Genomic DNA, 72,089 nt, shown 5'->3' on the forward strand with positions numbered 1-72,089 from the left:
TTTTATTTCTCTGAAGTATCTACTTCTATTTTTGTATACCTGAAAATTAGAGTTTCCTAGGTTTCATTGAGAGCCTTGTTCTCATTACAGTCATTGGTCTTGAGTGATAGGATTTTATTAATGTCTTTTAAAATTCAACTTGAGCTTTTCTTCCTTCACACTTCCTAAGCAAATCTAACTTATATTTTCTTTATTTTTGTTCTCAGGTTGTTCTCACAGATTACTTCCTATACTGTAATAACATATACTTCCTATTTTCTTAAACCTGTTAACTTGTTTTTTGAAAGGAAAATCATGTTTCTTTTCTTTACCTGAGGATTTGGGGACTTGAGGCTTTATCAAGCCATTCAGTATTCCATTTGCAGATTATTTTACTTATTTACTTATGTATTACTAAATTTTGCAGATTATCACTTATGTATATGGCTAATTACCTTTATACAAGACTTTCACTATTAATATTCACTTATAAGTACATTAGGAAACATGTAAATTATACAGAAAATTATAAAAGTAGAATAGTATATATACTGAATATATAATATATATAATCTGTATATATATAGATTATGGAATTATCATTTATGTGTATTTTCTACTCTGTTCTCCTCCGTTTCTAATGAGAATTCTATCCACATTTGGTTTTCAAACAATGCGGCATTGAATCTTTGTTTCCCTCCAGCATTCTTCATGGACGTAGGCAATGAGCAATTTAAATCATACCAGGTCTTCAGGAAATTATCTCTTAAATATTTAGAAAATTTATGATTTTACCAGCAGATTATTATTACTTCTTTTCCATTTTTCTCACATGCTGGCCAACACATGGGATTTTGAGAGTACCTAATATTTACTAGCTGAATAGAATAAACTGTCATCACAGTTGTAGTTAATTCATGTATTCATAAGCCTCTGGTTTTCCCGCTTTTGCTAATTCTGCTTTTTTGTTGTAAGTTGTTCTTGTTTGTCTTTTTCTTTTTGATATATGATTGTTTTTTTTGTTTGTTTGTTTAAATGTATTTATTTATTTATTTATTTATTTATTTATTTATTTATGATAGTCACAGCGAGAGAGAGAGAGGCAGAGACACAGGCAGAGGGAGAAGCAGGCTCCATGCACCGGGAGCCCGACGTGGGATTCGATCCCGGGTCGCCAGGATCGCGCCCTGGGCCAAAGGCAGGCGCCAAACCGCTGTGCCACCCAGGGATCCCTGATTGTTTTTTTAATTTTGTATTTAAATTAGCTGCTTGTTGTCTTGTATGTGACTGATTCCCCAGTTCTTTATTTTTTAACATTACTCATGCTTTTGACATCACAGAGATTTAAACATTTTTAAGAGTCAAATTTTGATATGCAATTTCCCTTATTTGATTTAACATTTTTAAGAGTCAATTTCGATATGCAAATTTCCCCTTTATTTTGAAAAGTTTTTGTAGGATCATATAAATAAGTTATCTGTCATATTAAATGATTTGTTTTTTATATACAAACTCTTTGCTATTGTTTATTTATTTGAATGCTATTATTTTTATATGTGATACAATTACTCTGCTAAGTACATCTTAGCTGTAGAGGAGTGATTATTGATCTGCTTGGATTTTCAGCATCATTATGTAATTCTAAAGAAAAATCATCTTTTTTTTTTAATTTTTTACTTTTTGTTCTTTAACTTTTTGGTTATATTTCCTTGACGAGGACTTTTAGTACTTTGTTGATGACAAGCCAGTTTTTTGTTTGTTTGTTTTTGTTTTTTGTTTTTTGTGTTTTTTTTTTTTTTTTTGTATTCTGCATTGGCTTTTATTTAATGAAAAAAGGAAAAAGTTAATTTCAAATCTACATTTTAGCTAAGCTGAATACAAAATCTTAGTAAAGGAGGCCCGGTGGTCTTGATTATAAGAACATGGCTCTGTCCTTTGGCCTTAAAACTTCAGGAAAGGCACTTCCAACGGCTTCGTGTTTGCACGTTTCAGTGCCAGAGCACAGGAATAGACCCTGACGTCCACGGTCAGAGATATTTTTCAGCTACCAGAGCATCAAGTCCCTTCAGCAGGTCATTCTTTGGTAAGGAAATTACTTCGGCAAATTCTCCATCTCCTGGCTTTGGTTTAGGTCTCACATTTTCAGCATCATCTCTGTTGATAGTTACTGTCACGATGTATGTGGTACAGTTTGTCAAGCCTGGATCCATACACACAGCTGGAGAACATTCTTCGACATCATCTTTACAGCCAGTTTCTTCCTCAAGCTTCCGAAGAGCAGCTGCTTCTGGGCTCTCGTCATCAATGAGACCTGCGGGGAATTCTAGTACTGATGATAAGCTGTATTAGTGAGCAAGCTGGCATTTTGCTCAGAGTAAAGGAATTGACTACATTTCCCCCCTTCAGTATGATCAGTATGATGTCACTTTGATTCTTGGCAGAGAGGTTTATCAAGTTGTAGGGCTTGTCATAATTGCTACATTTGTATTAGTTGTCTTCTCATGGGTCTACTCTGAGTTTTCTTTTTATCTTTAATCTGCTAATGTGGTGATTTACAATGATAATTTTTTTTTATTTATTTATGACAGTCACAGAGAGAAGAGAGAGAGAAGAGAGAGAGAGAGAGAGGCAGAGACATAGGCAGAGACACAAGCAGGCTCCATGCACCGGGAGCCCGACGTGGGATTCGATCCCGGGGTCTCCAGGATCGCGCCCTGGGCCAAAGGCAGGCGCCAAACTGCTGCGCCACCCAGGGATCCCTACAATGATAATTTTTAAATGCCAGCCCATTCTTGCATTCCTAAGGCAAGTGATAGTAGGTAATGAGTTTAACGGCTTTCAGTTTTTACTTTGTCCAAATTATTTGTATAATACATAGGCTTATCTCTGTCCCTGATATTTTTCTATAAATAAACTTTTTTTTTGTTTTAATTTTTTTTTATTTCATTTATGATAGTCACACAGAGATAGAGAGAGGCAGAGACACAGTCAGAGGGAGAAACAGGCTCCATGCACCGGGAGCCCGATGTGGGACTCGATCCTGGGTCTCCAGGATCGCGCCGTGGGCCAAAGGCAGGCGCCAAACCGCTGCGCCACCCAGGGATCCCCGCTGCGCCACCCAGGGATCCCCTATAAATAAAATTTAATAATTTGTGGAACACCTATGTTTTCAGAGGGAAAGTTTTGACTATTGATTTGATAGGTAAAAGACTATTTCTTTTCTAGAGTTTCTTGTTATTCTTAAATCACTCCTGTAACTCTTGGGTAATTGTACTGCCTTTCTGTTTCTGCCTGGAAAGTTAGCAGAAATTTACTGGTAAAAACGTCAGACATTTTTATCTCTGTTTCCATTGGTGAAGAATCTGGGTATAGCTAACCGGAGTTCTCTGCTTAAGGCATCCACATGCTGCAGTCAAGCAGTCTGCAGAGATGTATTCTCATTAGGGGCTGGGAAAAAAAGATTAGGTTTCAAGCTTCCTTGGGTTGTTGGCAAAATCCATTTCCTAGTTGATAAAGAACTTAGGGGAGCTTGCTTCTTCAATGGCAGTAGAGAGAAAATCTCCCACCTCAGGGAAAGTCCCCAGTATTCTTTAAGAACTTTAACTTGTTATAAATCAGGTCTGTCCAAGATAATCTTTTGATTAGCTCAAATCCACAGATTTGAGACTTTCATTACATCAGCCACATCCTTTTACTTTTTCTGTATTTTTCTGGTTACAAGGAAGTCATAGGTTGTGCTAGTACTTAAGGGGAGGAGACTCTCTAGGGGTATGGCTTATTAACTTAACGGTAACGTAGGGTGTGTCACCACAAAATATGCCCTTATAAGAATGATTTTCTAAGATATGTGTTCAAGTGTCCCATTTTTATATACCTGATATAATGGAACTCTTCTTTCCCCTTGTTTTTCATCGGCCTTGCCACAGGTTTGATTAAGAGTTTCCAAGTCCTAGGTTTTTGCCTTAGTTGATACGGTCATTTTTACAAGTAAACTGGAACATAATTATGAGACTGTATAGTTCTACTCATGTAGAACCTTTCAGTTCCTGATTCAGATAATTTTTAGTAGAATTTGTTTTTCAGAGCAGTTTTAGGTTCACAGCAAAATTGAGCAGAAAGTATAGGGAGTTCCTATATATGCCCTGACCCCATGTCTGCACAACTTCCCCCTCTGTCAACATCCTGAACTATAGTGATACATTTGTACAGTTGATGGGGCTGCATTGACGTGCTATCAGCACAAGTCCATAGTTCACATTAGGGTTCACTCTCAGTGTTATACATTCTATGGGTCTTGACAAATGTGTAATGACATTTATCTACCATTATAGTATCATAAAGAAGAATTTCACTACCCCAGAAATTCTTTGTGACCCCTGCCCTGGCTTTTTTGGCAACCACTGAGCTTTTTACTGTACTCATAGTTTTGTCTTTTCCAGAATGTCCTGTAGCTGGAATTACACAACACGTTCAGCGTGGCATCTTTCATTTAGTAATATGCTTTTAAGCTTCCTCTATGTCTTTTTATGGCTTGGTACTTCATGTCTTTTGAGCAGTGAATAATGTCTGCTGTTTGGATGTACCATTTTATTTATCTCTGTGTATTTACTTGCTAAAGGACATTTTTGTTGCTTCCCAGTTTCAGCAATTAGGTAAATATTTGCTTGCAGGTCTTCATGCGAACGTAAATTTTCAATTCCTGTGGATAAATATCCAGGAATGTGATTGCTGGATGATATGGTAAGATTATGTTTGGTTTTGTAAGAAACCACCAACTATCTTCCAAAGAGGCTGTCCCATTTTGCATGCCAGTAGTAATGAATGGGAGTTACTGTTGTTCCACATCCTCACCAGCATTTGGTGTTGTGAATGGTACAGATTTTGATTATTCTAACAGCTCTGTAAAGGTATCTCATTGTTGTGTTAATTTGCATTTATCTGATGACAAATGGTATGGAACATCTTTTCTTAAGCTTATTTGCCTGCCAGTTGTAGGTCTTTTGTGAGATGTCTTTTCAGGGTTTTTAGCTTTTTTTTTTTTTTTTTTTTTTTAACCAGGCTGCTCATTTTCCTGTTGTTGAGTTTTAAGATTTCCTTGGATATTTTGGATAAAATTCCTTTATCAAGCATGTCTTTTGCATATATTTTTCCCAGTGTATGGCTTATCTTCACTTTCTCTTGACAGTGTCTTTCCCAGAGCAGAAGTTTTGATTTTAATGAAGTCCAGCCCATCAATTATTTCTGTCAGGGATCATGCCTTTGGGATTACATGAAAAAAGTCATCATCACACTTGAGGTCATTTAATTTTCTATGTCATCTTTAGGAGTTCTAGAGTTTTATGTTTTATGTTTACAACTGAGACCTATTTCAGATTAATATTTGTGGAACGTGTAAGGTCCATGTCTAGATCATTCCTTTGCTTGTAGATCCAGTTCTAACACCATTTTTTGAAATGACTCTTCTCAGTTGTACTGCCTTTGCTCCTTTGCAAAGATTAGTTGACTAAATGTGTGTGGGTCTATTTCTGAGCTCTTTGTTCTGTTCCATTGATGAATTTATGTTTTCACCAGTACTTTACTGTCTTGGTTACTAGAGCTTTATAGTAAGTGAGTCTGGAAGTCAGATAGTCTCAGGCCTCCAACTTTATTCTTCTCCTTCAATGTTGAATTGGATATTTGGGGTCTTTTGCTCTAGGCAACTTTTCCCTCAACTTTATTGAGATAAAATTGACATATAACATTGTGTAAACTTAAGATTTACAACATAATTGATTTTTTTAAATTTTTATTTATTTATGATAGTCACAGCGAGAGAGAGAGACAGAGAGAGAGAGAGAGAGGCAGAGACACAGGCAGAGGGAGAAGCAGGCTCCATGCACCGGGAGCCCGACGTGGGATTCAATCCTGGGTCTCCAGGATCGTGCCCTAGGCCAAAGGCAGGCGCTAAACCGCTGCGCCACCCAGGGATCCCCATAATTGATTTGATACACTTTTATATTCCAATATGATTGCCACCTTAGTGGCAATGCTAATACCTCCATCAGGTCACATAATTACCATTGCTTTCTGTGGTGAGAACATTTAAGATCTACACTCTTAGCAACTTACAAATATATAATATGGTATTGTTACCTATAATTACAATGCTGTGCATTAGATCCCCAGAATTTATTCATCTTCTAACTGGGACTTTGTCCTCTTTGGCCAGCACCTCCCTATTTCCCTCACCCCAAACTATTCTACTCTCTTTTTCTAGGAGTGTGTTTTTTTTTTTTAGATTCCACATGTAAGTGATACCTTACAGTATTTGTCTTTCTCTGGCATGATGTCCTCAAGGTCTATCCATGTTGTCACAAATGGCAAGATTTCATTCTTTATCATTACTGAATAATATTCCATTGTATACAGTGGTTTCCCTCCCGTATCTGTTTTGAATATGTTCCAAAACTCCCAGTGGATACCTGAAACCACAGATAGTTTCAAATTCTATATATACTGTGTTATTTTCTATACATATGTCCCTACAATAAAGTTTTATTTATGAATTAGGTACAGTAAACAGTTAACAACAATAACCACAATAAAATAGAACAATTTTACCAATATAACTATAATAAAAGTTATATGGGTGTGGTCTTCTCTCTCTCTCTCCCAAATATCTTATTGTACTGTATTCATCCTTCCTTTTGTGGTGATGTGAGATGATAAAATGCCTATGTGATAAGATGAAGCGAGATGAATGACACAGTCCTTGTGATGTGGCATTAGGCTACTATTAACCTTCTGATGATACATCAGATGGAAGATGATCTGCTTCTGAACTGCAGTTGACTGTAACTGCACAAGGTGAAATTCTGGTTGGGGGGACTACTGTATATATACATCTTTATCCATTCAACCATTGACACTCACTTTGGTTGGTTCCATCTTGGCTATTATGTATAATGCTGTAATAAATATGGACATGCAGATATCTCTTCAATATCTTTTTTTAAAAGATTTTATTTGTTTATTCATGAGCGACAGAGAGAGAGAGAGGCAGAGAGAGAGGCTCCTTGCGAGGAGCCTGATGTGGGATTCGATCCTGGGACTCCAGGATCATGCCCTGGGCTGAAGGCAGGCGCTCACCTGCTGAGCCACCTAGGCGTCCCCCTTCTTCAATATCTTATTTTCATTTCTTTTAGATCTATACCCAGACATAATATTGCTATATCATATAGTAGTTTTATTTTTAACTCTGTGAAGAACCTCCATACTATGTTCCGTAGTGGCTTTACCAATTTACATTCCCACCAACAGTGCACAAGAGTTCCCTTTTCTCCTTATCCTTGCAAACATTTGTTATCTATTGTCCTTTTACTTATAGCCATTCTAATAGGTGTGACATAACATCTCATTGTGATTTTAATTTGCATTCCCCTCAGGATTAATGATGTTTAGTATATTTTCAATAGATCAATATGATTACAAAGTCTTATCTTTAAAAAAAATTAAAAGCAAAGTAAAATAAATATACAACTGTTGGTTGGCCATTTGGATGTCTTTGGGAAAATGTCTACTCAGTTTCTCTGCTCATTTTGAAGTGAATTATTTAAGGGTTTAATTGTTGTTAGTTATTTATATGAGTTTTTTATATATTTTGGATATTAATCCTTTATCAGATGTAAGATTTGCAAATATTTTCTCCCATTCGAGTTGCCTTTTCATTTTGCTGATTGTTTACTTTGCTGCACAGAGCTTATTTGCTGCTGCTTGATGTGGTACCATTTATTTCTTTATTTAGTCTTTTTTGCTTGTGTTTTTGGTGTTATACGCCCAAAAATATTTGCCAAGATGTATGTCAAGGGGCTTTTTCCCTATATTCTAGGAATTTTAGTTTCAATTTTAGTTTCATATCTTACCAGATCCATTTTAAACCAATGTTTATACATTTTTATAATGTTTAAAAAATAGTGCCAGGGAATCCCTTGGTGACTCGGCGGTTTAGCGCCTGCCTTTGGCCCAGGGCACGATCCTGGAATCCTGGGATCGAGTCCCGCGCTTCGGGCTCCTGGCATGGAGCCTGCTTCTCCCTCCTCCTGTGTCTCTGCCTCTCTCTTTCTCTCTCTCTCATAAATAAATACATTAAAAAATCTTTAAAAAGTATTGCCAATTTTTAAGAGAAAGAAGGGTTCAGAGTAATTTAGGCCACTGTTATCTACCATTATTAACTCCATAAATACAGTTTTAAACTTCTTGTATGGGGAACATATTCTCCAAATACACAAACTTCTTTTTGATTTTTTAAAAATATCTGGGTGGAGTCTTTGTTTAAGAAAAATTTAATGGGGCACCTGGGTGACTCAGTGGTTGAGCCTCTGCGTTTGGCTCAGATCAAGATCCTGCAGTCCTGGAATTGAGTCCCACTTCAGATTTCTCACAGGGAGCCTACCTCTCCCTCTTCCAATGTCTCTGCCCCTCTCTCTGTGTCTCTCATGAATAAATAAATAAAATCTTTAAAAAAAGAGAACATTTTAATGACATAGGAATATATCATAATGTCACTTTTAAAAACATAATATAAAACATTTTTTAATCTATGACTCAGCTATAGCATGTAAGGTATATTATATGAAAGAAAGTAGTCTGGAGATCCTGAAACATTTAGGAGTCATTGTTTTTTACTTTCCTTTTGTAATATGAATCATAAGAGTTTTTTAGTTTTCAGAGTGCTTGAAATAACAATTTGGCTTCACAGTTTATACTACTATATTTTACAACTAAATCACAAAATTGCAAGACTGTTATATATATAATTGGCAAGATAGGCAGGTCAGTTATGCATGTAATTGGGTTGAACTGAAGTTTTACAAGTAAAGGCTAAGTTATATTGTGGTGGCTCTTTTTCTTAAAACTTGTTCAATGATATGGCATGGATGTTGTAAAGGATAAAATAAAGATACATTTTATTTCCTAAGTCCTTCAAATTAATAGTGGAAATATATGATCAAAATTACTTTGACTTCTTAAGTTATAAATATATACTCAAGGTAAACTTGCAGTCAAAAGATACTTCTGTAACTTACAGTTTTTCCATTTTAAAATCCCCTTTCTTATTTATATGTGTTTTTAAAAGTTGTTCTACTTGAAGACTTAACGAAAGTAACTTTCTAAGAAGTGAATCATGATAAATTAAAATGCTAGATTTTTATTGTTTCTTTTCACCCATTACTGAAGTAGTTAGCAAAAAATACCTTAATGAACTGTCTAGCACACCTAAGGTCATCCATGCAGAACTTAGATCAATATGATTACAAAGTCTTATGTTTAAAAAATAAGTAAAAGCAAAGTAAAATAAATATACAGTAAAGTACTACTGAAAGTTTCGGCCAACTGTAAGTCAATGTGTAAAATTATAACTTTTTGTCAATGTTTGAATCAAGTTTTGTTATTAGGTTCAACTAAAGAACCTGTCACATTCTCTCTTACCATATCTCTTCAATGAGCAATAGTTCTCAGGACTTTGAGAAATGCAGATATTTATCCTGTGTACAATTGTTAAGATTTACTTGGTTTAGATAATAATAGCAATATATGTTTAGCTTTTATAACATGCCAGGTATATTTCTAAATTCTTTGTATATGACATGTAATCATTTAAAATAAAACCCATTTTTATTACAATGAGAAAAATGAGAATGAAGGGTATTAAATAATTTATCTGCATGACAGATTCAGGCTTCGATATGATAGTCTGCCTCTGACTTAAAGGGAAATCCTATGCTTGCATATTTTAGTAACCATGAACCAACTCCTCCATTTGAGAGCGTGCTGGTCTATCTGTGAGGCATATACTAAACCATTTGCAGTAACTTTATTTACCGTAAATTGCCATGGTCTCTCAATGAAGTTCTCTAATTCTATTCATAGTACCAAGGTGAAAATTTATAGTATTGTCTTATAGAATGCCATAATCCTCTGCCAGATTTTACTTTCTTCCTTTTATCAGAGGCTATGTGAGCTAGTGTTTCTGTTTAGATTTAATAGATATTACTCCGTGGTACTTCTCCACCATGTGTTGCTATGAACAAAATAAATTTCTTCATGAACAAGGGAAAAGATTGTTGTTGCTGCATTTCTAGATGTGGCTCCCAGTTTGAGCTGGGAGCTGGGACAGCATTTTTTCCAAGTTTAAGGTCTCAGGTTGGGAAATTCAGTCCTCCCCAAATATCCACATACTTGGTGCTTCATGTCCTGAAGTCTCTGACTTGCACTGCCCAAGTACTATAGCACAGCCATTCCCCTTACTTTGTACTGCCTATCTCTATTCTCCTGCTTTATTCTTTTCTCCTCAGCACTGATAAAAATCTAACATACTAGGTATTGCATTTTGTTTCTCTTGTGATGTTCTTTGGATTAGTCGGCTTCCTCTGAGAAACAGACAAAAAGAATTAGTCATGCAGGAGATCCATAAGGGATAAAACTTGGAAAATAGGAGGGAGTGGGGGAGTCTGAAAAGTTGTCAAACCTTGATGCCACTTGACTCTGAGTAAAGAGGGAAGGAAGGAAGGAAGGAAGAAAGGAAGGAAGGAAGGAAGGAAGGAAGGAAGGAAGGAAGGAAGGAAGGAAGGAAACATCTTAGACTACTAGGTCAACTTAAGAGAATTTAGAAGGGTTGTGGTAGAGTCCTTGACCAAAATGTCTCATCAAGGCAGTACCACACCTCCTGGGAATGGGCCCATCTGAGCATCCCAGCTGCACTTAGTTATTGGCAGGGACATTCTCACAGAAAGCATGGCCTCAAATGTCACAAAAGCAGTGACAGATTTCAGCATTCAACAGCTATAGCTGGCAGTCAATTTTATTCTTCGCAAATGGAATTCTGAGTGAGCACATTTCAGGCTGCCTCTGCATGTTCAAGAACAGGAATTTTGTATACCATTCTGTGCCCATTACCTTTGATAGTGCCTGGGTCATAGGAGAAGTCAATAAATGTGCATGAATAAATGAATTTTCCCTGGGGAAAATAGATGTGTGTATCTCCTGAAGTGTCTTCTTGCACATTAGTGTTCTGCCAAGAGCTCCTGGCAATCCAGATCTGGAGACTAATTACCTGAGAGGATGCCTGAATCCTCATCCAAACTTTACAAAAGGGCAAGTAAAATTTGTTAAAGGCAGTATTTGTCAAAGAACCAGAGGAGTGTCCTTGTAGTAGGTACATTACTTATCTTTATCATTAGTTACTGAGAAGTAGTTTCATGGAATTTCAATGGCAAGTGAAACACTGGATTTCAAAGGCAAGGATCAAGATTTATTTTAAAATGGGGTGTGCAGTCTGAAGTTCAGAATCCTCATGGGGCCTGTGGTCACTTTCATTAAATGTAGCCATAATCTCAAATAATTATATTACTGAAGTGCGATGTTTGTCTGCTCTATTATTGAAGAATATTTAATTCTGCTAAAATGATGAAAAAAATAGAAACTTACCGAATGTATTAAGCATAGAGAGTGAGTAATCAAGTAGCTTGTAAGACAAAGGAGGAATTCATAATTGTATTATGAATAGAAAGCAATGCAAAGTAAAAGAGTAAGTGGTCCATATAAAGGCAAGAAAAAGAATGTCATAGATATGATTTAAAGGAACAAGTAAATATGAAATATTAATAAACACAAATCCTGCCACCTCCAGTTTTGACAGTCAGGCATCCCTATATTAGACATCCATTGGTGTCAGTCATTGTGGCCCCATTTGGAACTCAACATGGACTCTTTCCCAAGAATGCAGTCAGTAAGCATAGCTCCTCAGCAAGATATGGGAAAACTGTAGTTATTAGCAAGATGTACTCATCCCACATCTCTATAACAGAACTAGTGCATTTGGCTCCAGGCATATTCTTTTTGCTGAAGCTTCTTGCTCAATCCTCAACTTAGATTCTTTTCACTTGTCATTATCAGGAAATAATTTTATAACAGATAATATAAATTGTAGTTAATCTTTGTATCTTTGATTGATACTCTGTTACCCATGGAAGTAAAAGGAAAAGCTATCTCAAACAGTTTGTAGAATAGAGGTTCTTGGCCCAAGAAGGATTGATAATGGTAGAGATTGTGTTAAAGATGTGTAGAGGTATTGATTTCCTCAGCAGACAAGTGAGCTGGTTTGGGACCGAGTGACCCAGAGCTCTTTGTGTTCTGGCATCTCAGCCTATGAACAACCTTTGACACACCAGTTTCTATATTATTATTATTATTTTCTATGGGAACTGTGATATGAAAAGGTTGAGAATCATTGGATTGTGATAATACATTGGAAGATATCCATGGCAGTATGAGTCCAATATATAACAAAAGGGCCCGTGGTATTCATGTGTCATAAACTATTAGGCTGTGGGGACCCTCTTAGTTACCATCTTACTCTGCAATACCCCCCAAATGGCAGTTGGCATTTTTTCACTTATTGCTGATAGTAACTATTAGAGATGGATTCTATTACTTATGTTACAAATGGGTAAGCAGAGGTTACTCAAAGACCAATTTTTAAAATTTAGTAATGAAGTATAATCGACATACAATATTATATTAGTTTCAGGTGCACAACATATTGATTCAACAATTCTGTACATTACTCATTGCTCACCAGGATAAGGGTAGTTACCATCTGTTACCATACAACATTATTACAGTATTATTGGCTATATTCCCTATGCTATACTTTTCATCATTGTGACTTACTTGTTTTATGACTGGAAGCTTCTACCTCTTAATCCCCTTTATCTATTTTGGCTGCCTCCACCTCCCTCCCCTCTGGCAACCACAACTTTGTTCTCTATATTTAGGAGTATGTTTGGGTTTTATATTTTTGTGTGTTTGTTTGGTTGGTTTTTTACATTTCACATTTAAGTGAAATCATACGGTTATTTGTCTTTCTCTGACTTATTTCACTTAGCCATCCATGTTGTCACAAATGGCATGATTTCATTCTTTTTATGACTGAATAAGATTCCATTGTGTGTATGTGTGTGTGTGTGTGTGTGTGTGTGTGTGTGTGATATCTTCCTTATCCATTCATCTATCAGTGACCCCTTGGGTTGCTTCCAGGTCTTGGCTATTGTAAATAATGCTGCAGTAAACATAAGAGTATGTATATTTTCTTGAATTAGTGTTTGCATTTTCTTTGGGATAAACCATAACTTTTGCAGAGGTAAAATGCACTCAGATAGAGGACTCGATTTTTCTGAGACATAGGTGTAAAGGCAGGAGATTGAATTTTCCAAAAATGAGAAATATTATCTGCTACAATATATAGTTTTCTAGAAATTTGCCACTACCCCACTTAGAGTGAAGTCTAATTCTGTTCCTCTTTAATGTGGGAAAGTAGGTTTTGGTATGCATACAGGAAAAGGTTGCATTCAGATGATGTTGTGATAACCAAATCTAGATTAGAAAAGAATGTACTTCTTCTTCTGGTTTTATGTTAAATGATTCATCTTAGGATACAGCCCATTTTCTAAGGAAGCCTGAGGACTGCATGGAGATGACAGAAGTAGATGTCCTAGATAAAATCTCAGTCATCAGTGATTACCAGCTTCCAGACATGTCAGTGAGATCCCTTCAGATTATACCAGCCTGTGGTCATCAAGTTGCTCCTAGTTTTTGATTCTGCTTAGTTGAGGCAACAAACATTATGGAGCAAAGACAAGTCATTCTTCCAATGCCCTTTCTATATTCCTAACTCATGAAAACTATCAACATAAAATCATTGTTCTTTTATTCTAGTTAGTATGAGGTGGTTAGTCAGTGATGGTAAATGGAATAGTAGCTGAGAATGGCCACGTGAATAAGTTTGAGCCAATAAAATGTAACCAAAAGCTGGGAATCTTTTAAAGGTTCCCAAAGGAGATAAGCTGCTGGGCTAGGTAGTAATATTTGTTTTCCCTTTTCCATCTTTATGCTTCCCGAAATAAAGACGTAATTGCTGGAGCTTAAGCAGCTATCACGTAGCCCTGAAGATGGAAACTTGAGGATGGCAGTAGTGATAGAGAGAAGGTACCTGGTTTCCTGATGACTTAATGAAATCATCCTAGTGATTCAAGACCTCTGGCCACTATAATTAAACTATATGTAAGAAAAATAGCTATTTATGCATTTAGGACTTCTTTTTAAATTTATAATGGTTTTCTTTTATGTGTTGCCAATCCGAAACCTGATTCATAAATCTTAAAAAGACTGTTGCCCAGATTAGTAAGTGGAAAAGAAAAGATTTATACCCCAGTTGTCTGATTTCAGAACCTACAGTTTCATCGCTGCAGCATACTGCTCCAAGGGCAAAAGTGCAATTGTCAAAATTCGGAAAGAATGTAATATTTTTTTAAGATCAAAAATTGTAAAATATATCAGAAACAGAATGCTAAAAATTTACAGGATATGGAGTACCATTTGGCTAGACAGAGACTTTTGTTATTCTCTTCATGGGTGCCCAGTAAACTTAAGTTTTACATGTTAATGTAATACTATTTATGAGAAATATCTTAAAACTTATTTAAAAGGAATGATGTATGTTTGGTCAAGTTTATTGTTTTGTTTTGTTTTTCATCTAAACTCATTAAATATAGTTAGGCATACAAACCAAAACTCCTGGTGTAAGATCTAATTCTAAAAAGAAAAACTTCCTTATGGCCCTGGGTTACAAATAATTAAGGAAACATTCAGTTCTGTATAAGTGAAAAGTTCATTCTTTCTGATTTTCTGTGCACTTGCACATTTGTAGCTCGTTAGTTTCATTTGCAGCAGGGATATTGAAAACACATTTCAAGTGCTCCTACTGATTTAAGAAATTTATTGTACCTTAAGGGCTGTCAGAAGAAATTTGCAAATTACTTGCCCAAATTATTTCAACAAGAAAACATAGTGATATGTTCAGGTAATGGAAAGGGGAAAAAGATTAACATAAGTGTCATAAAAAAGCTATTGTGCTGCATAAATCCCAGGTAGTCAAAGATGTTTTGTAAGAAAGATGCTGTGCTAAAATGCAAGAAAGAATATGTCCCGTATACCCCTTCTTATTCAATAGAGAATACCCTTTTGATTTCAGTGTTAAAACATACACTTCCCTTTCTTTGTCCCATGAAGAGGACTTTAAGCCATTTCTTTCTTCTTTGAAATATTATTTGGCGAATAAGAAACACAGTCTTTCACCTAAGTGTCTATGGATATATTTCTATACACGAGAATTCTTAATTAAAATATTTGCTGATTCGGGACACGTGAGTGGCTCAGCGGTTGGGTGGCTGCCTTTGGCCCAGGTCGTGATCCCGGGATCTGGGATTGATTCCCACATCGGGCTCCTGCATGGAGCCTGCTTCTCCCTCTGCCTGTGTCTCTAATGAATAAATACATAAATCTTTTAAAACATAAAATAAAATATTTGAAGATTCAGTAAACCCAGGAGAATCCAATAAAGTAGGCATCCTATGTAACCTCTAATAGCAGAGATTAAATTCAGTTGTATTTTAAATGAGTTAGATGACTAATACTTTCTTTATAAATCCCTGTAGGAACAATATACATAATTTATCATTAGTATGGTCACATATAAGATGTACTCTTTATCACATATACTCGAGAAAAATACATGTAGATTATCTTAAAAGTCATCACCTATTAGTGGCAGGACCATTACTGAGTTAGGAAAACACCTGCTAACCTATTTAGGTGTTGAAACAATTGGACCCACACAATGTATGAAAGCTGAAGGTGGAGAAAAAGCATTCCCATGAGAACTGAGTTACTTTGCTTACAAAATAGGAAACTTTCTCTTCATTTCTATTTAATTTATTATTTTTTTAAATAAATTTTCTTAGGGGAAATGGCACTGGTGGTGTCGATAAATGGAAGTGTTATGATGGTGGTAATGAGCTGGAAGGAGGTGGTGTGTTTGGTAGGCATGTAGTAAGAGGATGGAAATAGAATGGAAAGAACTGTGAGCTGTCAAAATGGCCGATTTTATTTTATGTTTTCCATTGTGTTATAATTGAAATTCCCATCATCCATGATTTTAGTAATGTTTCCACAGAACAAAACCTAGACTATTTATGATATTTTGCAAAGTGAAGGATGTACCTATTCACCTTTCACATATTTAATTTCAAAGAATCCAAGCAAGGTGACTGAGTTCCATATGCAAATAGAAGCAGGAAGAAGATACCACTCAAACTGAGCAGAACAGAGTGATGATTTGGTGATGATTTAAACAGCTATAAAGCGGTCAGAGTTCCCAAGTCTCTCTGGGTTAGTTGGGATGTGGTATTCTCACGAAACATTAGATAGTCCTTGATTCCTGTGAATTTTAAAGGAAGTGTTGTTATCTGGGTTACAAAACACCCACTACTGAATATATTCTCAAAATTTGTGTGTCTGTGTGTTTAACTAAAGAATTTTGAACATTGTAGATGTTTGATTAGTCCAAAAGATATATATATTTTTTAAATAATAGATCTACTTCAGTAATCCCAACATACTTAAAGTGGTCATATATTTCTTAATATTTTCCCAACAAACTTTTTTCTTTAATTAGGAAAAAAAGTCTACATCTTTTTTCCCAATTGAGGGTAATAATTAAAATCTATAACATATGTCAGATTTAACATGTTTAATTAATTTTTTGGTAGTGTTGAGAAGCATGTATGTAGTAATTCAGAGTGAATTGTTTGGTAAGACCTTAGTGAGGCGGGCTGAATAATTCTAATGAGATACTTAGAATTATCTTGGTCAAAATCTATTAATAGGGCCAGTCTTTCTGAAACACAAAACCAATTTGTTGAAAAGAATTTTAGTAGTGGTTGTGATATATTGTTGGCAGTAGATGAAAGTAGCTCACAACTTGTGCTCAGTGCAATCTTTAAGTTAAAAACACTGGCAAAACACTATCTATTATTATTCCTAATTTCTTATAATTAATAGTAATGTTACAGTGATTAAACTGAATGCATTTTAAAGAAAACAAAAGGCACATTAAAGCATATTTTGTCTATATAAGACCTTTAAATAATATCAAAATTTAATACAATCAAGGACATAATATTTTACTCTTGGGGTAATTGTTTTGTTTCCAGAAATTAATACATATTATATTTTAGGTAGTTTTTACAAGTTAAACCAGAAACTTAAGATTGCTTCATATTCCCAAAGCAGGGATGCCTGGGTGGCTCAGCAGCTGAGCATCTGCCTTTGGCTCAGGGTGTGATCCTGGAGTCCCGGGATAAAGTCCCACATCAGGCTCCCTGAATGGAGCCTGATATTTGCCCTCTGCCTATGTCTCTGCCTCTCTCTCTCTCTGTGTCTCTCATGAATAAATAAATACAAGCTTAAAAAAATATTCCCAAAGCATCATTTTGCATTGAAAAGCTTCTGTGTCCAGAAACACTCATAAGTGCTCTAGGAAGTAAAAGACTAGTAAAATTGACCTACATCTTCTTGAATGTGACAACTCATAAAAAATAATGCCACTATGATACTTAATTTGAGGAGTACATGACAAGTTACTGTAAATACACTGTTGGGTAGCATCATGAATTAGTGCTCTAGGAAGTCATTTTTCATTGGAGGAGAGGAGTAGGAGAGATTTATATAGATAATAAATAAGCTAATGTGGTGATTGTTAAAAGAGATGTAATGAATGAAATATTATGACAAAGTAAGATGATGAATGAAATATTATGACAAAGTAAGAAGATGAGTGTTGTATTATGGTTGAAATGGTTTATGATGTGTATACCCAGTGTGTTACTTACACTGCTTGAGTTTCATTATTCTTATTTTTATGCAGTCTAATTGATTTCCTTAAAATCTTAATATAAGAAAATCTGCATCTCTTTGTCCAAATAAAAGTATAATTAAGCTTTAATCCTCTCATCTACCAGTGTGGTGAAATGTCTATTATCACACATTTTTTATACCTTCATTGGAATACGACAGACTTAAATCTATTTTTTTCTTCTATTTTTATTGATATACTATACTAGTTAAGTTACTTAAATAAACCATTAAGTCTCAGTAATATTAACTGGAAAAAGGAAATAATGCCAGCTGCCTCCTAGAATTTTTGTGACTTTTAATCTGGAAAGTAGAAATGAACTGCTTATGTAGTATCTACTGCATGGTAAATGTTTGATATATTTTAATTAAATTTTTTGAGAGTAAGGTTTTTATTATATCATTTCATCAAGAAAGGAGAATTTCCTCTAATTTATTCTCAACTTGGAGTTTTGAAAAAGATCACTTAAAATCCTTTTTAAGATAAAGCTCTTTTCCCCCTCCTTGTTAAGAGATTGGTTTTATTGTAATAGAAAAGCATGAAATTGGATCCTTCATTTTTCTTTCAAAGATCAGAAAAATAGTCCTGAATTAATCTTACCTCAGATATATTGCTGTGTTCATAGATTATCCAAATATCTACAACCCTGACATTATGCAAAGAGAAAATCATATAGATAATTTGACTCTCATTTTGTATATTTAATGCTAGTTTAAGTAGATGGTCCATAACTTGAACTGGTTAAACTTTTGTTATAGCAGGTCTATTTTCTAGTGATATGATCTCATAAACCAATAGTTCAATGACATTGGTAAACCCTTACTGTACAGTGTAGTAATAGGCATTCCAAGAAGAATTCCACTAGGGAATCATAAGACAACCCCCCCCCCCCGCCCCTGCCCGCAGACGCTCCATCTCCTCCAATCCTTTCCTGGTCCTATCTAATTCTCATGAATTTGAAGTGATCTTATTTTAAAATGATGCCTCACCTCTCATACCCTTTTGAAAAGTCATAAAGGGATAATTTCTCTTATTGTAGGTGGTAGCATGCCCTATGTTAAGATGTAGAATGACCACTGTTAGTCATTTGAGTTGTATCCAAGAAGAAAGGGAAGCTGGTTGAGGAAAAAGATGAAGAGTTGAAGCAGATATTCAGAGAGGAGCAGTGAACTACAGACCTTGTGGCCCCAGAAAAGGAAAAAGATAGTGATAGAGATTGATGAATAATCAGAAGGTACAGGTGGGTGTGTATGCTTTAAAAAATGGCAGTAGGGATCCCTGGGTGGCTCAGCAGTTTAGCTCCTGCCTTCGGCCCAGGTCGAGTCCCACATCAGGCTCCCTGCATGGAGCCTGCTTCTCCCTCTGCCTGTCTCTGCCTGTCTCTGTCTCTTTATTTATTCATAAATAAAGAAATGGCAGTAAATTCTTTGACATTCTTGCCAGTGACAAGTAGGATCAGTGTCCCATCCTAATGAACATGGGCAGACTCTTAACTGCCATGACTGTAACTGGCTATGGAAGAAGTGATGCTGTGTGTCTTTAGAGGATAGATCATGAAGCCAATGAGTTTCTGTGGGCACTGGAGTATTTAGATTGGGAGCCCTGAGCTTCCAGATAAGAAGTCTGAATATCCTAAGACCACCATGATGTGAGGAACCAGAACAAATCAGTTAGCCAACTAGAGGTGCTCTTCAGGCCATTCCATTTCAGGTGCCAGATTTCTGAGTGAAGGAGTTTCTGTTAATATCAACCTTCAGCCACTGTGGTACCTCTGGTCTGCAAGTCCTACAAGCTGATGTACCAGACACTGTGAAGCAAAGACAATCAACCTCTGATATGCCCTATCCAAATTCCTTATCCACAGATCCCAAGAACACTAAAAGGAAAAAAAAAAAAAAGACTGCTGTTTTGACCCACTACATTTTGCAGTTGTTGTGCCCAAGATTGCGAATCCCAGAAACCACCAAGGAGCCGACACCGATGCAAACACACGAGGGTTTATTTACAAGCTTGAGCTTGGGTCCAAGTGCACCCGACACAGTGGAGCAGGGACTTGGACCCGGAGGTGGGTTTCAGCTGAGTTTTTATAGGCTGGTCTAGGGGATTTTCAGAAGGGGTGGAGGAATTTTTCAAGTTCTGTTTACATTTTGATATGGGGCCTTCAAGGGCGTTGAGCTCTGTTCTCATTCTAATAGGGGCTTCCTGCCCTTGGCTTGGCTCTGTTCTTATTCTAATATGGGGCTTTCTAGGACATTAAGCTATAAGCTGTTTTCTTCCTGTAACTGAAGCAAGGTAAAGTTCAGCTCTTATTCACAGGGGCCTGGGATGGCTGCACTTGTGATAACACTGAACTCAAAGTGGAATGGCCTTAATTTTCTCTGCCTCCACAGTAGAAGTTTGCTTCTGAGGATAATATCAGTTCTCTGGGGTATCCAGTACACGATTTCATTAGTAGCCCTATTTTCCTATTTTAGAATCATGGGCTCTACAGGTTTATAAGCTTCTTTCTAAAATGGGGTTTCTATATGAGCAACTTCCTTTAACATGTCTTATATGGTAGATCTGCTGGTGATGAATACTCTTTACATTTTTTTTTCTTTTCGTTAGTAAAATTTTTTTTAATTTTTTTTTTATTTTTATTTATGATAGGCACACAGTGAGAGAGAGAGAGGCAGAGACACAGGCAGAGGGAGAAGCAGGCTCCATGCACCAGGAGCCTGACGTGGGATTCGATCCTGGGTCTCCAGGATCGCGCCCTGGGCCAAAGGCAGGCGCCAAACCGCTGCGCCACCCAGGGATCCCCGTTAGTAAAAATTTTATTTTGCCTTCATTCTTAAAAAACAGTTTATCTGACACAGAATTTTAGGGTTTTTGGTTGCTTATTTATTTTGTGTGACTTCAAAGAGTCACTTCATTATCTTCTGGCATGCATAGTGTTTGACAAGAAATTGGCTATAATTATTTTTTGGAATTCCTGTATGTGATGTGTCGTTTTTTTCTGTGGCTGCTGTTAATACTTTTTATCACTGTTTTTCAGAAATCAGATTATCATATTTCTTGGAGTTTGTTCTATTCATGTTTCTTCTGCTTGGGGATCATTGAGATTTTTGATACCTAATAAGATTTAAGATTTTTCTCTTTATCACTATTTTTCAGGAATATGTTTATGTTATACTTTGGTGTTTTTCTTTTGTTTTAACTCCATGTTTGCTAATAGGTTTGTTAAGTTTTTTGGGTGTGAGATTTGATATTTTCTCTCAAAATTTGAAAAATTTTAGCTATTTTTCAAGTATATTTTCTTTCTATTTCTCACTTAAATATAACTCGGTATTCTCCGTTTGTTTAGTGTAAGGATTTATGTTAATATGTTTAGAACCTGGGCTATACTTAATGTTTGCTCTATCTATAGGTGCCAGAGATATCAAATTCCTCTAATGTCCTCATTTTTGTCTTTTTGCCTACGCTTTCTTGAGCACACCTCCCTAAAGATAATTTGTGTCTTATATGTTCTTCAGCTATAATCCAGTTATTTTATAACCAATTCTTATCCACGATAGTCTATGTTCTGTAAAAGTCACCAGGAATGCTGAATTAATTAATGTTGAACTATTACTGCTGGGACATACAGGGCTACGTTCCTGTGAGTTTCTTATCAGAACATCTTCACCAACTAAAATGGTATTTGGTTATGTTGGTCCATTTGCCAAGATCCTTAAAGACAAGCCACTTTTACAATACTGAAAACCTACTTGTTTATGTAACCCTTTTCCTGTATAACATTTAACAAATAAATATCTTTACATGATTTTTTCTGATCTGCAGAAACTCCCTCACCTGTACGTTTAACATTTTTATGCCACAATTGGCTTTTGAAATGTGTGAGCTAGCCAACACTAGCTGAGAAGGGGTTAGCATTTTCCTGAGCCTGGATAGCATGACCCTAAGTTTCTTTGGCTTTCATCCTCATAAGACTGATACTCACTATGCTTTTTTATTGTTGTTGTTTTTTTCATGAATTCAAAAATTTAGCCACTTTTCCAGCTTTTAATAGTTTTATCACACACTGTAGATGTTACTTGAACATTTTTCTAGAGTAGCTTCATGCACAGATTGGTGAAATCTTTCTTCTTTTTTTTATGGAGATATCATATTGTGATTCATTAACATTGAATTCACAACCTACAGCACTGTAACTCATGCCCGAATGAAGCTGATCTAACACACATGTTTTTTTGGAAAGGTACGTCATAACCTTCATCCATTTAGAAACATTAGACCTCATTTTAGCACTTAACCTGGGGGCTATTTTAAAGAGCAAAATCACCAAAGCCAAGATAAACATTTTCTAAAGAGTAGCATTGAATCTACAAAAAGGGCATATTTACAGAATGAGCAAAAGACAGAGTATCTCCTTGTTCCACTTCAGCTTAGACATGTGTGTCAGGAAACTAAAATTCTTCACCATTCTGTGCATATCTGTCAACAATCACACAGTCTCCACGAGTCTTGATTTTGAGGTTTCAAATAAATTTTAAAAAGTAGGTAAAGAAACAAATACAGAATCCAAATATATATATATATTACATACAGAAAGTTACACACATGCTAAGTGTTGGCCGATAAATTATCACGAACTGAACACTTGTGTTACCAGACAATTGACTGTACTTTGTCCCTGCTGGTGTCATAGTAAGATGTGTGGGAGAAGAATCTTATGATTAAATGTCAGTCTTTTGCTGGCCTATGTCTCTGAGGTTTGACCTTCCCAAGTCTTTTTGCAGTGACATAGCTTTTTTACACTTTAGTTGATATAGGAAGGTAAAAGGAATCTATAGTTGGTGGAAAGCTCTTCATTTTAAGTGAGATTCCTGAAGGGGATCTAATGCCATAGGGGGGACCTAGGTGATGGTTAATTTTGTGTGTCAACTTGACTGGCCCCAGGGTACTCAATTACATATTATTTATGGATGCGTCTTTGAGGAAGTTTCAGAAACTGATTAACATCTGAATAAGTGGCCTCAGGAAAGTATATTGCTTTCTGAATTTGGGGATACAATTCCTTTATTTCTCACGGATCCCAATACACTCATACCTATTTCATCTCCATGGAGGGCTGAGAGGGGGGTGCAGAGCCAGCTTGAAGCACCAACAATGAGGTCCCCACCCAGGAAGGGACTGGCCTTTCAAGGCTCTACCTTTGTAAGGGGCTAGAACATAACTGCAGCCCCTGCCAGCCTGCCAAAAAAGTATCTGCATGGCATCATAACAGAAATGAACCAGCGATACTGAAATCACCTATATAAAAGATTGTGCAGTAGCCTTCTGGATACTGGATACCAGATCCAGCCCTGGCCAGACCTGGGGAAAGGGGGCAACAGCTTCTTCTGCTGCTCTATTAGCTTCCTTGCCCACTGTAGAGCCCATCTGCCCCTAGGACTAAACCAAAAGACCCTGGAATATAGATGTAAGCTGGGTTTGTCTGTCCAAGGAGCTCTGGGTCCTCAGAGGCTAGAAGATGCCAGCAGAGGCCATCCTCAAGCTCTATTTGCCGAGAGAAGTTTCCTGCTATATGTGCCCATCACTTCCAGCTACAGACTGCATGGAGCCTTGTGCCAAGGGCTGAGAGGGATAGGGCCAGAGGCCTGGTGGTGTAGCCTCCACATTGCCCAGGCCTGTAGCTGGTGGTATGCAGGAAGCGTGGTCTTTTCAGGTGGCCTCTCAGAGTACAGGAAGCATAGAAGCAGTGACAGAGCCCAGCCCAGGAGGCCTGAAGCACCTACATCCATGGGCTCAGCTTGCTTGTTCCATGTCACATGTGCACATACATGCACATAAATATATGAATCTCCTGTCGTGTGAATATTTAACTTTAAAAGGTAACCTCAACTTACAGGCATGCCAGAGTAAGTAAAGCCCCTATGATAGTGCTTAGAATAGCAGTTCAAACCTAACAGAACAAATAGGAAACTTAAAAAAAATAAATTTGCTATACTAAAGTAAAAGAGGTATGCATTGTAGTTAATTTAATTAGTGGTAAATAATGATTCCAAAGAAAGGATGAATAATTGAGGTTGAATGATAGGGAATGTGTAAATGACTTAAAAATCACCATGTAATTTTCAAAACATCCGAGCCATCTTCATGTAGGCATAATAGCAGATGGGTATCTATTCTTAAATGACAGATCGTCCGTAAGAGATGTAAAACTTGATTTGGTAAAACTTTTTAAAAAATTATGATTTTTAATGAACTTAACTTATGATAATTATAACAAATTAACTTATCTTTTTTTTTCAAATTAACTTATCTTGCATATTATCTTTTCTTCCTTCTATACCAAAGGAAGTTTATTGTTTTAAATTCATGTAACACGTACAATGAAATGTATTAAAATGTGTAAATTTGTGCCACTACTTTGGAAAGCTGATTGACACTATCCACTAAAATAAAATATTCATGTAACTAACTTAACAATCATAATCCTAAATAATGCCAAAATATATATGATTAAAAACTGGGATGGGGGAATGAATTGCCTTTGAGTAGTAAGAAGTATTTGATTGTGGTATCTTATGCATAAATCTCAAAAGAAGTGATTGAATGTAAGAGCTAGACACAAAATAATAAATGGTGAATGATGTCACTTATCTACATTACCAAAATAAGCAACACTCTATGAGGTTGTGGAAGTATAATGCAGTGAGTATAATAGTTACCTTGAAGAAAAAGGATGGACTAGTGATTGAGAAGGGGCAATAGGGATACTTATGAGGGACTGTTCAAATCCTATAACTTTAAGTCCCATTTACACAAATGTAATTACTTTGTAATTATCAGTGAGATACACCTTCGTAATCTGTATGTTTTGGATTTTGTTGAAGCTATAATTTAAGAATTTATTAAGAAAAATTAGAGAACTTCAACTTCACCTCTAATTTGTAAAGATCATGGAAGTCACCACTTTCATCCTTAAAAACGAAGAGCTGGATAAACTGAAAATAAATATTTTTCTTAGACCTCTCAGAGAACTGAGGTTGCAGGGCAAACCACTACCCCAAAATCTGACTTTCTAGATTTGGAGCATTCAGAGAGAGAGTTGCAAGCTCTGACTGCCTGGAGTAGAAGCTGATGGGATCGTAATGTTAGAGGAACACTTAAATGGTAATTTTTATGAACTCATAGAGAATAAACTATGGGGTTAGCTTGAAAATGAGAATTTTCTGGTGGCTACAGTCTTAGGTAGCTATATTACCTAGACTATATTAGTCAGAGTTCCCCAGAGAAATAGGACAAACAGAATATATGTATAAGAAAAAAATTATTTTAAGGAATTGTCTCACACAGTTATGAAGAGTGAGAAGTCCTATAATTTACCATCTGTGAACTGAAGACCCAGGGGAAACAGTGGTATAATTCAGACCAGGTCCAAAGCCTGAGAAGTGGGATCCCTGAGGCAGAAGATCAATGCTGGCAGCTGAAATAATCCAGCAGGAAGAAAAAAGGGACAAATTTCCCTTTAACACATACATGTATACATTTTTTTCATTGTGTTGCATACAGCTGCATTGTCTAACAAACCATATACTCAGTTATTGACCATCATATACTAATTATCTACAGAACATGAGGTGTATTATATTGCTTGTAAGACTTTTCTGAAGAAATAGATCATGTTAAAAGTAATTTTCATGACAAATTAAACACCAAGTGGCCTGAAGCTTTTATGTAACCTTTGTTTAAGGGAGCAATATATATATATATGCATATTTTCCTAGAATGAGTTTGTTTAAAATTTTTAATATTCATAGAATGCACAAAGCCATTGCATTATATAGATTAAGATAAATCACAAATATGAATTATTGACTTATTAGTTTGGCAACAAATCCAAAGCTTGACAGTACCCTTGGTTAGCAATGCTATGGGAAAATAGGCATTCCGAAGCATTGCTTGTGGCAATGCAGATTGATAGTCTTTATTGGAGGGGTATTAGAACTTTATCGTTAGTATCTACGCACTTCGTCTTTGACCCAGCTAATCTTACTTCTGAAAACTTATCCAGATGATTTACCTCTAATACTACAAGAATATGTATGATGGGGGTGCCTGAGTGGTTCAGTTGGTTAAATCTTTGCCTTCTGCTCAGGTCATGACCCTGGGATCCCAGGATCAAGCACCACGTTGGGTTCCCAGCTGGGCGGGGAGTCTACTTCTCCTTCTGACCTTTCTGCCTTTCATATTATCTTTCATTCACTCGGTCTCTCAAAAAAGTCTTTAAAACTTTATATATGATGTTAATTGAGCCATTATCTATTATGGCAAAATAAAGAGAAAAAAACCTTACTTGGCCATTTATGAAATTGATTCAATAAATTATGGCCGAATAAACTGTGAACTGATATGGGGTGATTTTAGGCTATATTAAATGAAAACAAACAAACAAACAAAAAACCATGAAAAATGTAGCAAAAATTTTGAGATTTTTTTTTTTTAAATAAAGGAAAAATAACAGGAACTCATGAAATCAGTAAAGGAGTAGATGGGTAAAAATGGAGAGGACGGCATGGAAGAGGATGTTCCACTTCACCAGCATGGAGGAACATTCATCTCATTCCTGCTGCCTAACCACACGAAAACTCCAACTTATCTTCCCTTTCCTGTTCTTTTTTTTTTTTTTTTAATTTTTATTTATTTATGATAGTCAGAGAGAGAGAGAGAGAGAGAGAGAGAGAGAGAGAGAGAGGCACAGAGACATAGACAGAGGGAAAAGCAGGCTCCATGCATCAGGAGCCCAATGTGGGATTCAATCCCGGGTCTCCAGGATCGCGCCCTGGGCCAAAGGCAGGCGCCAAACCGCTGCGCCACCCAGGGATCCCCCCTTTCCTGTTCTTAAGCCACATTGAGACCTTCTCGTAGGAAGTCTTTCCTCCTCTCCTGAGAAAGCCTTCTTCTTTTTTTTTTTTTAATTTTTTAAATTTATTTATGATAGTCACACAGAGAGGGAGAGAAAGAGGCAGAGACATAAGCAGAGGGAGAAGCAGGCTCCATGCACCGGGAGCCCGATGTGGGACTCTATTCCGGGTCTCCAGGATCACGCCCTGGGCCAAAGGCAGGTTCTAAACCGCTGTGCCACCCAGGGATCCCCTGAGAAAGCCTTCTTAGGTGAGTAATAACCTTTCCCTTTTCCTCCTTGTGTGTGTGTGTTGTCATCATTTCAATATCTGAACCAATTTGGGCTGCAGAATCTATGCCTTGTCTATGTAGGGTAACCACAACAATTTCTGAAAAACTTGGCTTTTAAGAACCTTATTGTATGATCTTACATTTGCAGTTCAAATAATATTTGAATATTATTACTACCATTTTAAGGTCATTGAAGAAGGAATTCATCATTTGTTATATCTAAATGCAATAATAAAGTGAAGATTTGGATCTAAGGGGTTGTGTTGTTTCTGCAGAATCAATTCAATTATCACTTTATATAATTGTTAAATATCTACAAGTCAATCTAAATACATGATCTTGCTTAGACATATTATACACTTTAATTTTAGCCTTTGGGAAATACAATTTACCTTTGGATGGTTTGAATCAAGAAGTTTATTTAAGACAGTTAAAGACATTTTGAAATTACCTTCTGAAACTAAAACCATGTGCTGATTTATGAGCTCTGTCTTTGAACTTACCTATAAATTTAGAATTTTGTAAATGGAAATGTATTCTTTTCACATGGAACATATTTTTCCTTTAGCTGTGCTTTGGTAAGCTGCAAAGTCAAAGATATGAACTAAAGCACCTATATTCTGAAATATACTAAGGTAAAGCTCCTGAGGTTGACTCAAATTCTAATCCTTATTTTCTCAACTTTCTCCTTTGTTATAAATATTACCCTCTCCCTTGAATGTTTATATCTGCTCCGTAATGTATGGGAATACAAAATTTTCACACACTTATACAGTATTAAAAATGTTTGTTATTCACTATTTTGTGCTGATAGGTAAACCGATAAGTCATTTAAAAAATATTACTGTGTTTTGTTCTTTAATAGCACTACAGTCTTATAAATCAGTATTAAAGAAGGCTTTAGCCCGCTAGGCTAGAACAGCTTGTTTGAACCTCTTATGATGTTTATATAGAGTCAAAAGTTAAACTTTGCATATTGAATAAAATATGGCAGAAAGATGACTTCATTGCAAAGCTTTCAACCTGCAAGCTGGAAAACTCAAGGCTGTAAGAACAATCAGTTCTGAGTTGCTCACAAACTAAGGGTTTTACTGGAATAAATGTCGAAGTTATTTGGCTTTTTCAGCTGATTGGTTGCTAATGGTGTTCTTTGTTATTTAGATCAAGGTAGCTCAGTCAAGGGAACTGAGGAGTCCAGAGATAGCATGAACTATAGCATGAACTTGGTGTTTGGCAATTGGCTGATGTCCTCTGCTAAATTCTGAGATGAGCTATAAATTCCTGTAACGCTAGGTTGGTTGAGTTTCTTTTATTTACCTGTGTTGACTGTCTCCATTTTGTCCTTGACTTAAGTGACTCCACTTTAGTTTGGTTTTACATTGGCTATTGTATATACACTTTACACATATATTTTGAATTAATGTTTATAGCATATAGGTGAAAAATTAAAAAAAGAAACTTCTATTATCTTTTAAGTAAATTTATCCTAATGCACTGTCATTTGCTAATACCAGTATTATTTTTATTATTATTAAAATGAATTAATAAAATACCTTATTTTCTGGAGCTTAACACACTGTAAAAATATTTTTTAGCATATGGAACCTCTTAAAATAGCATCTTCACTCTACAAATGTCATGCTTCCTTTGTAATCAGAGAGACCTTAACTGTTTGTTATAAGTTTAAGCAGGTATTTTCAGTGCCCGAGGGCAATGTCCAATGCAAATTTAAAGGGCATTTATGGATAACATGTAGACATAATATAAGTTCACTTTAAAGCTGAAGGAAACAAGGATCCACCATTCTTAAGTGATAAAAAAAAAAGGATGCGAGTCCAAATTTTCTGCCTCCCAATCTAATTTCTTCCTACATCATTTCCAAAAATGGATAATTTCTTCATTTATGTTAGTAGTTTATTAATTTATCAGGTATATTTATTAAATCCTAACCCTTTATCATATTTCTATGTAATTTATATATTGCATAATAATATCAAATAAATTTAATTCATGCAATCATTAATTTCTTCTTCTATAAAATAAATACTTTTTTGATCCCCAGTACTTACAAAATACTGAACTAGCTAGGCAGCTAAAAATAAAGAACAATAAGAAATGACTTTTTATTTTCTTTTCCATGTAGCACATTAGATGTAGATAAGGTTAAAACATGGAAGCAAATAATTACAATGAAGTTGCCTAACTGAGGAAGTGAGAAGTTCAGCCAGGATTAATAGAAGTCTTTGTAAAGTAACACCTGATTTAGAAATTCAGAAACATTAATCTAGGAGAAGAATCAGGAATTAAAAGTATTCCATGCCAAAGATTCAATTAATCTCTGGTGTTATTTGCATAGAAATGTTAACATTCTAACTAGATTGCTTGATACCAGGGATGATTTGTATTCTAATACTCTTGTATATAGAACATTCTTAGTATTGGCTTTTCTAGAATGTAAGTATTACATTAGCTTACATTTTATTGCATTGGAATAATGACAAAGCAATTCAAAGAACCTCTGAGTTGAATATAAGTGAAAATATTATCAGTAGAAGAAACTCAGACATTAAAGTTGACTGTACATCTTATCTTCCTTCCAAGGCATTGTCCATTTGCTAGAACACCTGCCATCTTGGATTCTAAAAAAGTAATTTCATTTTAGCTGCTAGAAAAGTCTTCCAAACAGTTTTCCCATTGAACTTATGTATTGTTCTAAGTGTCGATTTTTGAAACAGTATAAAATAAATAAGTCATTTTTTTCTTCTGTATAGCCATTTTGACACATTGTGTATATCTTTAAGATCTAGCTTATGGATTGTAGAGATCTTAATTTAGTATTCAGGTGATCTAATCCTTTTATTATCCATCCAGTTTATATGACCTCTTAATCATATTCAACTGTGAAATTACATGTTTCAATTTACATTGTTAAAGAATAGAGTATATTAATATCCATTGCCTAGATGGCCATGTTAGAATTTAGGTAGACTAGAAAAGATAATAAAAACAGAAGATGACATCAAAACAAGTTTTGACCAAGTATTTTGATATCCTTAAATTACAGTTTTTATGTATATGTAATAAAGAAAATATCTACTTTACACAGATTTTACTTAGATTAAACAAGTTTGAATTAAAAGTATGCAATGAGTGACTTGTATAGAAAAAAATTAGGCTAAGTCAAGACAGTGTTCTTGTCTGAAAACATTTATGTTTATTATTTTTATTTTTTTAAAGGTTTGATTCATTCATGAAGGACACACAGAGAGAGAGAGAGAGAGACAGAGAGAGAGAGAGACAGACAGAGGGAGAGGCAGGCTCTGTGTAAGGAGCCCGGTGTGGGATTTGATCCCGGGACTCCAGGATCATGCCCGGGCAGGCACTAAACTGCTGAGCCACCCAGTGATCCCTATGTTTATTATTATTACTATTATTATTATTAATTATTATTATTATTGTTACTGAGACATAATAGACATATAACATTGTGTAAGTTCAAGGTGTACACTGTGTTGATTTGGTACATTTTACATTCTGCAATATGATTACCACCATAGCATTAGCTAACACTTCTTCATGTCATATAATTACCATTTCTCTTTTGTGATGAGAACAATTAAGGTCTTTGCAAATTTGAAGTGTTTTTTGTGTGCAACCATTTGGGTGTATCTTCATGTTCTGAGATTTTGATGATCCTGGGCCATTTGTCTTTTCAAGTTGCTGGTACTCTTGACAGAGGTGAATTAATAAAATGTGAAGTACTCACATTTTAATGTGAAGCGACAGTATTTGATTGGGATGTGCTTTTAAATCAGTTTCCTCATTGGGTGAAGTTAAAAAAAAAAAAACGGTCAATTATCTTACACTGTCTTTTCAGTGTTTCCTGTCTGCTTCGGATATGTTAAAGTTCAGTGGGGCCAATTGCTCAATGATTGGTATTTCTGCACAAGACTTTCTCAGAATCCTATACAATAACTTGGAAAATCCTCTGGTCCAGGTTTGTAAAACAGCTTTTTACACATGATTTTAGGCACTTCTGCTTTTGGCTGCAAAGTCTGGAAGGAAGAAATTATTGGCATGGTTGAATGTCTGGAAAAGCTGTTGACACAATGGCTAATGTAAGCTTGAATACATTTTTTTAATGGTCCCCTTCGATTAAGCTCATTAGTAATTCAATACCATATTAACACATAGTAATGATGGAGAAGTCAGTCACAGTACCCTAGTACTTGCAAGTACCCTACACTTGAAACACGCTACTTTTCCTATAGTAGTACCTTGAACTTTAGTAAATCCATTTCTTTAAACTGAAGTTTTACAATCAATACAATGCACCTAACAGTTCCTACTTCACTAGTTTGTTGGAAAGATTAAAAGAGACATGAGATCTCATGGAAAGCACAAAACCTAGTGTTAAGCAGACCTACCAGTAAGTATGAATCTTTATTATTATTATTGCTGAAAATGAATGTATTTTTTTTATCTTTGTGGTGTTGCAGAGCATGTGGAAAGTGTTTTGTTTTAGAGAGAGCACACATGTTCGTGCAAGTGGGGTTGGGGAGAGGGGCAGAGGGAGAGAAGAGAAAGAATCTCAAACAGACTCTCCACTGAGCGTGGAGCCCTACTTGGGGCTCAGTTTCATGACCCTGAGATCATGACCTGAGCTGAAATAAGAGTCAGCCAATTAACTGACTAAGCCATCCAGGTGCCCCAATGATGCCTGGTTTTAAGGAAACATTCTCTAGATTATTTAGAGCAAAGTTACATTAGATTCAGAGATGTACCAATTAGTCAGTTAATTATATACTAGTTAAACACTTGTGAACTACAATAATTAGGTAGAATTTTTTCTCTCCATTTCACTAAACACTATGTCACAGAAAGCTAATTTTACCAAAGCAGATAATTATAAACTATGTTTACATCTCTACTACTACATCTCTGTATTTTGGGAAGCTGAGGAATAAAAACCAGATAATTCCTCGTCTTAGAAAAGTATTCATGAACACTTAAAAACTCTTTTCTTGGGGATCCTTGGGTAGCTTAGCGATTTGGTGCCTACCTTTGGCCCAGGGTGTGATCCTGGAGTCCCGTGTCGGGCTCCCGGCATGGAGCCTGCTTATTCCTCTGCTATGTCTCTCTCTCTCTCTCTCTTCTATAATGAATAAATAAATAAATAAATCATTAAACAAAAAACAAAAAACTTTTTTCTCTGGAATGTCGTAGCTTCCAGGATTCTAGAGGGGGATCACCCTATGCCTTTTTTCTCCCTGTCTCTCTCTGGTTTTCTATCTCTGTCCCTCTCTGTGTCTCTCTCCCCGTCTTACAACACACATAGACACACACATAACCTTTTTCCTTTCTTTTAAGAATTTATTTATTTATTTATTTATTTATTTATTTATTTATTTATTATTTATTTATTTATTTGAGAGAGATGAGAGAGAGAGAGAGAGAGAGAGAGCACAAGCTGGGAGAGGGGCAGAGGGAGAAGGAGGAACAGACTCTGCTGAGCAATGGGCCTGACATGGGGCTTGATCCCAGGACCCTGAGATCATGACCTGAGCCAAGGGCGAATGCTTAACTGATTGAGCCATCCAGAAGCCCCACACTTTTTTTTACTAATTGTTGTCTTGATACTTAGTGTCTCTAGTGTAATGGAAAACACTTTTTCTTACCTTTGAGTATTGTTAATGGCACCCTTAATATCTTCTTTGACATCAAGAAATGTATTTATTAAGAGGCATCTAAGGAATAGTTTCACTCTACCTGATGATGTTAGTTAATACAATAGCATTAATCAGAATTGGTGGTGATGTTTCCTTAAGATTCAATGTACTATCCCAAAATAGCCTCCTAAGAAGACTTATAGATACTTTGGGTTAAAGAGGACTCTAGGAATTATTGATAGAGAAATCAAAATCTAAAAGAAATAATGTGTATTTAACAGATATATTTATTTTCAGTCACTGTTACACAGTTATGTTAATTAAACAGCAAATATATTTAAAGTCATATACTTGTTTAACAATGGTACTTTATTGACTGTTTTTAGAGATAGTAACAAAAATGAGCATCTCTAACTTGGATTGACATTGATTTCAGAAGCAAATAATTTAGTTATTTTATCCTTATGTGGTTTACATTTTTACCTCATGCCATTATCCCATGGCCATTTTTTTTAGAAAGAAAAAATGGCCATTTTTTTAGAAAGAAAAAATAATACTACAAATATCAAGATGTTTTAAATCAAGGAATCTTTATGAATAGAAGGACCTCTTAATCAACACAATTTTTCTTGGAAGTAGTAGTTCCATATATACAGTTGTTTTATGAATTCTAGGTAATAATGAATTCTCCAAGAATGGAAAATAACCTTCTTATTATATTGCTACTGAATACATTGATAACAATGTACTATTAGGTTCAAGGTTTTACATTTCTTTATCAAGTTTTGAGTTTGTGGAAAAAAGAATTTGTTGCAAAACAGGAAGAAACTAGTAGTTTACATTTCGGTTCAATTATAGAAGTCCATTTGTAGTTAAAATGCTCTCTCTTACTGCAGTTAACAAACGAATGGCATATGTAGCCTGAATTCAGTCCACAGTAATTTTAATGATGTTTTCTGTGTAATGGGTGCTACATAGTTAAAGGGACTGTATTTAAAGTTGTGTCACTGACAAGTGGGCAAGTCTTGTCACTTACAAGTTAGACAACTCAAGCTTCTAAGAGATTTTGCTAGTTAAAAGTTACAAAGATATATGAATTTTAAAAACTCAATCACACATAGTATCTGGTTTATAACTAGAGTAATATTATAACTTATTTGATGCTTCTTTGACTAATTGTTGTCCAAACTAGATGTAGATTTTGTGTAGTTGAAACTTACACAATTTGAGAGGAGGGATCTTTAAGTATGGGATTCTCGAAAGGGGACCATCCTCCCCAGTCCCTTGCCTGGGGATTTTGGAGCTATCTGGACATTATTTTATTGTCAGAGTTACCGGAATCTAGTGGGTAGGGTATATGAATGATGCTAAGTAACCTATAATGCACAGACTAGCTCCCCACAAAACAGAATTATCCAACCAAAATTGCTAATAGTGCTCCTGTTGAGCAATGCTTCTTTATATTACAGAATGAAAATTCAAAATGTAAAATTAGACACAGGGATAAGTGAGGGACTCTGAAAGATAAGCTTCTTTAATTTCATGGGTAAAACCGTTTCAGCTATTACTCCAGTACAAAATCCCAAATCAAATGTCTTTCTTTTTGGATACTGACTGCATTAGACCTTATAAATTTTCACCTCTGGCTAAAGGTTTCAGAGGAGTGGAGGAACTAATGTGCTTTAAATGGAAGGTCTCTATCTAATGAATTTAAAAGACAACTACATAATACATGATAATGAGGTTGGCAAGCACCATGCTACAATTTGATTAAGTTAATGGAGTCTAGGGGGGAAAATCAGACAGAAACTTCAGAAATTGAAGGTGACATTTTTCTAGAAGTAGCAAATTAATGAAAGTAAGAAGTATTTTTAAATTAATTTTTAAATTTATTCTATAACGTCTGCGCTTCATGGTCATTCAAAAGTTTTGCACAACTCTATTAAGGTATATTGCAAGTCATGTGTTCACCTCTTATCCATGATGGATAGCTATTAAGAAAGCATATGCCAGGTGGCCTTGGTACATGTGGCATCAACTCATGCACCACAGTCCCCTTCCCTTCACACACACACACACACACACACACACACACACACACACTTGTTTCAGGCTTTCTAAAAATAGCCTGAGTCTAACAACTGGAATGTTAAAAAAAATGTAATTTGTATGTAATTTTTCTATATTGTTTATAGTAAATGTAATATGGCTTACATATAGGTTACCTCCAAAGTATCAGGGGAACCACAGGGTATTGGTATCTAGTCTAGCCAAACTCAGACTCTGCTCTACACCACTTACACTTAGTACCTTTTGAGAGGGTCATCACTTAGGACTTTGTGAAATCACTAATTATTTAACTTGTGTCCTTGTGTAACCTTACCTTGTGCAGAGAAACACTGTCAGAATTACTGATTTATGTTACTTTAAACAGTGTTTCTGCAGTGTGTGCTATTTTGTTAAATACAGCTGATTTCAATCTTTCAGAAAGTTAAAAAATAAATAGATACTGCTTTGGTTATTTGAGAGTTTAAATTTAATATGGAAGAAAGAAACTGGGAATATAGAGTTATATATATATGAAATATATTAAATATCTAAAGCAATATTCACTTATACCTAAAAATAAAACCAATATTAGCTTCCATACTCATATTTTTATTTTTTCTTTTTCTTTAACAAGTTTCTTGAAAGAGTACTCTGTATTTGCTCTCTTAGTGTCCCAGCTGTATGCAGAGTCCTTGATACATTCTGCGCTCTCCCCTCCTCCCTGCCCCTATGCCAAATCATAAATGCTTTCTTGAGGAACATCATTGAGCTCCTAGGTTCCTAGCCTCCTAGATATAAGCATACCATTAAGTTCCTATGTCTGTCAATTGACAGATTCTTCTTTACCATCAGTCTTTTTTTATAATTGTTTTTGTTTATTCAAATAATGTTTTCATGTATTAGATGTAAACAAAATAAAAATCAAAACATAAATATTGGTGGGGTTGTGGAGACACTGGAATTCATGCCCACTGTTGGTGGGACTGTAAAATGCTGTAGCCACTATGGAAAAGAGTATGGAGGTTCCAAAAAAAAAAAAAAAAAACACCTACCTAGAACTACCATACTACCATACCATACAAAAATGCCACTTCTGAGTATATATCCAAAAGAATCAAAATCAGGATCTCAAAGACATATCTATACTCCTGTGTCCACGGCAGCATTACTCATAATAGCCAAGATACAGAAATAACCTAAGTATCTTTTAATGGATAAATTGATAAATAAATTGTTGTGTACATATACAACTGATTATTAACATTATTCCTGAAACATTCAAGGATTTTTTTTTTTTAGCTAAGATACCATCTCTTTAAGTAAACAATCTTTTAATTTTTTTTTTTTTTTATTTATTTATGACAGTCACAGAGAGAGAAGGAGAGAGAGGCAGAGACATAGGCAGATGGAGAAGCAGGCTCCATGCACCGGGAGCCCGATGTGGGATTCGATCCCGGGTCTCCAGGATCGCGCCCTGGGCCAAAGGCAGGCGCCAAACCGCTGCGCCACCCAGGGATCCCAGTAAACAATCTTTTAATCTCTAGTGAGTCCAGGTCTGAGTGAAGCTGCCATAAAGGGAGCACCATGTTTGCACTTAGGACCTGTATCTTCTTATATTGTCATATCCATTGTTTCAAGGGTCTAGGTTCCTTCTTTCTGTTTTTCGTTTTGTTTCATTTTAATCCTTATTTCTTCTCCACTTCCTTTGATCATCTACAAACCAGAATGTATTGTTTTTACTTAATTTTGTATAACTCTTCTATACTTTCCTTCTTTGTTAACTTACCTATTGCCACATTTTCACTTATTATTAATGTTCAACTGGTGATGGGACTGCATCTGTAGTGCCAAGACCCATGCTGTATTTCAGGCTATATAAACTAGGATACTCTTAGCAGCTAAGTTTCTCTTCTCGTTATCACCATTTCCTATAAAGCTTTCCTTTGGCTTTTGTATTTTCTTTTTATATCTTGTAATTTTCTTAAATAAACTTCCAAATCAATGAATCTCAAACCTTAAATATATATTTTAACATTTACTTTCTTATTCCCCCATATCATTTAAATTATTAACAGCTATTCACTGTCACTTCCTCCTTCTCTTAGTTGTCTTTTCTATGACCATTTTCCCAGCAAATTGTCATCACCATCAAAACAAAACAAAGCCACCATCCTGTTATCTGATTAATATTTCTCATTCTAGTAATTCTACATTACTTAATAAACAACAGGAAACTGTAATGATTTGGAGTTCCAGGATATTTAGTGACATTTCTGGATTTATTTAATCCTTGTAATAACCCAGAATAACATTTTTTATAAAGATTCATTTCACATATTGGAGGCCTCCAATCTTTTGGCGTTCTTTTTGATTCTTGTTAAATATTTTGAAATACAAGGTTAGATGACTAGTGTAATGACAACTGCTAGGTAACTGGAATGGTCTTTTATATGTTTAAAGCTAAAATAGACAAGTAAATCTTCAAAAATCCTGCAAGAAAAAAAAAAATCCTGCAAGAGAAAATTGGTGTTATCAGCTCATTTTATCCATATATGATACTTCACATTTGAAATTAATTCAGGTTTTGCCACACATAGATATTAATGAGATAAATATAGTTAATTTCAGTTATACTATGATCAATGATATAGTAATTAAATTCCTCATATGTGAGTACCATACCTCACTGGAAATTTGGAACAAGCAACAAATGACAATATAAAAAAGTACAGTATCAAGTTTAAAGTTGTCCATTATCATTCCAATTTAATATGTTATACAAACTTTGACCATCTGGTCTACTTCACAGTATAATTCTTTTTTAAAATTTTAATTGATTAGGAGATCATTTAGGAATGATATTTCCCCTTATAAATACTCATTTTTATGCTTAAGTATAATCCTGGGCTGCCCGAACATTTTTTTCTATTTTAAACTTGGAGATCATATAAAGCATTTGTGTCTGATTTGGAGGTCAAGTGCCCTTTAATTTAATAGCTGAATAATTAGGATAAAAAAATCCAATCAATAAGAGCTTTTTAAAAATACCTTTTTGGGGGGCAGCCGGGGTGGCTCAGAGGTTTAGAGCCACCTTCCGGCTAGGGCAGGATCCTGGAGCCCCAGGATCGAGTCCCACGTCGGGCTCCCTGCATGGAGCCTGCTTCTCCCTCTGCCTGTGTCTCTGCCTCTCTCTTTCTGTGTCTCAAGAATAAATAAGCAAAATCTTTTTTAAAGATACCTTTTTTGACAAATATTTGAAATACTCAAGAATATATGCGGGATATATATCTAAGCCATGAAACATCATAGAGAATCGAACACTTAGGGAACACAAAATCACACCAACACTATTATTAATAATATCGAGGTGATGTCTCTCTCTTTTTTCCATGTCCCTTGTGGTTACCATCCCTGCATCATCTCATACAAAAAACCAGTGATAAAAATTTTATCGGTTTCTTTTCTCCTTAATAATTTTATTGATGCGAGGATCTTATAAGTAACATATTACTTAGTTTTGCTCATATTTACTCATTATAAAAAGCTTCAGGGGTACCTGGGGGGCTTAGTTGGTTAAGCTTCTGACTCAATTTCAGCTCAGGTCATGATCTCAGGGTTGTGAAGTTGAGCTCTATGTGGGGCTATATGCTGGGTGTGGAGCTTGCTTAAGATTCTCTCCCTCCCTCTCTCTCTCTGCTCCTCCCTCCACCTCTCTCTCTCTCTCTCTCTCTCTCTTTCTTTCCCTCTCTCTCTCTCATAGATAAATAAATAAATAATAAATAAATAAATAAATAAATAAATAAATAAATAAATAAAGCTTCATACTCTATGGAAAGTTCTAGGACTGGCTAGAATATATTTGTAAGATCAGGAATATATTTATATATTTACAAATATTTCTAAATCATGAAACTGTAGTTAGAATATATTTGTAAGATCATGCAACCATAGTTCATTTTCTTAAATGTATTAATCTCATAGTGGACACATAGAAGAGTTTCTAGGGTATATAGCTATGAAAGGATTTTTTTTTTATCTTTGGAATATTTTTATAGTAAAATTATTGGTTTGGATATTTGTACTACTATCTGAGGTTTCCAAAATACAAAACATTTATAACATGTTAAGATATTTAAAAATACTGAATAACATCTTAGGAAGTATAAAAATTCTACTATAGTAAGCTAAAATATCTAATTCAAAGATTCGTCCTGACCTAAATAGCAGGAATATCTTGCTTGCCTATTTAGAAATCCATAAGAAGAGTCATTAATTGTTATGATTTTTTCTCAATTAACATAATAATTTATAAGCACTATTTAATGCCTTGATGGAACTCAGAACTATACTCAAAATAAATGGCAATCTACCAGATTGATTTTTCTTGATTATTTTATTAGGAAACAGCATTCTAAATTATTAAAATCTGTCTTTAAATCACATCTCTAAATTTATGCCTTAGAGAAAGATACAAGAAAATGAAAGTTTATGATTTTACTCACATTTCTTTTATAAATGTTCTATTATGCTTCAGAGAATAGATGTGCACGTGGATAACAATTTTTAAGAAATAAAATTTAGAAAAATCCATTCTTCATTAGGAATCTAAGGAAACGTTAGCTTTGCTATGGATACGTAGCCAGTTGGCAAATGTGACTCTTACTTATTGATGAGAGCTGTTTTTAAGTACACAGCTATGATGGAAAGTATAACAGTCATCCATCTAGAAACACTTTACCAACAGAAAAGATAAATGGTGATGGTGATTTCTTTTTCAAAAGATAGTGTAACCATGCTTGATAAAACTAAACAAAATGAAGTTTTAAATCATCATAGAAATTCCATTTGCAATTCTATGGACTTCAGAGAACATATGAATGTTGATTTGTTTGATTATGAATATTAAAGTGAATTCAAGTAAGTTGTTAAAATCTTTAAAGTGCATTTAAAAAACCGACAAATTTTTCAGAAAAGTTGTACCTTCCTGCTAGTTGCTAGCCAGACTTTTATACGCTGTCTAAGTAACTCAAACTCTGATTGAACAGGTTAGAAAACGAGGCTGGCAGCGCTGTCACTGGATATTCCCTATCTCTGTGAAGAAATCTCCTGGGGCTACTGTTAATCTGCACTTCAGTGTGCTCTGCATCTGCAGACACTCATTTTTCTTTTTAGACCGCCTTTTATTGCAGTGGAACATTGTACACAATTTCTGCCTTCTTTCTGGCTAAAGACTGAGCTCTATGGTTTAGTGCACTAGTGTCCTTTATCTGAGGTCAATAAGATGCACACAAAGGGCATGCTTTGGGTGGGTATGTTTTAGCTGAAGAATTAAGGGGAATATTTCCATTCTTTAAAAAAATTGTCAAGAATCCTATGGCTAAGAAACAGAAAGGAGGTTCTGAACCACTTTAAACTACTCAAAAGTGATATGATGGGGTTCAAGAAAATCTAGATCATGCAAATAAATAGATTTCTATCTCTTTTTAGATGTGCCATGAACACAAGCCAAACAAGAACACCCGAAAAAAGCTTATCCTCATATAGTTGAGTGTATACTTACAAAGGATAAGGACCACAACTACAATACCCAAAACAGCAACAGTTCCGCATGGAACCTAAAAGCAAATTTCAGATATTGCGTTAGTGCCAAAATTCTTTGTTTATTTCAAAGATAATTTCTTTTTAAAAATATTTTGTTCCTTTACCTATACCTATATCTTTTATAATATACAGGATATGGATGCACCAAAAATGAGTTTTGAAGAGTTGTGGTTACTCTTCTATGTTTAAAATTTTTATTTTGCAGTACTTTCATAATTATGGAAAATTTGCCAAGATACAACAGAGTTTTCATATACACTGGACCTAGTTTCTCATAATAGTAACACTAACATAACTATGGGACTCGTGTCGAACTGAGAGACTAACACATGACTACACTTAGGTTTTATTTTGATATCAAGTTTTTCACTACATGCATTTCCTGTTCTAAGATTCAGTTAAGATTCCCACTTTGCATTTTATCGGCTGTGTCTCCTTAGTTTCCCTGGACTATGACAGTTTATCAGTTTCCCCTTGTCTTTCATGACCTTGATAGTTTGGAAGGGAACCAGTAAGCTATTTTGATAAGTACTCCTCAATTGGGATGTGTCTTGTCTCTTCCTCATGTCTATTCCAGGACGATTGAATTTTAGGAAGAATACTATAGAAGTGAAATGTCTTTCTCATCCTGTCTGTGAAGGGATGTATCAGTGATAGAATGGAGCACGCGATATCAACATGACCCATCACTGGTGGTGTTTAACTTGACCACATGATTAAGAAATTGTTTGCCCGGCCTGCTCATTCTGAAGTTTCAATTTTTTCCCTTTCTATACTCACTAGAAATATTCCATACTCAGGGATGGGTAGGAGGATTAAAATCCACCTCCTGAAGAGGGCAGTATCTACATGTTACATGCAATTTTTAAAGGAAACTTTGTCTCTTCTTATTTGTTTGCTTGTTTTTAGTCATTTATATTGGTGTGTTCTTGTTTACATATATTTTTGGTTAAATCCAATACTACATCATTTATTTTGTTCAAATTTTTCATTCCTTTTAAAGATTTTATTTATTTTGAGGAGAGAGAGAGAGCAAACACAGAGGAAGAGAGAATGGGGGAGTCTCCCTCAGGGCTGATCCCAGGATCCCAATATCATGATCTTAGCTGAAGGCAGATGCCTAACTGACTGAACCACCCGGGCCCCCCTCATCACCCCCACCACCGATTTTTCTAAATCTACCTCTCAGGAGCTTTTTCAGCTTTGTTCCTGTGTCCCTTTGACACACGTACTTTCTTTTGGTTTTTGATACTTCCTTATTCTCTGACACAATGAGATAATCCAGGATCATCTTGCATATTCCTACCCCTACACTATAATCAGTAGTTTCCCCAAGGAGGCATAGGTCCATTTGTTGGAGAAGAGCATATAGAAATGAAGATCTATTGGGATGTTACTGCTTCTAGGCCCAATCAGCAATCCCAATCATAGGAAATGTGTGTTTGTAGCCTAGTGGATGTACATCTACATATTTATAATTATCTATTTATCCATCTGTCTTTCTGTCCTTTCATCTACCTTTCTACCTATTAAACATTAAATGTTGCCAACTCTAGTTCAGTGATTTATTCTAGCCTGTCTTGGCTTATTTGTAACTTTTTTTCTTTGACAGCAAGAAATCTGGTTTCAATTTCCTAATATGTATTTACCTTTTCTTTTCAATGCTGGTACAGAGGTAATGTTCTTTCAGAATTTTTAATCCATTCCCTTGTGAGACTCAAATTTACAGATTATAGTGCAGTGTTTATTTACAGTTGTAATTGTCTTATGGTTTCTAGTCAAAACATTGTTATCCACAGTTACTTAGGTCATCCCCCTTTTTTTCCCCAAACCTTTTGTGAAGTTATATCATATATTTATAACCCAGATTCATTTAGCACAGTCTGCATTCCATTCCAGTCCAAGATTTCCAACATCCTGATTGGTTGTTTTGTTTCATTTTGTTTTGTTTGCTCCTGTTGAAGTTCACTTTTTATGATGTACAGTATTATGGATTTTGACAAGTACATAAAGTATCTCCTACACAAGTGCCATACAGAGCACCTTCTGCTTTTACTGACAAAAACGTGTAATTTACACATGTTACTTCCATCTGGAATACTGTCTTTCAGTTCTTGTTGCCAGGTAAATATATGTTCTCCTTCCAAGATTTATGGCAAACATTACCTTCTAGTTGAGGTTTCTCTGACTCAGGATATTTTAGGATCTCCTGCCTCTAGGCTCCATTCAGCTGTGTGCAGTCCAAATATCCATTTATCTTTATGTTTTCACACTCTACTTTTCATCTTTGCACAACAGTGCAGAGAGCAGAACTTGGACAAATTGTAGCTGGTACTTAGACATGCTACTGAAACAAGTTTCCTGCAATTGGGCAAAAGTCATGGCCACATCTTAGTTTTCCTCTGGTTCTGTTTTTTATTTTTTATATTTGCCCAAGATACTCTTGTATCCTTCCTTTTTTTTTTTTTGGCACTCATCATTTGATGAATTTTAATGATATTGCTTAATGCCAGTTTTTCTCCCAGTTTTCAGACCACTCCTACGAGATTGTTGACTACTGCTCCTCACATACATATTAAGTATTGATACTCACAGGTATTTTGTTCTTAGTTTTCACAGAACCTGGTCTACCTGGGAATTCTCAATCTTACCTAAAATAACACTGCCAAGAATGATAACCAATAAAAATATGTCTCTATCCCAAACTTAAGTAGTCACCTATACAATTTTATATTCAACTACCTATAGGGAAACTCTATTACACAAATAACTTAAAGTCATCATTAACTAAGGACAATTTCCCCAAGATCTACTCATCCTACTCTATTGACCATACTAATTAGTGGTATTGCTATTTATTCTTCTAAGTCAGAAATCTAGGCAATCATTTTCAAATTCAAATACAGATTTTTAGTAATCCGTTTCTAATTACCACCTTTCTGTATAGTGTATTTTCACCAGGAATCATTTAATCCCTTCTGAAATTGTTCATATATTGATTTTATCAACGTTGTATAATTTCTTATCCCCCACTTACCAACACCCGCACTTTCGTCCTTACTGAGAATAAATTTTATGGATGAGGATTACAGTTTTTCCCTTACTTTCACCCTGAGCCTCCCTTGTCACCTACTTGCATTGGTTTGCTCATTTGGAAGAAAAATAAACAAACTGTCATTCAGTCAAATACAAAATCACACTAACTGGTTCCCCCTTAATTTCAGAACATCTCCCTTAAGTGCTGCTGCTACTTCTAAAATTTGTTTTCCTATAAACTTATTCTCCCATATGGAACTTATAACTTGTTTTCTGATGAATACTCAAATATTACCTTAGAATCACAGATATTATATATGCTCATATTTTTCTTTGAGGCTTTTTTAACATGCCAAGAAATCATGGCATGGTATGACACCTTGTTGGCTTTAATTATGCAAGTTGAATTAAGATGGAATCCTTTCTGTTAATAAAAAAATTTATGCATTGATTTATTTGATCTGTGTGTGTTTGGTAACTAGGAATGCTGTTCTTTACTATTGTGGAATTTTTTTTATAATTCATTTCCATAAGTGGTTTTAAGACTTCTTTATCCAATTATTATTTTTTGCAGAAGTGTCATATTTGGAGGGGATTGATGACTTATAATCATAGCATGATGTAGTATTTTTACAGATTAGGGATTGTGTCTGAGAAGGACTCTTATGACAAATTCACAGAGAGGGAAAACTTACTGTACAATCCAGAAACAAATATACAAAATATTAGGACTTTCCTGTGAAATGAGTTAAGGACATGGCCAATGACAGATGGAGTTACATTGAAGCTCAAGAAGAAAGGGAAAATATGTGTCCTGATATCATATTTTCATTAATATTTATTAAACATAACTTTTAAAAACAGCTTTATATTTACAAAAATATTGAGAAGATAGCACACAAATTTTCCACTTACTACACATCCAGTTTCTACTATTAATAAATATGGCATATTTATTATAATTAATAAACCAAACATAATACCTTTTAACTACTAAAGTCCACAGTTCATTTAGATCTCCTTATTTTTTTTTTTTTTATCTACTCTCCCTTTTCCATTCCAAGTCCCATCAAGGATACCATGTTACTTTAACTTGTCTTGTTTCCTTAAGCTATTCTTGACACTGCTAGTTTCTCATTCCTTGATTTTTTTTTTTTTTTGTGATTTTGGTGTTTACCTCATTAATTTTTTAAATGTTATTTTAGTAAGTAAACGCTCCAAAGAATAACTCATTGTGAAAAATTTCTCTTCTTGATTTTTAGAATCTGATGATATTGAATGTCTTTATAAAAATTCAGTTCATTTACATGTCAACAGCTTCAGAAGGAAAATAAGACAAAAATATCTTAACAATTGTATGGTACTATAGAGTGATGTAGTTTATGCCTTCTTTACATGTCCTTCGAAAATTTAAAACAACCTAAAAATCTATGCCCAATGAGCTCTTTATTTATTGGGTGTACATTCCAGTTCCAATTTTTTTTTATGAACTGACAAGTATGTTGGCTCATTGAGTATCTTTTCTTTCAAGATTTGCAAATATTTTTTTAAAATTTCTTTATCCTAAATCAGACAAATTTTTTGAAACAAAACCTGTGAGATCTAAATTCTATTTGCTTTTCCTTCACACCATTTTCCTATAAGGGATAGTTTAGCATTGCTGATTTTTTTTTAATATTTATTTATTTATTTATTTATTTATTTATTTATTTATTTATTTATTTATTCATGAGAGACACATAAAGAGAGGCAGGGGCATAGGAAGAGGGAGAAGCAGGCTCCCTTTGGGGAGCCAGATGTGGGACTTACTCCTTGACCCCCAATCATGCCCTGAGTCAAAAGCAGATGCTTTACCACTGAGCCATATAGGTGTCCCCCTGATGTTTGTTTTTAAAGAGCTACAGGAAATAATAGTTAAGAGAAAATGTATGACACCTTGGAATTATTTCTTTCTACCATGAAAATCTCTATCAGGGTGACACATAGAACTCTTTTGTCCATCAGGAATCAGAGATGCTTAGGTCAAGCATAGTATGTACCTGCAGAGTAAAAACATGAGGTGCAAAAATGAATAGCTATGTCTCTCCTTCAGAGGATATTGCTGTCCCAGTCACATGCATTGCAGCCACGCATACAAATACAGTGCCCACTCTATGCTAAAGACTGTGACAGGATTTAAATATTTTAAGAGTTGTTGTCCTCAGGAAGCTTGCAACTGGTAGGACAGAGATTATTTCAGGTTTATATGTTTTGTACAAAAACATGTATTGGTTGCTATAGGAGTATAGTGGCTAGAGCTTTAGCCTGCTTAGTATGAAAAGCCTAATGGACATTCATACCTAACACCCTAATAGTACTAAGGAAAGACCTTTTCCCTTCAAGTGCCCACATAAGTTAAATCCACCTGCCTTTGATGGTTTTGTGCCAGAACATTTCTGGGAATAAAATCAAAGTTGTGTGTATGAATTTGGGCCAAGATGTGATTTTATAATGCAGATGGCACACCTGTGCAGTAGCCTGGTGTTCATCTCATTGCCATCCTGAAAAATGAGCACAGAAAGAGTAAATGGAATTTGATTAGCAAGTCTTCTTTTTTAAACAGATGTTGTGCCTGATATAAATTATTCTTTTAGAATTTCTAACATATGCCAAAGTATTTATCACAGATTAACTGCATGAACTTGCATGTGATTACCAGGCTTTCTGAGTGTAAGATAGGTGGATGCATTTTTCCCAATTCTGATCAAAAGCTATATGAGATTATCTAATTGTAATTCAGATGTGAACTAGGGTTTATTTAAAAACCTAATATAATATTGTATGCAAAAAACTGAAACATCTTTTTTTTTTCTTTCGCCCTACTTTAGTGTAATTGATGCTGAAAAATTCTGGTAGAATTATTTTACCTTGTGTTACAGATTTACCTTAGAATTAAACATTTCCTCAGAATTGCTCAGAATTGCTCAATCTTTTTTTTTTTTTCTTTCGTCCTACTTTAGTGTAATTGATGCTGAAAAATTCTGGTAGAATTATTTTACCTTGTGTTACAGATTTACCTTAGAATTAAACATTTCCTCTGAATTGCTCAAAATACTTATATTTCTCCTCTCTTGTTTTTAGTTGTCCATCTCCTTCACAAATGAGGTCCTTAGTCCCAGAAATTACCCATTGCATCATTAATTTGTATTATTGGTTTGTTGGAAATCATCCAATACATATTTCCAAATCAAGCAGGAGCTTACTAAGCATAAGAGATTTTGAAACATAACAATGAAAATAGTGTTTTAAAATGAATTTATTTGCTCTCTGTATTGTTTTAAGTCTCATTTAAGACATAAGAGATTGTGTGTGGGACAAATGGGTAATTTCCTCATAATTGTGATTAATATTTTTCCCATGTTTCTATTATATTAAAATTAACTTATATTAAATTTACAATTTCAAAATATAAGCACTAAGGGATATGTACTATTAGAGAGAAATGAGCTAGCTATTAATATTAGATACTACTGGTTTTGTTGGTGTGACATGTAAGATAACTTCTAATTTGGGGGCTATTAGAAAGAGGAGTTATATTTTCTCATTAATTTGTTCTTTAGCAGTTTTCTTTAATTTTTAAAGAAAATCAAACCGGAAAAAATCAATGTCAGAATTATATTGCTTCCATATAAACCCTGGGTTGAGCCTAGTGAAGTTATAGTTGCCATGGTAACAGAAGTGTGCTCTTTAAACAGTTTCTATCCTAACTACCCTGCTACTTATACTGAGTGATTTCTTCAAAAATAGGACTCGTGGGAGCGTAGTTATGAGAAATTGTATTCTCTATAAGGATACATATCCACATAATTTGTTGGGAGTAACTCCAGCATATGGAGGTTAATTAGATATAAATGTTGCCAATATGAATTTTAAAACCACAGTGTTCCCCCAGTAAGTAGCCAAGTGTGAGGAAATGTAAAATGTAGAGGTATCCGAAAGAGAGAACTCAGATGACACTGGAACTGATACAGACATCTTTCAGATTTATGAATCAATATGGAAATATCTTTCAGAAAGTGTGAAGATGTTACAGAAATTTATATGCTAGATTTTTGCAGGTCAAAATAGGTGCAGCATGTTTAGCAAATTGCTTCAAAAAGATATAAAGCAGGGATTTTCCTTTTAAAGTGTTTCAACATATTGAAATAAATAAGGCTCAAATCTATATCATCCTCACGGTGATAACTTTCGTATCATTCCATTACCACCCAAATTTTTAAGCTACTGACAGACTAACTATATTACAGCTCTGCATTTTGATATTTTTATTTTGCTCTAATTTCAAGGAAAAGTTTCTTTCAAAATATTTTCTCTCACAAATGGAAATTTATTATTGAGCCACCTAAATATGGCTACTTTCCACTCCTGGTGTTTTACTAGACCTATTGGTAAAATATAAAGCTTTTCTATATGAAAAAGAATGGATCTTGAATCATAAATCCATCACTTACTACCTAGGTGATTTGAGGCAAATCACTCAAACTTTCTGACAGTTAATTTCCTTACCTCCAGTATAGATATAACAATAATAGTCAACCATTTTGGTTCATTATTATGCCAAAAAAGTAAATATGACAGTTATATTACCCAGGGGTGCTATGACAGGTTTTCAGAATGAATGGCTTCGACAACAGAAATTTATTTCCTCAGAGTTCTGGAAGTCAAAGATTAAGGTCACCATCAGGCTTCAGTGTCTGGAGAGGTCTCTCTTTCTAGCTTGCAAACAACCATCTTTTTGCTATATTCTCATGTGGCCTTTCTTCTGTGTGTATGTGGAGAGAGATCTCTGGTTTTCTTCCTCTTTTTATCAGGACACCAGTCCAATCAGATTAAGACCCCATCCTTATGACCTCATGTACCTTTTATTACATTTTTGTAGTCACTATTTCCCAATATATTCACATTTGGAGTGAGGGATTTGACATATGAATTTGGCAGGGGGGAGGCACAATTCAGTCCCCAGCAACGTGCTTTGCAAACTGTAACTCCAGACTAAATCTTTACTTATTTCTGTGCTTTCTCTTGTTACAGGAGTGTCTCCCTTAGGCAACCACTGACAAGCATTACAATTTGAGCCAAACTAGTCCACCAAGCCAATAAACTCTATACACACTCTTTGTTTTCATGTATGTTTAACTAATTGAGCCAAGTAGACCACTTTAAACAAACAAGCAAAAAAGTGAGTCTCACACTTTAAAAAGCATCTCTTTAAGAACAGTGGCTCTTTATCATTTTCGAATTATGGTGACTTTTAGTTATTGTTTCATCTCTTCATTTTAGCTGAGCTCTATTCAATAACTTTAACTAGTTATATCATCATTAGTTCCCTTCACTCCAGCTTAAGTGATACTCTTGTGTTCCATATTTATTTTGTAGTTTGCATTCATAACCATTGCTCTTTCTTTTGACCAAGCTATTGGTACGAGGTAGCTCATGAAATAGAAAATAGTTTGCTTTTTTATACAGGTAGAGAAGGTACATGTCAGAGGGAAAAAGAGAGCCCAAAGGGATTACTATTAGGTCTGTACTTTGGGGCTAAGGCTCGGCAGCCTCCATCACTGAAGTGTAAGGAATGGCTGCCAGGGCACTCCAGGCCTGGAAGCTTCCCACCACAATCCTGCCCCGCAAACATGAGCTTGTCATTTTCAGGCATCTTATGGTTCCATTATAAATGGGACTCAGAATTCTATGCTAGGCAAAACACTTTTAAATATAAATATCCTATTTTCTCCCCACCCATCTCTATGTATTTTAAAACAAGCCAAATCATTTCTATGCATATAAATACATGCTGGGTAGAGTGACACTGTTTTAAATATCTGGAGAATAATGTGACCTTGAGAAAACGCATGTCTTGTCATTGAGAAGTCAATCCACGGAGGATGCAGCAATTGCCGTGACACGACTAACCTGACACAGGATAGAAACTTGATGACGATAAATGACTATAGAAAAAATTAATTTGGGGTGTAATGAATCATCATGAGTTTTACATTAGAAGGCGAAGACCATATCCTTACAACTTCCTTGTAAAGCCAGGAGTACAAGTGAATAAACAACTGAACTTTTTAATATCGAACAGAGAAATAACAATTAATGAATAAAAAAGTGTAAGATAGAGTTTATGCATAGTGTTTAAGTAATATTATTAAAGTTTTTCTAGTCAATATTTTATTTAAAAGGAATATCCTAAGAATAAACCACACTGTTGCTTTTTTTTTTTTTTTTTTTGTTAACTTGACTCTATTTCATTATGGTTTATTGAGGAACAGCATATTAAAGCATGATAGGAAGTGGTAAAAGAAATATATAATTTGTAAATCTGAAGGCATTCTTTGAAACTAAACCTATAACTGTAAGACAGTAAGTTCTCTTCTGTTTTGTACCATATTGACACATCCTTTATTTCAATTTTCCTCCTCCTTAGTTTTTGTACCATGCTTTGTTCTGTCCATGTGCTATTCATAACACTTGGGATAGTTAACCTGTCCTGTGTCTGTCTATAAATGCAGCTTTCTATTGAAGCTGTTGTTCTTTTATACCATTGGAACTATACATTTTAAAATGTTTTGGGATGTTTCATTATTTAGTCAGTAGGTTGATAGGGGAAAAACTGAACCATATGTTCCTTAAATTGAGAGAACATTTTGTAAGGAATCAAAATATGAAAAAAAAAAACTGTATATTTTAAATTGACTCCAAGTTATGATGTCTTTTGAAATGAACATTAAAAACTCCCCAAAGTAACAAATCTTGTGGCAAATGTATATTTATAAATTAGATGTAGCTGTTAGTCACACATTTGAAAAAAAATAACTCTTTTTTTGTACCAAGTTTTGTACCCATATAGTATTTTTCCTCATGGGGTAATAATCACATCAATATATATTAAAACATATTTCTGACAATCATTTGTATAGAAATAAAATATTATTAGGACTGAGAAATGATTTATATGCAAAATCATTTCAACCCTGGAAAGATAGCATCTATTGATAATTTTGTCCAAAACTATGAAATAATATTAATAAATCATAGGGATTATTTTTCTGCTAAACTTAAATATTTAGCATCTAAAACTTGAGAAGTATATTTAAATATTACATCCATTATTTAGATTTAAAAATATATTTTGAATATATAAATCTAAATACATGTATTGTAATGTTGGCATGTAATATATGTTTTCTAATCTTGTACTTTAAAAGATATAAATATCTTTTTAAATGATTCAGCCAATTTTTTTCTTACATCTTCAGTATAAGTTTATCACATCAAATACCAAAACATTGTGTTTCTTTTGACTAAAATTTGGCAGGATATTAAGAATTTTGTTTCCATTAGCACATGGATCCTAGAATCAGTTCTATTGTTCACAATCAACTATAACATTTGGTTATGTACAGGGCTAATTTTTGTGCACTAACCTTATGACTTTAGCTTAATATATCTCTGTAGATCCAGTACAAACAAAAAACATATTATCCTAGGATTTATTAGTAAATATTCCAGTTCTCCAACAGGACTGGAAATAGTCCCAGAAATCTATCTCAGTCAGGGTCCTGACATCATCTTAGAACCTTTTTCTAGAGCACAGAATGACCCTTAAAACAAACTCCTGTTAGTCCCTGGTGAAGGAACTGGTTCAAATTACTTGGCCATCCTGAAGTGATAGCCCTAGGGAGAGCAATCCTGAGAGACATACTCCTTTTATCCTAAGGATGTTATAATGCAACTTATTTGAGTATCTCTTTTTTTTTCTAAGATTTTATTTATTTATTCATGAGAGATACAGAGAAAGAGGCAGAGACACAGGCAGAGAGAGGGAGAAGCAGGCTCCATGTAGGAAGCCTGATGTGGGACTCAATCCGAGGTCTCCAGGATCATGCCCTGGGCTGAAGGCAGGGGCCAAACTGCTGAGCCACCCAGGCATCCCTAATTTAAGTATCTCTTACCAGGTGGCAGTGTTACAGGTGGATAGTGGATTCCCAGAGTTCACCCTAGACATGGATATATGAAAAAGTTCAAACAACATACTGAGGAATTCAATCATAAATTAATATATAACAAGGTGACTTCCTACATCAGAGTCATTATCTCAGTGTCAATATCTCTAGAATCTTGGATACTAACTAAAATGTAGTAATAGACAATTCATTTGAATGACTATAGAAGGTAATAAACAAGATTAATAAAATAATCTTGGGGCAAAATATCAAGAAACAGAAATACTGTGACTGTTAATTTTATGTGCCAACTTGACCTGACCAGGCTATAAGATACCCAGATATTTGGTTAAAACATTATTTGTGCGTGTATGTGTCCAATAGAAAGGCAAAAATACAGAGACCAGTTGAATTCTATCCATCTGAGTGAGCTCCCACATAGTTGCTCTCCAGCCCTCAGTACTCTTGATTCTCTTCAGGCCTTCACACTCATACTGGAATCTATATGGTAGGCTCTGTGGCTCTCAGGATTTCTTAGCATACTACCAGCTTCCTTGGGTCTTAGGTTTATAGAAACCAGAGAGTGGAATTTCTCTGCCTCCATAATTGTGTGAGCCAATCCCTTGTTTTTTTTTTTTTTTTTTTTTCTGTTCATTCTGTTTCTCTGAAGAAACCTAACTAATATAAATATATTGATATTCTCAAAGTTTTCCTGGTTAGCCTTTGTTTTTATCCCAGTGTTCCACACTTCTGTATTACACATGATGTTCTATTCACTGGGAGGAGTCTCTAGATTTTGACTTATCCAGAAAAATTAATGTTACACATGCAATTAAAAATATTATCACATGAAGTTGTAGGATCAGATTCTCAGTATTTTCCTTTATAATATCTTATATTTTAAAATAATATCATATACTTTGATCTGATTCCCTCAGCTTCTAATCTTAAAAATTTAGAATCTTGAATTAGATCACTTGAATAGCAACTTATCAAGATTAATTTCACTTACTTTAGCTAAATAGTCCTTGTTTCTTTGTGCTTTATATACATTTTGTATTAAAATAGAGAAAAATATTGTAATTACTGGAAACCTTATCAGTATTATATTAATTTAAATATATATTTAATATACATATATTTGTATATATTCATTGCCAGGAATATTTTGAATGATCTTTTTATTTCAGCACATGCTTAAGAAATACTCAGTATGTATTACATATGATATATTTTTATAAGTTATAGAGAACAATTATTGAGGGACATAAACACAGATCCTGCCCTCATGGACTAGGTAAGACAAAAACAAATTTTTTAAGTTAAAAATTAATTTGCAAGATGTGAAAAATCTACCTTCAACCTGTGCTCATCAAGAGAACAGAAAATGATAAAGCAAGAAATAGGCTCACCTGGCTCTTTGTCAGGGTAAAATGGGGTCTAAGCATATTACAGTGGGCTGAGTTGGGAAGGCAAAAATTATAGTTTGGGACTGCTTAATTTGCAGAAATTCTTAGGTCAAGATGTTGGAGAGGAAAGAGCTGAGTCAGATTGGGGGATGACATTCTGTATTGGTTTCCCTGCTGGCCCTGGTCCTTGCACATTTATTCATTCATTCATTCATTCATTCATTCATGAGAGAGAGAGAGGCAGACGCACAGGCAGAGGGAGAAGCAGGCTCCATGCAGGGAACCCGACGTGGGACTCGATCCTGGGTCTCCAGGATCATGCCCTGGTCTGAAGTTGGTGCTAAACCACTGAGCCACAGGGGCTGCCCCTTGCACACTTTTAAAGCAAGATTCACAATATAACAAGAGAGCAGTTGCTGTGAGATTTAGAAATGAAATGCTCAGGCATTTCAGAAAAATGCTGGAATTCCATACCATTCAGAATGGAGAGACCTACCTCACAATTCATCCAAGAAATTCAGTTGAGCCTCTTTAGGAGAAAGGACAATAAATAAATGTTACACGGTAGGAATGAAGTTACAAAGGAAAGAATACCTGCTCTAAAAATAAAATGAAGCCTTGTGGGATACAAAAGTTCTGCAGTAATTTAACTCTCTGGCAGAACAAATCTCAACACCCTTTAAAAGAAGACAGATGTATACAATGTATAAATCACCATGTTAATTATACAAACAAGATATGCAAAAAACCAGATGTGGATCACTAAATTTCATAATTTTTATTTAGGTTCTAATGATTTTCCATATACATAATGACATAATTTGAAAATAAGACAGTTTTATCTCTCCCTCTGTCTACTTTTTAACTTTTTTTCATGCATTATTGTGTGTGCCAAATAAAGTAGTATATCATTCTTTTTCTATAAATTGAGATTTTTTTTGAAAATACATATTGTAATCACTAAAGCATCAATAAAACCAATAAAAAATATAGGTAAAAAGCCTTGAAATAAATAGAATAGTACAGCTATAAATATCTATCAGTCTACTTATTTAAATATCAGAAAAGAATTTCTAAAAAGTCAAAGGGAGGATAGGAAAGGAAAGAAGATGAGGTAAATAGGAAATAAAGAGCAAAACCCAAATAGCTCAATAATTATTTGAAAATATAAACACTACTTATATGTTGCCTATATAAGAGAAATAAGAGGGACACTTTAAGTATTGAAAGTAAAAAAGTGGGAAAAAATAAATCATGCAGACATTAAAAATTTTAAAATGTGAGTGACTATTAATATTGAACAATATAGATGTCAAGGAGTACTAATTAAGATTTAAAAAGTGGAATTTCATCATGATAAAATGAAAAATTTATTAAGAAAAATGTAAGAATCCTAACATGAATTCTTCTAGTGAGAGAGTTTTAATGTATATGAAACAAGGCTCCTGGGTAGCTTAGTTGATTGTCTGACTCTTGATTTCCTTGATTTCAGCCCAGGTCATGATTTCAGGGTCATGAGATGGAGCTCCAAATCAGGCTTTGTGAGGGCATGGAGCCTGCTTAAGATTCTCTCTCTCTCTTTCCCCCCACTTGCTTGTATACACTCCTTCCCTCTATCTCTCTCTCTCTCTGAAAAAAACAAAACAAAATCATATAATATTAAAGGAAGAAAAAAAAATCAAACCTGCAATCACAGAGATTTGCCATCACTGCCCCAGTGATTAATAGAACAAGTAAACTTTTTAAAAATATTTTTATTTATTCATTCATGAGAGAGAGAGAGAGGCAGAGACACAAGCAGGCTCCATGCAGGGAGCCTGATGTGGGACTTGATCCTGGGTCTCCAGGATCAGGCCCTGGGCTGAAATTGGCACTAAACTGCTGAGCCACCTGGGTTTCCCTAGAATAAGTTAACTTAATAATCACTAAGAATATAAAAGATTTGAACAAAAATTGTCTATCAGACTTACTATTCAACATTTATTAAACACTTTACCCAAGAGCTGTAGAAAACATTCAACAAAATAGCTAATATCCTGGGCCACTGGAAATATTTCAAGGAATTTTAAATCAGTAGAATTACAGATAGGTTAAAAATGTCATAAGATACCAGTTCAACATAGAAAAATCTGCTTTATTTCTAAATAGTTAGTTGCAGCTCCAAAGTGGAAAATAAAAATTCAATTTGTGAAAAGATGAAATATATAACAATAAGGATGAATGATATTTACAAATTTTCCACTGAAAATTATAAAAACATTGGAGATGAAAAATTAAAAATAAATAAATGAAATACCATCGTTAATAATTGAATTTAAGATGATTGTCTTCAAATTGATTTATGGACATAATGTAATTCCAATAAAAATCCCAACACAGGGGGATCCCTGGGTGGCGCAGCGGTTTAGCACCTGCCTTTGGCCCAGGGCGCGATCCTGGAGACCCGGGATCGAATCCCACATCAGACTCCCGGTGCATGGAGCCTGCTTCTCCCTCTGCCTGTGTCTCTGCCTCTCTCTCTCTATCTGTGTGACTGTCATAAATAAATAAAAAAAAATTTTAAAAAAAATCCCAACACACTATTTCATACCAATTAAAAAGTTGATTCTTAATCTTACAGAGAAAATGAAAAGAATAAGCAAAACAATTATGAAAAAATGCAAAGTTGGAGGGATCAAACCAGAATGGATTCCAAACAAAAGCTGTAAACAGTATCTCATACCATACATAAATTAATGCATAAGGATTTATAGTCCAAATTTATAGTCTTCATTTGTCTAAGTAATCTAAATATGGGCAAAAGCTATAAAGCTACTAGGAGAAAATATAGAATATATTCATAACCCTGGATAGGGTTTATATTCAACATATGTAAAGAAATCCTTCAAATCAATAGCAAGACATTTAAGGTAATAAAATGTTAACAGAAGATCTGAATAGATATCTCACAAGGAAAAATATATAAAGGCCTCAAAAGTGTATGAAAATGTGTTCAGCATCATTATTCATCATTAGTCAGCAAGGAATGTAATAGATTCAACTCCACATTCACTAGAAGAGCTAAAATTTAAATACACTTAGCAACACCAAATTTTGGTGAGGGTGTGTAAGAACCAGTACTCTCATTCATATACTGCTAGGAGCTAGGGTAAATTAGTGCAAACAATTTACTTTTTCCTTTTGTTTTTTAAAGTTAGGTGTTTACCTACCTATGACCTGGCAATTTCACTTTAAGGTATTTTTTCAAGAGAAGTTTTTTTAAAAGTCAATAGAAGATTTATATAAGAATGTTTATAGAAGCCCATTTAAATGTATAAAAGGGTCATATTAAAGCACATGTCTAATAAACTAGGGATCATTATAAAGGGACATGATTTAATAAAAAGAAAAGCAAAATTATAGCAGGAAATACTGTCTGTGGAAAACTACAGAAACAGAAAATAAACTTAACCCCAAGGTCTCTAGTAGCCAATGCAAAAAGTGAATATAATGAGCTACATTGTTATTATTGTTTATTAGAAGGAAGGATGCTTAAAACCCTGATAATGTAATTATTTCCTGAAATAAAATTCTACACATGATATTAAACAATATGAAGAATTATAACCTTAATGGTATTTGCATCAAGCCCAGAGTCAGTATTCTTAAAACCGCTTCTAAATTTTCATCACCCAAAGATAAAAATATGATATTAAGTCATAATTTCCAATGCAATTCAGTAAGGATTCAGAACTATCTGGTTTAGGGTTTTACTGTGATTGCGTTTAATAGAAGACAAATTTTGGATTTGCTGACATGTATGTGTTACCTCCTATTAATTCTAGATTCCACTCTGACTGCAAGAAAATAGCCCATGTTAACATGGGCATCCATGTGTACACAAGTATTCACTTGTATACACACCATGGCTGTAGTAAGGACTTGTGCTTATCTGTTAGACTTTCTCTTAGTCACAGAGGTATTTAACTATCTCAGTAGTAATCCCATGGAATATCCTTGTCTGTTTGATGCTTCCATGGACACTGGGATCATGACCTGAGCCAAAGGCAGACATTTAACTAACTGAGCTACCCAGGTGCCTTTAGATATTTCCATTTATGTATTTATGTATTTATAGAAGATTTTATTTATCTATTCATGAAAGACACAGAAAGAGAGGCAGAGACATAGGCAGAGGGAGAAGTAGGCTCCCTGCAGGGATCCCAGCGTGGGACTTGATCCCAGGACTCTGGGATCACACCCTGAACCTAAGGCAGACACTCAACCACTGAGCCACCCAGGAGCCACCCAGACACCCCTAGATATTTCCCTTTAAACTATAGTGTTGTCAAATGGTACATTCTTAGAACATGTCAATCTCTTTAACCCTTCCTAGCACATCATGTTGAGCTCACCTGTGGTTAGAGTTGTACATGTATTCAAACTTTATCTTTCCAAAAAGTCTCAAACATAGAACTGCAAACTCAAAACACTACAAAATATATTTGCATCAAGTTCCTCAAACTCAAAATTTCCAATGTCAAAGTACCTCAGATACTCATATGAAAATATGAATACATCTTATATCAGAGAACTACAAACTCATAATATCCAAAGTGAAAATCATCAAAACTTGTTTATCCTCCTTTATCCACTCCACAGTAAACGATGTTGCATTATTTTTCAAACAAGAACTATTGGGACTGTGGATTTTATTTTTTTTAAAAGAAGATATTTACTCACTTTATCAATTCTGCTACTAGATCAGATTTTTGTTATAGGAATGATCTAAGAATGTACCTTTTGGGCCAAACATGAGAAACAGAATCTAATAATATGTCACATTCTCTTGCGTAGGAAAAATATAATTCAGAATCAAAAGAAGCAATCAATAATTGGATCCAAAACAATGATAAAGCAACCTGGATAAGGGGCAGTAATCTCAGGACAAAAATGAACATTAGAAATTTTTGTACTTGATCACCAGGAACTCGAGTTTGGGGGATCCTATACTGTAGACATGGGCTGGTACCTCCAGTTCATTCTTTTTTTTTTTTTTTTAATTATTTATTTGACAGAGAGCACAAGTAGGTGGAGTAGAAGGAGAGGGAGAAGCAGACTCCTTGCTGAGCAGGAAGCCAGATGCAGGGCTGGACCCCAGGACCTTGAGCCAGAGGAAGACTTTTTTTTTTTTTAAAGATTTTATTTATTCATTCATGAGAGACAGAGAGAGAGAGAGAAAGGGAGGGAGAGAGAGAGTCAGAGACACAGGCAGAGAGAGAAGCAGGCTCCATGCAGGGAGCCTGATGTGGGACTCGATCCAGTGTCTTCAGGATCACACCCTGGGCCAAAATCGCCGGGCCACCTGGGCTGCCCCAGAGGAAGACTCAACTGACTGAGCTACCCAGGCTCCCTGCTCCTGTTGTGTCTATAAAAGAAGCCTCAGCTTGACTTTTATAATCATTAGAAATATTTTCTTGAAATTCTACAGATCCAAATTTTGTATCCTGATCAAATTCTCAGGACTATAAACAATCTCAGCCCACCAAGAAAGTTACCCTGTAAGACATTGTTTAGGATTGTAAAATAATTTCCTCAGTGGATTATTTTCTTTAACACTGGATAATTTAAAGTTAAATATAAATAATAATAATTAAAACATGAAAATATTTCAGGATTTATCTCTTTTTTTAATCACTTAGCATCTCTAAGAAATTCAAGTGTAATGGAGTATCAAATTACTCTTACAGATGAAAATTAAAATATTGAGTTTCAGATTTTGAGTTTAAAAATAAAAGAATTGTAAATTTTAAAATACTACTGCTATGTCTAGAAAGCATAAGATTAACCATATTTACTTGCTTAATTTATTAAATTTATATGTGGGAAAGCTTTGTTTATTGGTGCTTAAAAATCTCATATATTACACTTATAAATGCTTTTTAAAATATTTAATTTAATTATAGAAATTATATAAACCCTTAAATCTACTTGCTACCATTTGCTGGAATTACATATAATGTGACTGGTTTGTCGAGTTGAACTAAAATATGTGTGTATATATATATATATATATATATATATATATATATATTTCCTAGTTTATCATTTTTCAGTTAAATGTTAAGTTCCATAACTTTTTTATGTCATACATAATGTTTTTATGTTCAACTAATAAGCTGAGTTCAAGGTTACTACAAAATTTGCATTGGCAGATCTTTTTTTGTCATTTAAATTATTGTTATTGTCTTCATAATGTTTTCCACATCCACAGTTTTGTAGTCATTAAATCTTCCTCAATTCAGTAGACAGTAACAGTCTTCTGCTTAAAACACTGATAATCCCTTGCCTCCACATAGGGAGCTGGAAATGGTAGTTATGAGTGAGTTTAATTGCACCACCTCTGGCCTCAAGTGAACATAAATGTGTTTATATACACAGTTGACCCTTGAACAACACAGCAGGTGGGGGTGACAACCCCTTTCACAGTCAAAAATCTGCATATAACTTTTGACTCCCCCAAAACTTTATTAATAGCCTATTGTTGACTAGAGGCCTTACTGCTAACAATGAACACATATTTTATATGTTACATGTATTATGTACTATAGTCTTACAATAAAGTAAGCTGGAGAAAATGTTACTAAGCAAATCATATGGAAGAACAGATGTTTACAATAGAGTGGTATAAAAGATATGCATATAAATGAATCCACATAGTTTGAACTGATGTTCCAGATATTATATATCTATATATCTATATATATATAGTTAGTTAAATACATATACATATGTGTGTGTAAGTAAAAATATTGATTTTTCTAGGAAGGGAGACCAAAAATTTAATGAGATTCTCAGAGAAAAGGAACAAAAATATGAAAATCACTGATCTTTAAGATCAAAGTATGAGTCTTCAATTTTCACAAAAGGACCTCTAAGAGCTCATGTTGCCAAATGTCTTTATCTTATTCCAGAACTCTTTCCCTACACACTCTTGACGCTCAGAATTACCATATTTTCTCCACACGCTATGCTATTACACAGCTCTGTTATTCTTCTTGTATTTTTTTTATTTTCTCACATTTCTTAGGATTCATTGTCTTGCTAACACTTTCTCAGTCATCTTGTAGCCCAATTTCAGAGGCAATGTCCTTGAGAAAATTCTTTCTTGAATCTCAAGATGAATCAATTGGCCCTCATTACACTTTCAAAGCACTTTGTGAGTACCTTAGTGTTAAGATTTTCTACATGTCTTTACAATTACCTGTTATATTTCTACATATCAAGACTTTAAGCCCCTTGAGTGTTTTTAAATGTTATTTAGTCTAATTACTACCATAGAGCACACTGAAAGTCTTCCCTAAAGTGTCTTTTATTTGAATGAATGGACTTCTGAATAGCAGTCTCCTTATTTAGCTATGTTGATACAAACCAACAGGAGACTAATGACAATTTATTCCAAATTGTTAATTAAAGAAATTCCTATTGCCAAGGAATTTGTCTCAAAACTTGGTGTCTTTTACTGAATCCTTTGCCTTTATCAACTCACATTTTCCCTATACCCAATGAGGACCAAAACTTCAAAAGGAGCAAGTCAAACAGTAAACTAAATCAATTTCTCTGAAACCTGTACAGTCTCAAAATCCAGAGGTGCTGATAGGTAAAAGAGTGGAATCAGCTGGATAAGGCTAAGGAAATCGATTACTACACTGAGCCTGACCAATCAGCAGAATAGAAGATAGGCCAGGGAGATGCCTGGGTGGTCAGTTAGTCAAGTGTCTGCCTTCACCTCAGGTCATGATCCTAGGCTCCTGGGATTGAGCTCAGAGGTTCTGGTCTCCCTGCTCATTGGGGAGCCAGCTTCGCTCTCTTCATTTGCCCTTCCCCCATCCACTCATTTTTTTTTCTCTCTCTCTACTTCCCTCTCAAATAAATAAAATATTTTTTTTTATTATTTATTTATGATAGTCACAGAGAGAGAGAGAGAGGCAGAGACACAGGCAGAGGGAGAAGCAGGCTCCATGCACCAGGAGCCCGACGTGGGATTCGATCCCGGGTCTCCAGGATCGCGCCCTGGGCCAAAGGCAGGCGCCAAACCGCTGCGCCACCCAGGGATCCCCAATATAATCGTTTAAAAAGAAAACAAAAAAAAAGAATGAAGGACAGGCCAGTATTGCCAAGCAGGTCTCTTTTTCCTCAAGTATTCAGGTTTAAGTTCATGCTTTTGTTCATAAATCATATATTCTTTCCTTCATGATTATAAAATCCTTCTCTTTCTCTGCATTCCTACAAAGGCAGAACAAACAAACTAGTCCATGCTTCTACCTGTATTTGCCTAAGATTTTTACACTTACCATCAGAGGAATTCAGCCCTAGAGAGATACTATAGTACACCTAGTAGAATAGCAAAGGAAAAGCAAAAAAAAAAAAAACAAAACCAACAACAACAAACCCAAAAACCAAAAAGCCTTACCTTGTAAAGTGCTGATAAGGATGTGGTAACTCATATATTGCTGGTGGAAATGAAAAAATTATAGCCACCTTGGAAAATGTTTCTTAATAAATTTAAATATATACTTATTATATGATCCAAAGTCCCATACCTAGGTATTTACCCAGGAGAAAGAAAAGCATCTTCACACAAAAGCTTAGAAGCCAGTATTTATAGTGGCCATGTTCATTTGGTAATCTATAAATGCTTAAAACTGAAAACAGGTGAAATTTCCATAAATTATTAAATATATAAAATCTATGCTATATCCACTTCATGGGCCACTACTTAGGCATTAAAATAAATGGGCTAATGATACATGCAACAACATAGATGAATATCAAATGCATTATGCTCAGTGAAAGAAGTTTGAAATAAAGGCTATAAGCTATATCATTCCATTTATATGACATCTGGGAAAGATGATATTCATCCTAGATCACTTTTTCTTCCCTAAAAGTCTGTGCTCCCATTTACTTCTAGTCCTTTGCAAATTCTGTTTATTTTATTTTGATAATTTTTACTCCTTCATATTCATCCAATTTTCTTTATACAATCTGCTAAAATGCCTTGATTTTTCATATTTCCATGTGTACATTATTTATTACTTCTTCTAAAGACACTTTCTGATCATTTCTCACAACCTGTATTGATAATGTCGAGACATGTTTACGATTGCTATGTAAACATATTTGTCTGCTATGCCGATTGAAAATATATATATACATATATATATACATACACATGTCATATATATAAATAAGATTGATATGTCTTTTATAACTTATATTTTAACAGAAGTGCAATTAATAGCAATTATTTTATAATTTTCCTTAAAATTCCTGTTAATAAGACATGAAATGGAATGGAGAAGCTTTTTTGTCTAAACTATGTCTTACTTTTCTCAATAAGAGGGAACAAAGTATGAAATGAAATTACATGTAGTAGAAACATTATCATTTACAACTGTAATCACTCTCAGCATATGAACTGAGTGCACAAGAAAATAATAGATTACAAGACATACTGAGTGAGAATAGGTTTTAGGAACTTCATGGCAAAGCTATGGTCTTTCTCACACTCTACAACTGACTATGTTGAAACTCTGAAATGGAAGAGATAAAGCAGTCTTTCATACGGAGAATTTTTGAACTGGTAAGTCAATAAAATATCCAGGGTTTAATCTAAAAATAACTTTGTCTTCTAACTTTATAAAATGCTGTATTTATTGTATACCTCTTCATTTGCTCCAGTGATTTTTATAATGATAACTTTTTTCAAAAAATTTTCATCCTTAACCATTTTAATGTACATATAACAAAGAAATAAAAATAATATATAACTGACTTCCTATTTGCAGTAAAATAAAATGAAGTACTTCAAATAATTAAAACATGCAAATCTGACGAAATATACAAAAAATGTGTTTCTTAAAAAATTCTCATAATTTTTTTATTCTTTGAATAAGAAGGCAAAGAAAGATTTGAGATTTATGAGAAATGAGGAGTTCAGATCACAAAGATTGTACCCTACAATCCTTGCAATACATGCCAACATAGTGTATATGTGCAATATAATTATCCCATGTGATATCTCAGGTATAATTAAAACAATTAATCATAAATGAGCTAAGATTCAAACATGTTAGGTTTTATTAAGAGTAATGTGCACATTGTTTCTACACCAAGTATTTTAAGTCTAAAGAAAGCCTGTGAGTGATTATTTGAAATAACACTGATTATTTGTAATAATGCAAATTTTATCATCTTTAACATTTAAGTGTTTTTTAAATTTTTCTTTTTGATTTATCCTCGATCCATGGATGATTTTAATTTCTAATTATTTGGGGTTGTCCTAGTTAGCTTATGTTACTTATTTTTATTTTAATTCCCTTTTTTGGTCAGATAATATACTCTACATTGTTTCAAACTTTTGGATTTATTGATTTGTTCTAGGACTAAGATAATAGTCAAGTTTGGGTGAGTATTGCCTGTGCTTTTGGTAAAAAAAATGTTCTCAGTTGCGTATTCTGTACATGTCAGTTTGGTCAAAGCAAGTAATAGTGTACTACAAATCATTTGTGGGTTTTTAGAGTTTTTTCTTTTTTCTTTTTTTTTGGTCAAATTTTATCAAATGCTTAGAAAAGGGTATTAAAATCTTCAACTAGGATAATGGCTTTGTCTGTTATTTTATATTTGGTAAATTTTGCTTCTTTTATTATGAAGCTCTGCTATTAGGCACATGTTTATGATTGCTATATCTTCATGATGTTTTGACCCTTTTATAAATTTCCCTCTTTATTTCTTATAACATTTTTTGTTCAGAAGTCTTCTGTATTCCATAGTAATGTAGCCATTTCATTGTTTTTATATTTATCCATTGCATGATGTAATTCTTTTTATTTTCACATTATCTGTGTTTTATGTTTAAAACATGTCCTTGCAGACAGCATGCACTTAGATTTTACAATTTTTTTTTTCATTCTTTGTCTTTTCATAAGAGTAGTTAGTCCATTATCATTTAAAGTTACAATGCTTTTGGCTATATTATGTCTAGAATTTTCTTTTTTTGGTCCTATTTCTTTTTGGCTTCTTTTTTCTTCTTTTCTTTATTTGAACTTTCGGACACTTAGAATTACCTTTTCTCTCTTGGCATTTTATCATTTATCTATTTGCATCATTTTATTTGTTGCTCTAGGATTATAATCTATACTAGTTACTTCTTACAGCTTACTTAGAGTTAATACTGTACAACTTCATGTAAAATGTGGAAAATACATAATGGTAATAGTTTATTACCTCTGCTACTCTCTATGCCACTGTTACCATATGTTTTATAACTCTGTTCCTCACAAACCTCGTAAGACAATCATATAATTTTCACTTTAATTGGTCATATTTATTTTTAAGAAACACATGAAAGCATAGTCTTTTGTTTTTACTCATTTTATATTTCCTCTCTCCTTTATTCTTTCCTTAAAATCCAACTATCATTTTACATAATTTTTCTTTGACTTGAAGTATATCTTTTATTTTTTCAATTTTTTTATTTTTAAAGATTTTATTTACTTATTCATGAGAGACAGAGAGAGAGACACAGAGACATAGGCTGAGGGAGAAGCAGGGTCCCTGTGGGGAGCCTGATTCAGGACTCGATTCCAGGACCCCAGGACCACGACCTGAGCCAAAGGCAGATGCTAAACCACTGAGCCACCCAGGTGACCCGAGGTACATCTTTTAATATTTTTTATTAGAATATTATGCAAATGCTTTTATATTGGGAAAGTCTTTCATTTAACCTACATATTAAAGTGTATGTTCGCTGAATATAAAATTGTTTTATTGTTTTGTTTTGATTTGGATTTGTTTGCTTTTTTTTCTTTCTAGGAGTTTGTATATATCATTCCAATGTCTTCTGGCATCTCCTTTCTTTTTAATAAAAACCAGCCAGTTATACACATTGCTTTGTCCTTTATTCATTGGGTTATTTTTTTTCTACCTTCTTGTAAGATACTGTCTTTATTTTTGGAGTTCAGAAATTTGCCTATAATGTGGTTGGTGTAATTTTCTCTCTTATTGATTGTACTTCTCTGATCCTCTTTGCTATGTAAATTTGCATCTTTCAATAATCTAGGGTAAATGCTTGGCCATTATCTCTTAAAATAGTTTTCCTGAGAGTTTGATTCCTCCTTCTCTTCTTGGTCTCCAATTACAACTTTGCCAACTATTTTTATATTGCCTCATAAGTCGTTGGTATTATGTTCATTATTTTTCCCAGTCTTATTTCTTTTTAAACTTCAGATTGGATAACTATTTTTGATGATCTATTTTCTACTCTTAATTTTCTGTCATCTCCAATCTTATGTTAGGCTCACCTAGTGATTTCTTTTGTAATTTCCCATATTGTATTTTTTAGTTCTTTAATTTTTATTTTTCTTTTATAACCAAAGATATTTTCTTTTATATCCTTGAGCACAGGTATTAGTTTATGGCATATTAATTCCAACATCTGAATTACCTCTGGGTTGGTCTCCATTTACTCCCCTTTTTTGTCAATTTAGGTTACATTTACCACTTTCCTTATATGCCTGGTAACTTTGGATTCTAACAAAGATGTTATAGAGGTGCCTATGTGACTCGGTTAGGCATCTGACTCTTGAATTAAGCTTGGGTCATGATTTTAGGATCATGGGATAGAGCCTTATACCTGGCTCCCTGCTGAAAGGGGAGTCTGCTTCTCTCCCTCTGCCCCTCCCCCACTTGTACTATCTCTCTGTCTCTCTTTAAAGTAAAATAAATCTTTTTTTAAAAAAAGATATTATAAATGATACAGTTTGTAGACTTTGGATTCTATTATGTTTCTCAAAGATAATTTTCTTTTTTGCTGTTTTAATCAGGTAGCAATTAGGCTGTATTCAGCTCAGTTACTTTAGCCTTATCTGGCTGCTTGGATTGTGTCTGGCATGCCTCTGCAGAGATCAGCCAGAGATTTGGGCAGAGTCTATACAAAGAATTGGGTCCTCTCCATATGTTCCTCCATTTCAAGATTTGCCCTTTTCGTGGACTTCCCAAACTCAGTCCTTTAGTTCTTTAAAGATTGTAGGACTTCTGTTTTGGGCTTTGAATTTGACTAGCCCACAGGGTAGAATTGAGCCTGCCGTTGAGAAAAAAAAAAAAAAAAATGGTAACTCTGTGTTTTCTCCCTTTTGACATGGAACAATACTCCTCCAGTGTCTGCCTGCTTTTGTTCATTCTCGAATGCTTTTTTTTCTACCATACCTTATAGTTATTTAGAAGAGGGACTGGTTAATCTAATAGGAGCTACTCAACCATTACAGTGAAAATGTATTTTTAATTGCATGGCAGGAATGAAAATAGTTGTTTTTTTTTAATGTGCAAAAATAGGTGATTTTCTTGTATGTCTTCCATATTCTTACCTTGTTATTCTATATACACACTTGGAAAGGTATGTTATTGCTCCCAATATCCTGTTTGGGGTTTGACAGTATTTATTGAATACCTTAGCAATAATTGACCAAAATATCCTGAACTTGCAGTGCTTTAATCTCATTTTATTTGAACCCTGTAGGCACAACACAATACAGATATGACTGCATTTTTTTCATTTCTCCATTAACTTATGTTGTAAAATTCAACTGCTTCAAGGTGAAGCTGTTGCTATAATATTTATGAAAGTCATATTATTGCAGAGTCCATTACAAGAAGGGATGCAGCTGGATCACAGGTTTTGAGATATAACTTTCACTGCCCGAGGCTGTTATTTAAACTCCAGGACTGACTAAAGTGATATGAGCACCATTTTTAAAACATAACATGCTATTTTCTGTGAATATTTACTATGAAGCCAGACTAAAACATAAGAAGGCAACTGCATTAATACATGTATCCAAAAAAAAAACATGTATCCATATGATATTTGGCATTTTAGTATTATTTTGGTTTTGCAAAAATAACAGAAGCTTTAATATTGTTCATTTTGTGATTTTGGTGAGAAACATTAAAAATTCTGATGAACAGATGTTTTCCTAGTTGACTAACATCAACAGTAGAAGTCCTTTAAGAGAATATTATGAAAATTATTTAGCTCACATGTGTAGTATAGGATATGATATTTTGCTGACTATATAGAAAGAAAAAAGTAAAAGTAGACAAACAATTAAAAAAATTCTTGTTACAATTTTGGAATAAGACTTTTCTCTGGCAACCTGAACACAGCAGACTTTTTGATTGATCTAATTACTTTCTTGACTGAACTCCCATGTTTTTACTTTCAGTCAAGTTTTTATTCTGTTGAATACAATAAGCTATACTATTGATATCACAACATTAATTTAATTATATACTTGTACACAATGTAAACAATCAAGATATATATTATATACACATGTAATACATATAACTGTATATACATTATATACATATAAAGTATGTATAACTATTGCATTCATCTTTGAAACCACACTATAAGACGGTAAGGATGGACCTTGGAAGGGCTTGTGAGTATGAGGAGCTTTGTGGACTTATACTCTAGTGAATAAAAAACCTTACCTGGTAAAAATTAAAAAGAAATAAAGTTTCTGGTAGTTTCCCTGAGGGAATGAAACAAGTTATTAGACATTCTTAATGAAAATATACTAAATACTGGTAAGAGGGAAAGTCTGTGACGCCTGAACCATAGTGCATGACTCCCTGCCTTCCTCCACCCCTTAGATTAGCATGATGGAAGCTTCATTCTGGGAGCTTGTGGCCATGAAAATGAGGCTCTTTCTTTCCACAGCTGCTAGTCAGGAGGAGCAGAAAGCCAATATATTTCATCCCTCTGCTTTTCATAAAGAGACTAAATTCTAGGCAGGTGAACTGAGAACTCTGGGGCTCCATTCCTCCACTCAGTCCCTGCATTAGGGTAGAGTCTTAACCTGAGGCATGGCAGACTCAGCACTGCGGGCCAAATTCTCCCTACTCAACTTACTCATGAGGAGATGATTCTATACTAGGACGACAAGGGGCTACCATCATTGCCAAGCATCATCCTTGTAAAAGTGTCACACTGAGAGAAGCAGGCCATTTTTCCTACCTCCATCTCTGGAGAATAGCTCAAAGATATCCAGGAGCAGAGACAGTAAGAACAAAGAGCTCCAGAGAAGTTTTAAATCTAAAGGAGTTTTTGAAACTGGAGATTTGAGTAGTAAACAATTATAAGGGACCGGCTAGCTCCAAGAAAGCAGCCAGCTTCCTTAGGCCAGCAACTTTTCTAGAGAGATTTAGGGAAAGAAGTTACCATGAAGTTAGAACAAACATTAAAGTCTGGCCTCAAAATCTACACTAACAAAGAGTTCAGAATTTATCTGGTTCAGACTGTGGAGCAATTTATACACCAGGACATTTTGAAAACAGTAGAGAAAATAACCTGCAATTTTGGAGCCTAACAGCTGGGTATGATGCAGATGACCTAACAGAGATCAGGGAAAGTTAAAATCCAAGTAAGTCTTGCTAAGACTGTTGTCACCCAAGGATGAAAAGGGAACAATGAGGAGAATCAGAAATTATAAATAAGAAGGTCAATATAAGAAACTTAATAAGTATTTACTTGCTTTTTTCTTATTTCAGTTTTTTTAAATATTAAATTTTATAAATGACTATATGAGTATATTGTTGGATTTGTAACATATGTAGATGTAATATGAAGAGCAATTATAGCACAAAAGGAAGGAAGAAAGAATAGAGCTATATATAAGTAATAATTCTGCATGTTAATTTCTCACTGGAATGAAGTTAGAAATCTGAAGTATACTTTTAAGACTTATACGGTTAAACCTTAGACAAACCACTGAGAAAATAATTCAGGTGAATATAATGAAAAAATCATTAAGGCATTATGATGTTACACTAGAAAATATCCACTTAAAATGCTAAGTAAAGTAATGAAAATAAATATGGGGAAAAAGTTACAGGAAAATTCAGTCTAGCAAAAGGCATTTACCCAAAAACATAACATAATATTAATGGTGAAATATTGAAAGCTTTCTCATATGATCAAGAACTAAACAAGTATATCTTCTCTCAACACTACTATTCACCATTATATAGTAAGTACTAGTCAGGAAAGTTACAGAAGGGAATAAAATAAAAAGCATCCAGATTGAAATAGAAGAAATAAAATAAATTATCATTATTGAAAGGAAACAATGCTATATATAGGAAATCCTAAGGCATACACACAAACACACAACCTCTCCCTAGTAAATTAATGAACATATTTGTTAAGGTTTTAGGACAAAAGATGAGTAACAAAATAAATTATATTACCAATAAAAGATTAAAAGTAAAATTGAGGAAATAATTTTATTTACAATAACATCAAAAGGAAACAAATAACTAAGAATAAGTTTAATCAATGAGGTGAAGATTTGTACACTTTTAACTGTGAAACATTGATGAAAGAACTCTAAGAAGACCTAATTAAATAAAAGCCATTCTATATTCATGGATTAGTAAAGTTAATATTGTTAAGATAAAAATAGTACCCAAAGTGATCTAATGATTTAATGCAATTCCTATAAATATTCTAACAGCTGTTTTTCAGAAATGTAAATGTACATCCTCTAGTTTGTATGGAATTGCAAGGGATTCCAGTTGAGAAAACAGAATTAAAATGGATAAAGTTGGAAGAGTTACACTTTTTCAGTGTTACAAGGATATGTATTATACAACAAGGTAGTATTAAGGAGTAAATAAAAAAGACAAAAAAAAAAAGATACAATAGCCAACACTGTTAGTGCTGGAATGGGGTTAAACATATAAAGGGAATAGGGCTGAGAGTTCATATGTCACCTCTTACATTGACAATCAATAAGTTAATTTTTTATAAGGTTTCCAAGAAAATTCAGTCAGGGAAAAATACTCTGATTTTCAACAAGTGAAGTTGGGACAATTAGATATACATATGTATGAGAAGTAATTTGGAATCTTTATTTACACTATATACAAATATTAATTCAAAATGTATCATAAACCTAAATGTGAGAACTGAAAGTATAAAACTGTTTAAAAAATATGTAAGAGAATTTTACATATAATAATATGTATGTGAATAATACATAATGTATTAAAATCAAAATGTATCATAAACCTAAATGTGAGAACTGAAAGTATAAAACTGTTTAAAAAATATGTAAGAGAATTTTACATATAATAATATGTATGTGAATAATATGTATGTGAATAATAATATGTGAATAATAATTCACAGCCTTGTATCAGGCAAAGTCTTTTTATCTATCACGCCAAAAGCACAAATGATAAGAGGGTGATACAAGGAAATTTAACTTCATCAAGATTGAAAACATTTGTTTTTCAAAGGATACAATCACAGTGCAAGAATAACAACATTTGAGAAAGTGTTTGCACATCATATATTTGATAAGGGAGTTACCTCCTGAACTCTAACAACTTGGTAATCAAAAGGTAGATAATGCAATTCAAAAATGGAAACATGATTGGAATAGACTTTTTTGTCCCCCCAAAATAAACACAAATGACTGGCAAGCACAAGGAAAAATATTCAACATATATGCTATTTCATAAATGTAAATCAAAACCACAATGAGATATCACCTCATACCTATGTATGACTATAACTAAACTAAAAAGAAAAAAAAAAGATTTAAAAAGACAAAGACAGATGTTAGAAAGAGTGGAGGAATTTGAATCTCCCTATGCCATTAGTGGAAAAGCAAAATAGTAAAGAGACTTTGGAAAACAGTCTGGAGTTGTGAAAAGGCTAAACAAAGAGTTCCCATACAGCTAACCATTCTATTCCTAGATGTAAATCCAAGAGACAATAAAACATGTATTCACACAAAGACTTGCACATGAATGCCCACAGTAGGATTATTAGTAATAGCCAAAAGTGGAAATAATCCAAATAACATGAAAAGATGGATAAGTACAATGTGGCATATCCATACAGTGTAATATTAGTCAGCAATTACAAGGAATAAAGTATTGATATATATATAGTACAATATGGTGAATATTGTAAACATTAAGCCAGTGAAAGACACAAAAGAAGCCAGTCACTGAAGATCAAATGTTGTATTATTAAATTTACATGAGGAATGCCTGGATGGCTCAGTGGTTGAGTATCCGTCTTCAGCTCAGGGCGAGGTCCCAGAGTCCCAGGATCGAGTCCTGGGATCAAGCCCCACATTGGGCTTCCTGCAAGGGGCCTTCTTCTCTCTCTGCCTCTGTCTCTGCCTCTGTCTCTGTGTCTCTCATGAATAAATAAATAAAGTTTTTAAAAGAGTAAATAAAACAAATTTACATGAAATACACAGAATAGGCAAATCTATAGAAATACAAAGTAGTTTTGAAGTTGTCTACAGTGCGGATGGCTATGGAAGAAATGGAGCCTGACAGTTTGAATACTCAGGGATTTAGGGTTTTTTTGTTTGTTTGTTTGTTTGTTTTTGGTTTTGGTTTTTGGAGTAATGAAAACATTCTAAATACAGTCATGGTCAGTTTCACAACTGTGTGAATATACCGAAAAAGCATTCAATTATACACCTTAAATGTTGAATTGTATACTCTTTCTTCTTTTGTTCTCAACATCTACAATTCATTCTGAAAATAAAGTGCCTTATTTATTGATTGCTGTATAGCAAACTATCTCAACACTCAGGTGCTTAAAACAACAAGAGTTTTTTATTTCCCATGATTCTGTTGGTTAGCTGGGTTCATCTAGTGTTTTTCTGCTAAGACTCTCCTGTCATCCTGCATGCTGTTGCAGTCTGGGACTAGAGGTACGAAGGTGCACCCTTTGATAAAAAAGATGCAAGGGATTTGTGACAATGTGTAATTAACCATAATAAATATTATTAAAGATCTCTTTATTTTTTTTTAATTTTTATTTATTTATGATAGTCACAGAGAGAGAGACAGCGAGAGAGGCAGAGACACAGGCAGAGGGAGAAGCAGGCTCCATGCACCGGGAGCCCGATGTGGGATTCGATCCCAGGTCTCCAGGATCGCGCCCTGGGCCAAAGGCAGGCGCCAAACCGCTGTGCCACCCAGGGATCCCTAAAGATCTCTTTATTAATACCATTTAATGCTTATCTGTAATCTATACAATGGTTATTTCAAAAGTAAATCAATAACTAAATGCAAGATAAGAATGCATTTTATCTGACTGGCAGTGTTAAATAATGCCATTTAATATCTTGAGATGGGGAATCATATTTCAAGTTGCTGTTTTCTTCATTTTATTTTGTAAAGCATTTAAATTCCATGCCTGTAGCTGTAGAAAGAGGAATTTGTAATATTTAGTTCTACAACTTAAAATCTAAATACTTAGTGTGGTAAACAAGTTTCCTCCATAACTGATCATTGCCTGACTCTT

General features: G+C 34.4%; 1 pseudogene; it reads right to left on the reverse strand.

The window, feature by feature from the left end:
- Positions 1–1,920: 1,920 nt before the first annotated feature.
- Positions 1,921–23,194, reverse strand: LOC129502277 (ADP-sugar pyrophosphatase-like; annotated as a pseudogene).
- Between the last annotated feature and the right edge of the window lie 48,895 nt (positions 23,195–72,089).

This window comes from Nyctereutes procyonoides, unplaced genomic scaffold (assembly GCF_905146905.1).
Source record: "Nyctereutes procyonoides isolate TBG_1078 unplaced genomic scaffold, NYPRO_anot_genome, whole genome shotgun sequence".
In the NCBI taxonomy this organism is placed as follows: domain Eukaryota; kingdom Metazoa; phylum Chordata; class Mammalia; order Carnivora; family Canidae; genus Nyctereutes; species Nyctereutes procyonoides.